Consider the following 71,910-nt stretch of genomic DNA (forward strand, 5'->3'; position numbering starts at 1 on the left):
ATTGGACAGAAAATATAATGCCACAAATCAGCTGTTTAAACTTGGTATAGAGCAGAGAATTAAATTTTATTTCTAAATTCAGAATTTTATACTGCATCTGGAAATCTGTTGCTATTGGATTATTATCAGTTGCATGGAACTAAATTTCAAGCTCTGGATGAATGCTAATAAAGTAGTTCTGAAAAGCTCTGTCCCATCGTCACAGTCATACCCTCAAACTGAACCTTGAGGAATGCAATCTAATTCTGTGTAATAGCCATACATTAGCAATTTGAATGCTGTATTATTAGCTGCTATTCAAAAATGTAAACGATTCTTCCATCTTGTATGCATATTTCTCAGTTGTTGCAGAGGGAGTGAACTGGCTTGGGGTTTTCCTGAAGGTTTGAAAGTTTTCCAAAATACTTTTAAAACATTGCTTGGTCAAAAAAAACCTTGGTTTGGCATTTAGTGGCTGAGGTTAAACTGACATCTGTGCTAATAGAAAGTTTTCTACTTTATTTTTCAACTGTTGCTATCTGCCTGGATCTTTTCAATAGGGCTACTATATACATTAAATTAAATAAATATTAACCAAAATTGAAGAAACGTCTTTTCATATTTCTGTAGTGTATGTTTGCCATTAGGGTCACAAGGTGAACAGTCCTTTTTTCTTTTCATATCCCTTAAATACTGAGGAAAAATACTGTAGTTCCATCATAGACCTTCCTCAAGCACATAAAATGCACCAAACTAAACCTTCCATTTAGTTCAGGAAGATTAACTCGATCATGACATGGAATGTGTGACAGTCAGGGGGCTGTTTGTTGATCCATCAGTAGCTGAGGTCACTGCAAAGTTTTTCAATTAGCCATTAAATGATCTATCTGCACAGTGTGTCACCCTGACAGCTGCTTTGACCTGGGTTGGGTGTTGTTGCAGAGTGGGTGAACTAGCTCAGGAGGGTAACTGAAGTTCTGTTCCCAGTGTTATAATCACATCTAATATGATGTTTCCCTGTCAACATTTAAAACATGCATATGGGGAAGCAAGCCCAGAAATAGTCAAAGATGCACATCTTAATAACAGACAGAGAGCCCTAGGAAATTTCCCTGCGTGCAGTTTTTCAGAATGAACTTCTATTTATGTTAATGAGTCATGGTCAATATGACTTTGGGATGGATTGCTACAGGGTACAGCAAAAAATTAAATACTATTTTATAAAACACCAACACTTTTTAAATGTTCCAGGAATTTCACATAGTAACTCTCTGTTGCAATAAGAATAGAGTCTTGCTGGTGGGGGAGGTTCCCACTTTTTTCACTGCCAATGCATGCCCTAAACACTTATGTCCATTTTTTTCAGCTCCTTGTTTTGGGACCTTCTATTTTTTTTATCAAAGAGGTTCAGGGTTATTGATCAATGGTTGACTTAAGTACGCACTCTGTGATCACTACATGGATATTACATGAATTACCAGTTTATTATTATTTTTTATTCATTAAACATGAAACCGAACATTTAAATATTACCACACGTATAAGTAACTGGTGCTAATGGTTGATACAAATTGCTGTCAGCATCCTAGGTATCAACCAAGTATTTTCTTAAGATGTATAATATTCCAAGTGCAGTTATGTTGGTGTTATTGCAGGAAGCTGCAATTTCCTGATGTATTTTATAAAATTCTTGGTCATGGTACCAAATTCCCCGATGACAATGGGTATCACTGTTACATGTTTCATCCATAATTGCATAGTTTTGATGGGCAGGTCACGATATTTTGTGGGTTTTTTCCAGTTCTTTTTTTTTTTGACTCTGCCGTTTCCTGGTACAGCAATATCAATAAATTATACACTTCGGTTTTCAACAACTGCGATATCTGGTGTGTTGTGTTCCAAATGACAATCTATCTGTATTCTAAAGTACTACAAGATCTTCACCTTTTCATTTTTGACAAGTTTTTCCACTTTAAGTTCCCTTGACTTTTTGGATAGAGGTAAATTGTATTTTTTACATAATGACCAGTGGATTACCTGAGCAACTCTGTCATATCTAGCTTTTTGATCAGTTTGCACAATTTTGCAGCATTCACATATTAAATATGAAACAGTTTCAACTTTGTTATTACAAAATCAGCAGTTTGGATTGTCAGTGTTTTTTGTATCTTCACTTTCATTTGTACTGCTTTGTTCTTGAGCAGCAAGGATTAAACTTTCTGTTTCTTTGATGGTTCCCATCTTATGCCATACCCATGTGAAATTATCACATTTTTCTTCAATGTTTTTAAGTGCTGTCCATGCAAAACTTTGGTTTTCTATACATTCAATTTATCATCTAGTTGTTTCTCCTTATATTCTGCGTTTTTCCTGTTGTTTTTATAATGTTCTTCATTTTCATAGCCTGCAGCAATTTTTCTGTACATAATCTGTACATACAATTCACATAGTCATTCAAACTTCATTTTTCTTCTACAATTTGATGGATTTGCAATAGCCCTCTGCCCCCTATTCTTGGCAGATACAACCAGTTGATCTCACTTTGTGGATGTAAAGCGTGGTACATATTCAAAAGTTTGGGCATTTTCCAGGCCAAGTTTTCCAATTCAGCCAAAGTTCAATTAATGATTACAGCTGGGTAGCGTATCACTGGAACTGCCAATGTACTAATGGCTTTAATTATTTTTCCAACATTCAGCTTTTATTTTTATATTTTATAGGCTGTCCTAATGTATTCCTTTTGCATTGACTCTTTGACTTTTCCATTCAAGATGTTATCTGCTTCCAATGTGCTTAGGTATTTGTAACCTTTGCTAATGTTTTCACAATTCTTCCATTTCCCAGTTCTATTCCTTCTATTTTTTTTCCATTTTTCTCACTGCATGAATAATATAGCACATTTTTCAAGTCCAAAGTTAATTTTGATGTCATTGCTGAACAGTTGAACTGTGCTGAATATTGATTTAAGTTCAATGGAGATGATTTATCATCCCATGCTGGCTTCAGATTTGATAGCTCAGTTTTGTATTTTGTAAAATTATTGTCAGTGGGATTAATGAGCTGTTGAACAGTAGTGGCGAAAGTCCCGTTGGAAAATTCCTCATCTGATGTTGGCTTCACCAATATTCTCCCCATTTGCTGTTAGAACTGTTTTCCATTTTTGCATATTTGCTTTTAAAAATGTACAAGTATTGTACATTTCTTGATGATTCTTTATGTAAAAAGTTTTACAGACAGGCATTAATCCAGTTGGGTAATGAGTGAAATGCCTTTTTGTAATCAATCCACACTGTATTTAAATTCATTTTTCTTCGTTTTGCATTTTTTAGTACCATTTTGTCAGTTGAACTTTTGTTTCTCTTTATTTTTTATAATTTCCTTTTTGTTCTACCGGATACAAACTGTTTTCCATCAGACGATTCAATACTGAATTTGCCAGTATTCTTGTAAAAAGTTTGAACTTTGTTGGCAGACAAGTAATTGGGCAGTAATTGCTTAGTTCTGTACCCTTTTCTGGATCTTTCATTCATGTTCAGCCAGCTGTTAACCATTCTTCGCTTGTTGCATTTTGAAGCATTTCATCAAATTGAGTGGCCATGCAATGATGGAGGCTGGTCAGGTGTTTTAGCCAGTATCCAGGCAGTTCGTCCAGGCCAGGTGCACTCCAGTTCTTGACTTGTTTTGCAACCATATCAGTTGTAATTACAATATTCCCCATTTTGTTTTGTGCTGCTTGTTTTTTAATATCTTTGATCCAGGAGGCAGTTTTATTGTTTTCCATTGGGTGTTCCCACAGTTCTCTCCAAAACTTCAAATTTTTTTCTTTACATAGGTGAACATTAGTTTGGAGTTGATTTTCATCAAGTGACTGATAGAAGAAGTGTTGGTTTCTTCTGAACTGGACATTTTCGTGATATTACTTTATTCATCCTTCATATATTTCTATTTTCTTTGCTGTTGCTATTACACGTTGTTTTAGTTCTTCCATGATTTCTGTTATTGTTTTTTCCTCCAGGTTTTATTTTTTGCATAAACTATTTTTCAGCTTTTCATTCTTTAGTTTTCTTTCTTTCAAGTATTTCAAATTGCTGGCATCTCCTCATAGTTCTTTCAAGTCAAATGTTCTACTTTGGTGTTTCAGTAATTTCTTTTTTGGCATTTTATAACCTAATTCTGCAGTTATAACAGCAGCTGTACTGTACATTAATTGGATTGTTTCACATAGTGTATCGGATGGGATGGGAGTTAAAATATTGTTTATGGCAGTTAGTAGATCATTCACTCATTTGCTATGCCCTTTGCAAATGGCAGACAGTCTTTTTCTTTCTATGTTTGCTTTGATGTGCTTTTCAATCTGTTCTTTCAGCATTTTCACTAGAACACTTAGCTCTACACTTTTGAGTTGCTTTTAATTAACTGTTGTTCAGTTACATCACTTTCCAAGTGTTCCAGATGTTTTTCCTTCCATCGTTGCATCATTATTTTTTGAAATCTCTTTGTTGTTGCTTCTGCCTGGTAGTAACATTTGATGATTTCTCATTAAATGATTTCATTATTGTTATTATTATTAATCACACAGTCAACCAGATGTTCAGATTGGGTTTGGCATTTTTGTCTATCTATCAAGTCCTTACCAAGGACCTGGGATAGGCAAATCTGGATGTTTCATGATGTTACAGATACGGGCCACAGGATGGAAGCTGTTCAAAGTAAAGCTGCCTTCTGCAATTGACTGATGGCAAATTTGTCAATGCCTATGGTGTTCAAGTGGTGCTCCAGTTGTTGTTGTTGTTTTTCTTATTTTATTTCATGGTATCAAAAACATTTTGGATATGAGAATCTAATACTCGTGACAGGCAAAAAGGAAACCAGTACATATAACACAAACTGAAGGCCAATAATTTCTTTTTAGTGCCTTCATTTGGTTAATAGGTTTCATTCAAAAAATAGGTATAATAGGCTCTATTACCAATTTGCATGGAGGTGGCTGGTAATGATGCAAAACTAATTGTAATGTTGCTTTCAAGCAGGGATGGGATTCAAATTTTTTAACAACCAGTTCTGTGGGCGTGGCTTAGTTGGTGGTCATGTAACGGGGTGGACATGGCTTGGTGGTCATGTTATTGGCTGGGCATGGCCAACTCAATATCATCGAGGCACGCATCTCCTCGCCTGGCCTCTCATGACTGTGGGGATGCTGCAACAGTCATAAGTGTGAAAAATGGTCATGTCACTTTTTTCAGTGCCATTGTAGCTTTGAATGGTCATGCCACACAAGCAAAGTACCAGCAAAGGAGGGGGAAAAAAAACTCCAGAGAAGTTCCTGAGACAGGAAATCTAATCCTGCCAAGAATGTAATAAGGGTTAATGGAGGGGCAGTTTCTGTAAGCAACACCAGAATGTTTCCCTCCTGCCTTTTTTACAGGATTAGGCCAATAATTTCTTCTAACAACCAGTTCTCCAAACTGCTTAGAATGTTAACAACCGGTTCTAGCAAATAGGTGCAAACTGGTAGAATCCCACCCCTGCTTTCAAGCTTATTATTATGGTTATTCTGCTTTACAACTGGAAAAGTGTATTTATTAAATTTATTTTATTCATTAATTTGTTTATGTCCTCCATTTCCTATGCAAAGTTCGGAATTATTCAGCTTGTTTGACCTAAGTAGAACTAGGCTAAAGTTTTGCTTTGGGAAAAGTTATGGATAGCAGTGATCATTAATATCTAGTGTTTTTAAGACTTTGTATGAAAAGGTCGGGACAACTGAATTTCCAAAAAGGTGAGACTGATCTATAAAATGTTTTTCCTCAGCCTATTTTCTCCTCAGATGAATTGGATCTGCAAATTTAAAATTATCAGAAAGAGTATGGAGTGTTGGGGAAAATCTGAAATAAAGCAGAGGAGGAGGAGGAGGAGGAGGAGGAGGAGGAGGAGGAGGAGGAGATTTGGTCAACAGAGAATTTCTCTGCATAAGAGGGTGAGCCCATTTATTGGTGTACCTGTACAGATTTCCCTTGTTGCAGGAGAGGAAATGACATTGCAATAATTTAGATATTGGGCAGTTGTTATATCTGGCAAGGATTCATTACTGTGGAATATAGCATGTTTTCTTTTTCTTGCTGGCCTTGCTCAAGGGGAACATTATAAAATGTTAGCATAACTCCAATAAAGTTCTAGACAGGGAAAATCTAGTTACTGCTTTAAATCTGTGCAGGGTCAGGCTGTATTATGCAAAGCAGTCTCTTTGTATGCCAAGTATCTAATGCAGGTTTCCTATCCCCAGATTTCTCACTGTGAATTCTATATGTAGATAACTCGTGACCACAGAGGTATTTCAGCGTGCTGTGAAATCTGAGTTGTGTTCTTACAGTATGGAATTTGCATACTAGTGGACATAAGGTGTGACCAAGTGCAGAATTACACACGTCCTATGTTTGCCCATGGCAATATAGGTGGCAGTATTATCAATGTAATGTAGATATTAATTTTTTAATCCTCCTTCCCCAATTTAAATTAACAACACAGCTCCTGCTGAAGATCTGGATGTGTTATAAATTGTTTTGTTAAAGGAATATGATCATGTCTGTAAACTGATGAACTGTACTCTACAAAATCAATAGCCATTTGTTACTTCAACTATTAGAAGTTTGTTGTCTTTAAATATCATTCTTAAGAAAGACGAGCGAGGGAGTGGTCCTGCTTAATGGATTTTAGATCTGATTGGTCCTTGGATCTAATCTAGCAAAGTTTCTGTTAATTTTAAAAAAATGCACATATCTCTTGTGCCATCTACATTCAATGTTTCTATTTGCCTGTGTTGACTGCTCCAGTAATATATCTTTGCCAATGGAAAATCAGTGGAGTTGCAATTGCATGAACATCCCATTTGCAGCACATCTAGTAGAGTGCAGCACATCATGTTAGTAGATTTATACAAAATCCTAAGTTATTTATGCACAATAAACAGTGGTGTGATTCAATTGGTGTAACAACCAGCTTGGTGGTCACGTGCTTTGCATGCAGGTGATCACCCTTTAAAAAAAAATCCCATTTTCAGCTATAATACTTACCTTCTACTACAGCCCCAGTGAGTAAAACAGAGCAAAACCACTCTGCCACGCGAATCAACTGTACTCCAAAACAAGGAAATAAAGCACAGGAAAGAGCAGAGGCTGATGGGTGGGATCAAATGATCACCAGAACTACTGGTTCACCCAACCAATCAGAACCAGTAGAATCCCACCCCTGACAAAAAGATACCTAAACCAAAATAGATATTTTTGTTTGCTCAGTTTTTCCTTCCTTCCTTTCTTCCTTCCTTCATTTCCTTCTTTCCCTTCCTCCTGTCTACATTTCAGTTAAATTTTTGTTCAAGATCTTAGAAAGAAGTAAATTCCTTGTCATTTATTTCAATAACTGACAGAATTGAACACAGCACCTTATAATTCACAAGTGAAAAGTAAATAATATTTTTTAAAAAACTGCTTTGCTGAAAATGTAACTCATAGCAGAAGGACAACTTTTTAGGAAACTATTTCCACAATTTTGGGATGATTCAATATTTCAAATTCAGATTAAGCAATAGATAAGTATCTCTGAACTATAATTTTAAAGATATTTAATTGTGGTTTCTTAAAGATATGTAATACTGATATGTGAGTTATCATGATAGTGTTGCATTAATAAATTATTTCCTTGGAATATTAGGTAGAATTATGACTGCTTTATTATCCATCTTTCTCTAAATAATTCAGTTTAATCTAAATTGTTGAATATATTCTAATGAAATGAAAATAAATTAATTAAGGAAGAGTTTTCTGTGACAGATAATTAATTTAGCAATCTATTCATAGAGAGATATTAATAGCCAGATATTAATGTCATGTTTTAAATGTAGTATTAGTATCATCGAATGGTATGAAGCCATAAAGGATAGCTTTTTAAAGTGGCCTCTTGTATTTTGGACCAGATTCTCAAGTTCACTCCAGAAAGGGTAAGCATAGCATCTTCCTTTTAAAGCATTCTGAAGCTGTCCCTTACCTCCTGCTGACAATAAATCACCAGCACACACAATAAAGTGCTCCCTTCCAACTACCCCCTTCCCATCTCATCCTCTTCTCTCCCAGCAGGTGGTAAGAGGATGAGAAGAACTGCAGGGATGACCTAATGACTCTCTTTGGGTTCCTTTCTGTAATTTCCAGCTGTTGCTATTTCCAACTGAAAGTGCCTCTTGCCCTCTGAGGTCATCTCTTTCGAGTCATTGTTGTGGAATTTCCTGGCTTTCCTCCCAAGCTCTTGGCTTCTGTAATCCTACCAACACTGGCGATTTGGGCTTCAGTACAGCAGGATACAGGATTCTCAGCTCCATATATATCCACCTCTTAGGCCTTCTAGTTGGGGTAGCCTTTAACACTATATGTTCTTTATGTAGATGGGCCTTCATTTGTCATTCTCATTTCTTTTTTTTTAAAAAAAATAGGTTTTTAGAAAGGAATGTGCAAATTTTCAGTTAGGTATAACTAGGGACAATAAAATAGGTGTCAGAAAAAGGGTGATATGTTGAAATAGCAACTGGAACAATTCCTTCACTTTCTACTTCAGGCTATGCTTTATATGGTTATTATCTAACAAAACTGGTTATTATCCAATAACAAAACTGAAGACTGGGTTGGACAAAGCTGTGGAAAGCTTTGCCATAGTGGACAGGCAAAGTATTATTACCAATTTTACCAGCCTAAGTAAATGTATCTGATATACTAAATTTAATTTGCTTCTACTTGATTTAATACAGTTAATATTACATCCCATCTATTTAACAATTTGGTCATTACTGCCCTACAAAGATTACATTTTGGAAGCAACTTTTGGTGCAGTGTTGGCATTTTATGAAATCACATTTGGCTTCTACAAGACATGTAATCCTGCATTATGTAATGGCAGTTCATTATGAGCAGATAAATCTATGAGGGAGAGGGAGGGAGGGAGTGGGAGGGAGGAAGAAAGATAATCCTGCTTTCTTTTTTTGGATTAACAATTCTGAACCATACTAAATAAGATCAATTGTGCTAGTTAATGAACAAACCAACACTGAAGTAACAGACATTAGTTTATCAACACAACTATTTTCAACAATAAATCAAAGCACAGCAAATATTTATTTTTATTACACTGAAGAATACAAATATTATCTACAATTAATATAAAACAAATACTTGCAAATTGTGTGTATACACACACACAAACATGCACATGTACATTTACATATTATTTTTTTAACAAAATGATAAAAATTAATACAAACTAATATAAACTAAGAAAGAAAAAAGAAAAAGAAAGTAATCAAAGAAAAAAGAGGAAAAATCAGAAAAGAAAGAAAAAAGATATAGAGAAGTAGTTTATATTCTTCATAACAGTTATAAGTAAAAAAATAAGTTCTCTATTACTCTTCTTTCTATACTCTGTCCTATTTTTAGGATATAGGATAGATTTATTTGTATCTAAAATTTGTACACAGAAAGCCACAATACAATATTGCCAATACACAAAGGCAAAAGGGGTTATCTCCACTAGGTAAGATAGAAACAATGTTGACACTTTTCAACTTTTGTGTTCAATAATACCATGGACAGCCATGAAAATAAACAAATAGATCATAGAAAATTATCGGCCTGAAGTTCTCATTCAAGCACCAATGATCAGACTCAAAAGATCAGACCGTACCTGAGTCTGGAGAAGTCTAATTCTGGGCAAAAATGGAAGGTAAGAGAAAGTATGTGGGGTTTTTCACATTTTTAGTAATTATTATTTATATGTAAGTTTTGTTTTATTAATTGTGGTAATCTGCCTTGGACCACTTTTTAAACTGAGACAGACTTAAAATAACTTTATTGTCACTTTGAATGTACACTAATCATCATACATTAAAATGAAATTTCGTTACATACAGCTCTCAAAGGGTCTCCACCTCCAATATGCACTACATAAACATGCCTAAATAAATAAATACTAAATTATACATATATCCACAATCTCTGTATATGACACAGAGAAACATCAGTCTAATTCATATGTACACATGAACATGGCTAGAGAAACAATTCTTATGAGTTTACCAGACACATAGCATATGGAACAAAACTGTTACAGAATCTGGTAGTCCTGCTAAAAATACTTCAAAACCTATATGTAAGACCAAAATGCCAACTGGCTGTCCCTGTTTATATATACTTTTAATTTAGGTACAGCAGTCTATATATTTGCCAATTTCATCAGAACAGGAAAAACTATGTTTTTTGTGGAACCTTTTCCATTTTATAAATTGAAATCAGTTGTACATCTTTGAAGTTACTATTCATTGCAGCTAATATTTTCAAGATAGAGAGGAGTTAGTGTGCCTAAAATAAGAATAAGATTGTATCATTTTGTAAGTCATGGGTTTATAATTGTTCCCCCGCCCCACCAATAAATCTGGATTAAGTTGGGCTGAGATAGGCCAGCTGGCCTAAAACTCCTTGTGAACATCCATGACAGGTAGAATAGAAATTTGACTTTGCTATCTGAGTTGTACATCTTAACTATTCTACCATGTTCACTCTTCACTTGAGTCTGTATCTCTGAATTGTGATGCAAGGACCAAAGTATAAGATACTTTTAAAATCATACGTGTGGCTATTGCTGAGTTTCAATTCTGGTACATGTTAATGACTTACTAAGTGTGCTAAATAATGGTTTTTCATGCTTGAAACTCTTGTTGGAAGTTAAAACCCACCCTCTCCTAGGAAAATGAAATATTTTAGGATATACAAAAAAGGCAGAATATTTTCCCTAAAAAGAAAAACTCAAAAAGGCAGAAACTCAGCCCTCCCACCTTTGCTAATGGACCATTACTCTGGCCTGAGCCAGTCTATTTTACATTACTGGCATTACAAGATCTACTCCAGGTAGAGCTATAATAGGAATTGCCCAAAGTCCTTTCAATACATCTTCATCCAGCAAGGCTCAACCAAGCCTGGGACTCAGGATAGTCTACAGAGTTGCCCCTGCATGGCCCCATGGGAATCAGATAACCAACCCAAATACAAACTCAAATTCAAATCCCAACAGAGGATATAAAATCTAGGCACCTTCAGCATCTTTCCCCTTTTTTCTTCTTTTCCTTCACCCAACATCTTGAAGTATGTGATCGTCCTTTTCACTTTGGAGCTTCAAGCCATGTGGTCCTGTCCACCATTAACCCATCTTTCCACACAGCTTCCATGTTTCCAGTGTCTTTTCCCCCACTTGGAACTGAACCAAGAAGGATAATTTTTCCAACTCTCTAAGCTTCAAGTAACATTTTTGTCTATTTCACTTTTTTTCCTTAATAAAATGTAATGGTAAGAAAATAGATGAAAAAACTGGATGGAAAATAAAAGAGGACAGTAAGCTGAAGTTAAAACTCTCCTAGAAAGCATAACATGCTTTTGAGTAAGCCAACACTAGATTTAAACTATTCCTATTCCCATACAATTGTATGAATGAAGCAGCAATCAGATGTTGAATTATGTTTGCTAACATACTTTAAAAAGTTGTCATGCCATTTTGTGCCAGATGAGGGCAGTAAGTATTTTCATACAGTACACTATCTTATTTACAGCACATATTCCAGCCTTCAAAAAAAGGAAAGAAAGGAAAGGAAAGGAAAGGGCAGTTAGGATGATGTTTACCAAAAAAAAGTATCTTAAAGCAACAAGCTAAATCAAAGTAATATGTCTAAATGCAAGATAAGAATTATGTCAAAAAGAGGCAAGTGATGGAATAGTGCCTGTAATTTAAGACATAGAGCAGGATCTCCACTGGAATTCCTTTTCCTGATATTGTGATCGCAATTTCTTCAGAGTACTATTACTTAAGATATAGAATAAGAACATTTCCATTGTTTCAGAATCATCTATGTACCTACTATCAGTTGGGTGAGATTGCCTGAGAAAGAAAGAAAGAAAGAAAGAAAGAAAGAAAGAAAGAAAGAAAGGAAGGAAGGAAGGAAGGAAGGAAGGAAGGAAGGAAGGAAGGAAGGAAGGAAGAAAGAAAGAAAGAAAGAAAGAAAGAAAGAAAGAAAGAAAGAAAGAAAGAAAGAAAGAAAGAAAGAAAGAAAGAAAGAAAGAAAGAAATAGATAACAGTTAATCAGAGTTGGAAGGGATCTTATAGGTCATCTAGTCCAACTCCCACCCAAGCGGGAGACCCTACACCATTTCTGACAAATGGTAATCCAATCTCTTCTTGAAAGTCTCAAGTAATGATGCTCCCACAACTTCCGAGGGCAAGCTGTTCCACTGGTTGATAGTTCTCACTGCCAGAAAGTTTCTCCTTGTTTCCAGGTTAAATCTCTCCTTGTTCAATTTCCATCCATTATTCCTTGTTTGGCCTACAGGTGCTTTGGAAAATAGCTTGACCCTCTCCTCTCTGTGGCAGCCCCTCAAATATTGGAAGACTGCTATCATGTCTCCCCTGGTCCTTCTCTTCACTGGACTAGCAATGCCCAGTAACCGTTCTTCATATGTTTTAGTCTCCAGTCCCCTAATCATCTTGATTGCTCTTCTCTGTACTTTTTCTAGAATCTCAACCATCTTTTTTATAGTGTGGTGAACAAAACTGGATGCAATATTCTAGGTGTAATCAAAAAAAGAGAAAGAAGGAAGGAAGGAAGGAAGGAAGGAAGGAAGGAAGGAAGGAAGGAAGGAAGGAAGGAAGGAAGGAAGGAAAAGAAAATCTACAAACTTGTATGACCCTACTTCACCCTGATGAATATCAGTGATTTTTTAAAAAATAATGCATTAATTAAATCATCCTGATTTCTGGGTTCATATAGACAAACCTTAACAGCTCCCTCACTTGGCTTCTTCTTTTTTACACAGGAGCAAAAATGGAATGCAACACAATAATAACATGTATCTGCATCTAAAATGGAAACTTTTGGGTGGAAAATTGCCAGTATGTGAAGCTCCCTCAATGAATCCAGCATAATGTCTGTTATGTTAAAATGGAGAGGTGTGAATCAAAAACTGATTTTGACTTCTGGCAACTGCCTTTGCAAAAGATTTCAAAAATGGTTTTCCCTTGCCTCCTTTCTAGGGTTGAGAGTGAATGACTGGCTTGAGGTCATCCAGTTGCCTTTGTGATTTATTAGAAGAAGTAAAGAAGACCTGTAAGTCAAAGAGAAGCTATATCTTCTCAAAATATCAAATTCCTTTTGTGGCCAAATTTCTTCTGTGTATCTTACAATCTAGCATATCTGCACTGAACCAAAATAGAACAAAAAAGTCATAACTTATATTGTCATCTTCCATTTGACTTCCTTTGCTTTCATTTTTTCTTCTTTCCAGGCAAAATATACATTAAAAAGAGATGTGAAGATTGTGAGTGCTAAAATTGACTAACTGAAAGGCAATTTGGATAAAGATTGGTTTGCTAAATAAAGTATTGAAAAGAAAAATGGCCAAGCATGCAATTTGAGTATCATGATTAAGAGAGGAAAAGTATTCTTAACTGGTTTTGACTTCTTTTCTCGGTCACTTTTTAAAAACTAAAATTATCCAAATTACCAAATTATATAAATATTTAGTGATCTCTGTGGATCTAGAATTCACATTGCACAGATAAACTTTATCAAGAGTTTTACAAAATAAGTAAGTGTAATAAATAAATAGAAAGCCAAACAAATATGTGTTTCCCAGATGCATATTATGCATCCTTTGGATCCCAGACAATTGTAATTAATTTCTTTATTAATTGCAACTAATTCAACTTATCATATGCTTTTACTTTGCAGGATTGCACTTGTAAGACTTACTAAATGATTTGCAGGTTTGCTACTGTTATGGAGAAGCTAAGGTTAGGCTATAAGGGTCCTCTTCTGAGGGTCTTAAGGAGCTGTTGGTATGCTAAAACTTTGTAAGGAGTGAGTTATCTAAATATGCCTGTATTTATGCTTTGCTGCTGATGACAGTCCCAGGATGAGATTGTAGCTCATCATTCAACATTCATTAGCTCATATTATATTTCAAAAAAATTCCAGAAAGTTTAGAGCTTCTGTTCTCTTTAGATCAGCAGGCTAGGGGATTCCAGGCATTGAACTTCACACAGCTTAAAGTAGGTGGATTTGAGAAACCCTGCTTTAGATCAAGGATAGACAATTGATGTTGCCTTAAGAATCAAACTTCATTTCATTCAGCAAGCCTATAACTACACTTCAAAAGCAGGTGCAAGTTTGTGTTTGTAAATATTGTGTGTGTGTGTGTGTGTGTGTGTATGTGTGCGTGTGTGTTGTTTTTTGTAGTTGTTATGCAAAATTGTTCCCAAGGCTGAAGCTTTTTCCTTTATTATTAGAGAGGATACCAAAAATCTTTTCCCAGTGTTTTTGCTCCCTCTATTGTGATATCCCTTTACTTGGTTCATCCTGAACCAAGAATTGGTATTATGGCAACTGGTGCCTAATATGGAACAGACACTTCCTCCCTTCCTGAAAATCTTGATTGCAAAACTGAGAGTTTATGGTAGACAAAGTTATTGTAGATAATATTATGGAAAGTCTTTATAACATCCATAAGACCTTCTTTGTGATCAGCTGTCATGTCCTGGCCAGTTTTTATCCTCTTTTAAGAGGAATCTGATCACGTACTGTCTTTTGGCTGAACAAGAGGACACAATGCTCCTGATGTTAATAAAACATGATACAAGCTCTCAACCTGTTATCATCCAGCCAAGCTGGTAAAGAGAAAGACTTATCTAAAGTCTAAAGATCCAGGGCCCCAAATTTTCATTTGAAAGAATTTGACGGACAGTATCAGGGAACATGGTGTTAAGAATCAAGAGATTTAAGTATTTTATGTTCTGAGACCATGATATGAGTTTATAATGTATGGATTCTTTTATCACTAAGCACAAGAAGATGAAGTTTCAGGGGATGCATATTTGAGACCTGAGTTTGTCAAACATATTATTTTCAGATGAGTGAGATTGTGGAAAAGGTACTGAGTATCAATTACTGAAAAAAACTTTCAGTACATATGTGAGATTATTAACAATTAATGTCCTTAGATCTGATTTGTGGGAAAGGTTGAGGCTCCTCTACTATGGATTTCCCATTAATCCTATGCTTAGAAGACAATGGAGATTTTCTAGAAGAGGGAAATTATGAAAAAAAAAACCTTTAAATTTTTTACAGAAAAATGCAGTACTGACAAAATGTAGCAAATAAAATTCTTTAACTTAGGAAAAAAGAGTAGTCTACATAAATCTACAAGTAGGCTAAACTAGTATGATTTGAAATAGCTGATGCTCCAAATGAGTGGTGATATTTGTCTCCTAATTTAGACTCTTCAGTTGACTTGTGCTAGAAAAGCTGGTACTGGATTCTCTCAGTTGGTGAGCTAGTGTATCTCCAAGCATGGAATACAAAAGAAGGTATTTTTCTAGAGTGAGTTTAATCTATTATTAAATTATTTTTAAAAATAGTACTGCTAAAAAAACCAATTAAAAGTCTAATAGAGAAAATACACCTAACAAACAAAATGGAAGTTACACCCTTTTCTTCACTGTCATATGGGCACAACCAGGGTGAAATCCAGTTATTTCTTTTCATAATCTCATCCGTTAAGTCTGGGAGATTGGTCCTGGGTAGATCGGGTCGCATAGAGAGGCGAGACTCAAAGTGCACATTCAGCTCTTTATTGAATATACAGTTCGGTCTAAGACCTGCGAGCCGCTTGGCTTTATTCAGCCGGCCGGTGGCTCGGCGGCCAATGGCAGCGCTTTGAATTTCCTGTGATTGGCTCGGCCAATCGCGGTGGATTCTTAGCGCACCAATCACAGTAGTTTAGTTAGCCAATCAGATTGTGATCCGCATGGACCAATCAGAACTCAGGATTTTGAGAATGTTAATATAGAACACCCCTCCCCTCTTGGTTTCGCCCGACGAAGCGTGGTGATGTAGTCACGCAGGTAGGCGGGGCTCCGTACTTGCCTAGTTGACTTGCGCGGCTCAGTCTGTGTGTGATCGTCAGCCAGTTCGGACAGACTCCTCGTCGCTCTCAACCCCTTTGATGGAACTGCCTGGGAGGGTGAGCTGGGCCTATCGCTGCAGCTCCCGCCTGGTCTACTTGGGTCGGTCGAGCTGTGGTCTCTGCTGTTCCCGCCTGGTCTTTCTGGGCTGGTTGAACTGGCTTGGCTGTTCCTTCCAGGTGAAGCTCCTGTCTGCAACGGTTCGAGGTCTACTGGTGAGTATGGCTGGTTTATTATTTGGGGTTGGCTTGTCCTAGATGGGGGGTGTTCTGCTTGCATTTGGGGGTGTTCTGTTTGTGTTTTAGGCCCTTTATCTTCCTCCTGCTTGGTTGTTGTAGTTCCCCCCCCCCTCTGGTTTCTGTAGTCATTGTTGTTGGGGTGTCGGGGCTGTTGGCAGTTAATCTTGACCGTAGCTGGTCGATGTGCCGCTTCCAGCTCCTTCCATCGGTGGTTTGTAGTCTGTATGACCAGGTGCCCATTACTTGGGTTATGTGCCGGTACCCAAAGTGGGTCTCCCATGAAGTTCTTTTCATAGACCGTGTCCCCGATGTTAAATACTCGGTGCTTGCTGGATGAGTCTGGGGATTTTTCTGGGTTGTATGTGGGGTGTAGTCGGTCCAACGGGGATCTTAATTTTCTGCCCATCGGTAGTTCTGCTGGGCTTTTATTTGTGGTCGTGTTTGGTGTAATGTGCTGTATGAATAGCATTTTGTTTATTTTCTCCTGTATTTCACCGGTTTCAATTTTTTGGATGGTTTTCTTTGTGTATTGAACCATCCATTCCGCCCGTCCGTTCGCTGCCGGGTGAGCTGGCGAGGTTAACACGTGCCTGATTCCCCGTTCGGCCAGGTATTTTTCAAACGCTAGTGTCGTGAACTGTGGGCCGTTGTCCGAGACTAGAACATCTGGCAAACCGGGTGTCGCGAAAAGTCTGTTAAGTTTATCTGTGACGGCTTCTGTTGTTGTTGTTCTCATGGTGCTTACCTCCAGCCAGTTGCAGTAGGCATCCACAGTGATGAGAAATGTATGTCCCTTGGTTGGCCCGGCAAAGTCTATATGTATTCGCGACCATGGGACTCTGGGAGTTTCCCATTCCAGGACTGGAGCGGCGGGGGGTGGACCTCGTCTCTTGGCATCTGTTGTACCTGGCTACCCATGTCTCGATTTGTTTGTCCATCCCTGGCCACCAAGCGTAACTTCTGGCCAGGGCTTTCATCTTGACTATGCCCGGGTGCCCTTCATGTAGCATTGCTAGCACTCTTCTTTGTAGTGTCTCTGGTATAACCACCCGGTCTCCCCAAAGTATGCACCCTTTCTGTGTGAACAGTTCAGTTTGCCGGTTCCTGAAGGCTTTGAACTGTTCGCTGCCATCGCTTTCCGGCCACCCCCTCTCTACCCAGCTCAATACCCGCGCCAGCCATTTGTCTTTATTTGTTTCTCGGGCAATGTCTGGCGCGTTTAGGAGCGGGCTGGGTAGAGTCTCTATTTGTAGCATTGTTGTCATGGGCACCGGGTCATCGTCCAGATCTGGTAGGGGGGGATCAGCTTAGCGCGTCTGCGTACAAAATGTCCTTGCCGGGCCAGTGTGTCAGTTTGTAGGTGTAGGCGGCAAGGAACTCGGACCACCTTGTCATCCGGGGTGACAGGATGTTTGGGGTGGCCTTGTTCCCTGCCAGTATCCCAAGTAGAGGTTTGTGGTCCGTGATGATTGAAAAGGTCCTACCATAAAGGTATTCGTGGAACCTTTTCACTCCAGCGATGATTGCGAGGGCTTCTTTGTCCAGCTGGCTGTAATTCCTCTCCGGCTTGGACAGCGTTCTTGAGAAGAAGGCGATGTGTGCTTCCTTCCTGTCCGGTAGGGTGTGACTGAGGACTGCCCCGATGCCAAAGGGTGACGCATCGCATGTTACCGTCAGCGGCAGGGTCTCGCTATACTGGATCAGGACTGTGTCTGATGTTAGCAGGTTTTTGGTCTTTTGGAATGCGTTTTCCTCCCACTTCCCCCAAGTCCAGGTGGCTGTTTTATCCAGCAGCCTATGCAGGGGTTCCGCCGCGGTCGCCTTTTGGGGTAGGAAAACATTGTAAAAGTTAATCAGTCCCAAAAATGCCTGCAGTTTTGCCTTATTCGTTAGTGTGGTGGCTTCCTTAATGGCTCTAAGTTTCTTTCCAGTGGGGTGGATTCCGTGTCGGTCTAGGAGATACCCCAGGAATTCGACCCTTTCAGTGCAGAGCTGGCATTTCCTTTTTTTGACTTTAAGGCCGGCGTCTTTGAATTTTTGCAGCACTGCCCTTAAGCGGGTTTCCAATTGTTTTTTTGTTGGCAGCTGCGACCAGCACGTCATCAAAGTAGGGCACCACTCCTTTTATTCCCTGGAGAAGTCTTTCCGTGAGGCTTTGGAAGACTCCTGGTGCGACGCTGACTCCAAACTGGAGTCGGTTGCATCGGAATGCCCCCCGGTGTGTAACAATCGTTTGCGCCTCGGCTGTTTCGGCATCGACTGGCAGTTGCTGGTAGGCTTGCACCAGGTTGAGCTTCGTGAAGACCTGGCCTCCCCCCAGTGAGTGCAGAAGGTGCTGTACTACTGGGACAGGGTAGGTGCTTTGCTGCAGTGCATGGTTGAGGGTGGCCTTATAGTCACTGCAGATTCTTATGGAGCCATCCGGTTTGATGGGGGTGACTGTGGGTGCTTCCCAGAGGGCATGGTCAATTGGCTCTAAGACCCCTTGCACGATGAGCTTGTCTAGCTGCTCATCGATTTAGGGTTTGAGCGCAAATGGCACTCACCGAGGTTTGAGGTGGATTGAGGTGACGTTTGGGTTAAGGTTGAAAGAAATAGGGGCCCCTTGGTACTTGCCTAGGGTGTCATTGAAGACCTCCTGGAAGTCCCTCACAAGCGTCGCTTCCCAGTCTGTCTCGTCTGTGTGGTGGATGCCCGTCACTTCTATTCCCAGCAGGGAAAACCATTGCAGTCCGAGTAGGCTGGGGTGGTCCTTGTCTACAATCATGAGTGGTAGTACCTCGGTGTGGCCTTTGAAGGTGATCTTAAAATGTCCGATGCCAGCTACCAGGATGCGGTTTCCCTGGTAGTCCTTCAGGTTCAGCTTTTGGTCGTCCAATTCGCGGCGGCGGATGGTTGGCACTAGGCGCTTGATTGTGCACCAAGAGACCATGGAGAGGTAGGACCCGGAGTCCACTTCCATCTCGCAGGGTTGGTCTTCAATGCCTACCTCCATGTGTACCTTCCGGGCATCGATGGTTGAGGAATGGCTGATGACGACCGTCTGGTGGGTTTCTTCTCGTCGCTGTGCCTCGCTGAGTCATCTGTTCTGGCCGTTGTGGCTCCACTGGCTCTCGGCTTGGCGGTCTTGGTTTCTGGGAGGGTGCCATCTTGTCGTCGGGGGCTGCTGCATCGTCGCTGAGGGCTGTATACCTTGCTTGTTCCAGCACACCTTGGCGATGTGCCCCTGCTTCTCGCAATGCCAGCAGATGGTGTCGAGAAAAAGGCATTCGGAGCGGGGGTGATTGCCGCCACAGCCGGCGCAATGAAACCCCGACTAATGTCCCCTCCGGTCCCGTCGATTGCGTTCTGCCTGGAGCCGGTGGATCTCCTCTTCCTTGTCGTTGGTGTTAGAGTGGGAGTCGACGTCACCATGATGGGTGGTTGTTTCTTGTTGGCTGGTTTCTGCGGGCCGCACCAGTGCTGGGTTTGCCTCGTTGGCTGTCGGTCATTCCATTACAGCCGATTTGCAGGTGGCTTCAGCTGCAGTCGCCTCAGCGAGGGTATCGGCGAGGGAGATGTCGCCCTTGGCCATCAGCTGGCTTTGCAGCACGGGGTCTCTGAGCCCGAGGATGACTCAGTTGTGTAGGGCCTCGTCCAAGTTGGTAAACCCGCACAGGCCCCCGAGGTCCCTCAGTTGGGCCACGAAGTTGCTGATGGCTTCGCCCTCATGCTGGTCTCACTGATAGAAGTCATGCCTTCGGTTGAGGGTAGGCAGGGAAGGGGCATAATGGTGGCGTAGGATGGGCTTGAGGTCAGCCCAGTCCATCTCCTTCACGTCGGCGGGCTTTGCCACCGCTTTGTCCATCTTGAACACTGCAGGCCCGCAGTGTGTCAAGAACATGGCTCGTTTCCTCTGCCCATTGGCATCCTTGAGATTGCTGCATTCCAGGAACATCTGGAAGCGGTTGGTGTAGGATTCCCAGTCCTCGGTGGCTGGGTTGAAAGGAGCGGGTGGCAGGGTGCTGCTGGCCATCTTGTTGGTCGTTTCGCACCATTTGCCACGTGCTTGGTGGTTCCTCATCTCACGATCCCACCCTCATCACCAGTGTTAAGTCCGGGAGATCGGTCCCGGGTAGATCGGGTAGCATAGAGAGGCGAGACTCAAAGTGCACATTCAGCTCTTTATTGAATATACAGTTCGGTCCAAGACCTGCGAGCCACTTGGCTTTATTCAGCCGGCCGGCAGCTCGGCGGCCAATGGCAGCGCTTTGAATTTCCCGCGATTGGCTCGGCCAATCGCGGTGGATTCTTAGCATACCAATCACAGTAGTTTAGTTAGCCAATCAGATTGTGATCCGTATGGACCAATCAGAGCTCAGGATTTCGAGAATGTTAATATAGAACATCATCAACACAGATTTACTTTATCTTTCCTGCCCCCAGACAAAGCTGTCTGAAATCCCATCAAACCAAGGTGCAGAAGCCTGCTCACCAGCTCAGAGTATAACCAAGGGCAGGCTCCTTGTAAGAAAATTGCTACATAGAGAACCTCCAACCCCCTCCTCCACCAACTGATGACTTCAACATTCCATCTACCTCACAATGAACTTTCTCAGCTCATCTGCCCTCCTTAAAGGTCAATTTGCTAAAAAATAAATAACTAAAAAGAAGTAACCTCAGATACACTGGCAAAGTCCTGCCTAACTTCCCTTAACTAGCCAGCAAATCAATCTCAAGATTCCTGCCTTGCAGCATTTACTTCCCAGCTTCTTCTTCTTCCTTTTCTCCTCCTTCCCTTATGCATTTCCTCTTTTTAATAGTACTGGCACCTTCCCCACACTTGTCCTCTAAGCCCATTCTTTTGACTGTAGACATTAGTAGATAATAATATCTATCACTAAAGGCCTTCTATATTCATATAAGTGAATCATAACATAAATGGTAGGGGTGGCATTTTAAATTAAAGATTCCGAGAGATTTAATCTTCACAGCACTGCTGTTCCTCTGTATAGCCAAGTAGCCAGAAAATATTGCCTTTGTGAGTATTAAGGCCAAAAATGATGCATTTGGTTCTGGATTTGCATGTTCTGCATATCCTAGCAACTGTAGCTTGCAAATCATAATGTGTGGTTCAGAATAGGTGCAAAAATTATGGTACTAGGGTCAATCTTTAACAATCTGACTGCATGTGAGAGATTTAATTATAGATTCCTCATTTTAAAAAAATATTTTAAACCTGGAAATCAGTTGAACTGTCAGGTAAAATGAGTTATTGCAAGAGTGTGTATATTAAATCTGGTCAGGAAAAAAATTATCATGGCGTTCTGATGACTGCACTCATGCACATATCCATCATATCCATTCAATTGTCTTGGCAACAATATTGAAGTGATTTAATACTATTTTTTCCCTAGAGTTAATAAATCTCTCATCTAATCTCTGTTTAGTTTTTTCAGGATAACCCAAGGTCAGCTATGTGTTGTCACCTGCTGTGACAATTTATCAAAGAACAGCACTTATGTTAGTAGTCAGTTAAAATTTTGCGTTGTTTCTTTTTGATATCCCCTTTACTGTCTGATTTTTGATGTGTCAATCTATCATGAAATCCCTTATCTTAAAGTAAAGGGAAAGTGTGAAAGCTCCTACAGTGCATTCTTTCCATGGCGTCCTTTGTTGGACGACAGTATTGTGTGTGTTACATGATGAAAAAAAAGGAGGGTGACACAGACAGACTAGCTGCCCAAACTGCATTCTGGATAAACTTCTGAAATAATTCTAAACAGCACTTATCATTGCTTGGAATATTGCTAGGAAATAAGAAGGAATTGCAAGTGTGTAGTATTTTTAAAAAACAAATTTGGCTGCTATTCCAGCAGAAAAAGAGCAAAAGGTCTCCAATATATATACTATATATATTATAATGTGTGTGTGTGTGCATGACAATTAACTGTTTTATTAACTTATTTATTGGTCTTTACCTGAAACCAGAACAAGGTTCTCCACCACCATTTTGAATCACTGTTTTTTAAATCATCTATTTCTTACAGTTGAAAATACTTATGCTATCATGTCTCCTGTTCTAAAATTCATGCCAACAGTTACTTCAATCTCCCTGAGCACAGAGCCTCAGCATCCCATTCCTGGTTCTTGTTCATAGTTATTGCTGAGAAGGCATTCCTATTACTCCATTCCAGCTACCATGGAATCATGCACCTATGGTTATAATTATTGGGAACAGCAGTTTTTTGCAAAATTAGCAACATAACAATCATTTCACTTTCACAGCTTGCAATAAACTTTTAAATGAAGCAAAGGAACACCAGTTTGGCAGGTGGATGTCATTTCATACCAACTGCTCGGATTTATTTATTTTTTTGCACGCAAGAAAAATGTACACAACACACACTAAAAAAACATGGAAGGTTAGAACCACACGTTTATTTTATGTTGGTATTTTTTATTACAATTTGTTGCTCAAAGAGCAGGATAGATTATGTGATTGATTTACCATAGACTTGTTGGTCAGCAGGACGGTGGGTACTGCTTCACTGTGTTTCTTACTATCTCTGCTTTGAGTTTAGCAGAAATAAAACTTATTGTGATTTTACTTCATATTGCTTTGTGAAGGATGGAACAGAAACCATGATGATATGTAATCCAATAAGTCAATTGAAAATAAAAATAGCAGAAGAAATGTAACGGAGTAGCCTGGGGCATGGAACAGTTCTCTGGGTGAAAATAAGCGGATGTATTCCACTTAGAAGATTAGAAGACTTGGCAACATTTTGATCCAAGTTTTCGTTCAGGACTGCCTGAACCTGATTTCAACTCACTCATTGCAATGTTCCTGTTAATAAGTTCCCATTTTGGAGAGGTAAAGGTTATGAAAACTCACGGATGTTATTTTTCTTTTGCAGTACCATTACTTTAGAATTTTTTCAGCCATGAGATTTGAGCAGCTCCATATATTTTTCACACACATATATTTTGAGAATATTTTTTTTAATGTTACATTTAATTTTTGATTGTTTGAGTACACCTTAGAAATTTTGTTGCAAATTTCTGACCGTTTTTAGCCTGTGCGGCAGGTTAAATCATTCAAAGAAATTTTTTGTTAGGAATAAATATGAAAAATAAATGAGAATGGGATAGGAAAGTCTATAGAAAAAAAAAATCTACATCCGGCTAAAGAAATTCAAAGAGATGCAAATAGAATTCTAATGTAAGAGGGGAGGCTAAATAGTCTGAAATTACTCTTTTTGCTAACTGAGATCTCATTTGTTTAAAAGAGAGTTCTAACCAGCTATAACTATGTGAAGCCTTCCATATGAAAGGAGGAATCATTAAGACATTATGTTATATTTCTGTGTGACATAGAAAAATTTACTGGTGCTACATTTCTTGCCCTAAGCAAAACTTAACTGTAATATATAAATCTTTTGGATCTATGGTATAGGATAGGGGAAAAGACATTTCTCAATGTCTTTTGGTTGCAGGTCCAATCTTTATTTTAAAAAAAATACATCAAAAGGAAAGAGCTCTGAGTAAGGTAATTGAAAACCTGTTTCCACAACTGTCACCGTCTCATTCAAAAACTATAGGATATGTTCCCTCTGCAAGAATTTCTCAATTAATTTGGAACCTCATGACATTCAGCTCTCCCAAGCAGCAAGGTTTTGTGATAAATAATTTATTATAGAAATTCAATGACACAATCAAATAAACTACATACTATTATCTTATGTAACTCACTACTTCAGGATATCATACTTCCCAACAATTATCTACCCTTTTTGGTTCAACGATTAGGCTTTTGCTACAGATATAAAACGTAATATTTTGGATCCTTCCGTATTAGAACCTTTTGGCACTGCAAAAATATTACTTCCTTGTGAATTGTTTCATGCAGAAATAATGTAAAAATTCCATGCAAATAAAGTGTCACTATATTATCTAAAATACCCTTTTCCTGTGCAAAAGATCCATGTACATTTACTTATAAGTCTAATTGAGCAAAAGTTATTTAAAACTCAATTAAAGTTTATTTACAGGTTACAGATTAATTCCTATTAGTTTCACTTGCCTTTTGTGATGAAAGACTATTATTATATTATTATCTTCCCTGAACTGCTGCATTTATAGTGTCTGTTCCTGTGACAGAAACTTGAATTGTGGATATGTTCCTTTCAACTATTAGAAAAAAAATGTTTAAAGAGCCTAGTTCTTCTTAAAAAGAAAAGAAAAAAGTAAATAGAATTCAAGGAAAACATTAATGAAAAGTTTCCAATTTCAGAAAATTCAGGAAGCTATTGATTTTTTTTAACAATCTATTGATCATTAATCCCATCCAGGAATTAATGCATTAATGCAAGCAATTTTTATATAATTTTATATGCAATAATTAAACAAGGCATAATTAATGCAAGAAAAATGCATAAGACCTACAAAGTGGAAGATATTAAAAGAATAGCATCCTGAGAAGTCAGAACTAGATGGCCTTCTTTCAAATCCGATATTTAAAAAAAATCCATGAAAGGATAAAGCTAGAAATACTGAATTGCAATTATTTGTTTTTGTTGCATTATCTGGATGTATCATTAAAAAACAAGAAAAAAAAGGATGGCTATTCAAAAAATAATAATTCTCCAGAACTGTTTCTAGGTATCATGATGCTACATTGATACTACACAACTGAGCACTCCTATTCTGAAAATCTCCCTATGGAGTGACTAGTTCTAGTCTTCCTTTATAGGAAGAGGAGTCCTTCTTGTTTTTCCCTGATGAAAGTAACCATTATTTTCAGAGCTGATACTTTCTTCAGGGCTCAAGCCCAGGTCCCTTTAGCCTTGAACCTTCATGTGGACTGGGACTGCTTCCAGGATTGGGACCCATCTGTATGGTATGAGTTTTCTCCGGGGGAATGACGTCGAGTTGCATTTGCTGAAGGCAATTCTCCTTGGGGTTTCTGCCCAGTTCAGTATTGTCCTCACTAGGTCCCTTAAGACAGGCCTCAGAATTAATTGTCTTCAATAAATCATCCTGGGTTTCTTCAGAAGTACCCACTCGCCAAGGCAAATGCAAGTATTTGTTCACTTCAATAGCAGGGCTACGACGGTTAGGGTCAAGAGCCATGATGCGGCAGAACATACGCAAGGCAGGAGCTGTGAAAACTTTCCACAGGCCTGGAGCCTCACCTGGTATTGTGCGATTTTGCCAGATGCTAAATTCTTCAAACTTAGGATCAGGGCTCATTGCCATATCCCAAGGGATGCAACCAGTACAGATACAGAACAACAGCACTCCAAAAGCCCAAATATCAAGGCTTGAGTCCAGAGCTAGAGACTCTGTCTTCTCTAGCAGGCACAGTTCTGGTGGGGAATATGGCAGGACAGTAGACATAGCAGATATGAGGGTGCCTTCCAGTCGTGTCAGGCCAAAGTCACCTAATTTCACCAGCTGGCATTCTTGGTCAAAAAGCAGCACATTGTCTAGTTTTATATCCCGGTGTACAAGGGCTTTGCCATGCATGAAATCCAGGGCATCAGCCAATTGGGCTGCACACTGTTTCACTTGCACCTCAGGAAGTCCCTCCTGTTGAAGAAAAAAGAAATAGAATTACAGAAAAGCTCCACAAAATTCCCAGGATTTCAGTGGAGCCAATTTGAAAACAATCTTCCTGCAATTAATCAAGGAGTCCTTGCAGGGGTGGGATTCAATTTTTTTAACAACCAGTTCTGTGGGTGTGGCTTAGTTGGTGGGTGTGGCTTGGTGATCATGTGACTGGCTGGGTGTGGCCAACTCAACATCACTCACATCAAGGCACGCATCTCCTTGCCTGGCCTCTCATGACTGTGGGATGCTGCAACAATCGTAAATGTGAAAAATGTCATAAGTCACTTTTTTCAGTGCCATTGTAACTTTGAATGGTCATTCGATACAAGCAAAGTACCAGCAAAGGAGGGAAAAAAACCTCCAGAGAAGTTCCAGAGACAGGAAGTCTAGTCCTGCCAAGAATGTAATAAGGATTAACGGAGAGGCAGTTTCTGTAAGCAACACCAGAATGTTTCCTTTCCGCCTTCCTTACAGGATTAGGCCAGTAATTTCTTCTAACAACCGGTTCTCCGAACTGCTTAGAATGTTAATAACTGGTTCTAGAGAATAGGTGTGAAACTGTAGAATCCCACCCCTGAGTCCTTGTCTTGAAAAGTTATAAAGAAATGTTTTTTTGTTTCTACAGAAACCATGCATAAATGATATAGGTTGCCAACACTGTAATAGGCTAGTACTCTCTAAAAAATTGTATATTTACAGTATATACCATAATTGTATTAACCAAACTATCATCTGGTCAACTTGGAAACAGTTTAAAGAAAAATTGTATATTTACAGTATATACCATAATTGTATAAACCAAACCATCATCTGGTCAACTTGGAAACAGTTTAAAGTATCAAAAGAAGAAAGCAAATATATGTACAGAAAAGTATAATCTGTGATTTTAAAGAATAAAAGGGCACCTAGCTCAGTTGGGTACAAAAAAAGCCTCCAAATAAATGAAACAGTATTTAATGCGCTATCACTCTGTTCTTTTACCATTCAAATTACAAGCAGGATTGAAAAACTTGTTGCAAACTCTCCTTTTATCTAATAATTACCCTACCCTTAATTCTCCTCTTGTACCCACTCAAAAACTATCACCCTATCATATCCCATGCTTGATGAGATCTTGCCATTTGTGGCAGAGGTGGTGTTCAGAAGGTTCTGACCAGTTCTGGAGAACTGGTAGCAGAAATTTTGAGTAGTTCAGAAAACTAGCAAATACCACCTCTGACTGGAGATTTTACACTATCGTTCCCTTGCCACGCCCACCAAGCCATGCCCACAGAACCGGTAGTAAAAACATTTGAATCCCACCACTGATTTGTGGTGTCCTTAAAGTCTTTAGACTTTTATACCCCCGAGTTCAGAATGCTGCAGAGGTCTCCAGCCGGTGCCAGCTCCTGTGCAAATCCATAATGTGTAGATGATTCAAAAGCACTGCCAATGGTTCGAAGAAGTGTAGGGTGTGAAGAAAGGCAGAGAGAAATACAATATTCCCACAGGAACTCCCGTCTCCCTGTGTGTTCCTTGGACATCAGTTTCAAAGCCATTGAGATTCCTGCAAGCAAGGATATATGGCAACAAATATTTGGCGATAAATACACACAGACGCACACACAAACACACACACATATATGCCTAAGGCAGAACAGGAATACAGATTCCTGTTTTGTTTTGTTCTTTTGATTGTACCTTAACCGTACACCAAACTGGTTGACTGCTACTGTGTTTAATATAATAATTACCAGGTGCATGTGTCAGGATTATATTGTGTTTTTCATAGTATATTAAATGCTTCAGGAGAAAATTTTCTGAAATCTTGATCTGCTTATAATATTATTTTTAGAGATTCATCCCATAAGACCAGGCAAATACATTAGTGATCTTTGCGATGCATTTTGACTTGCAAATGAACTTTAAAAGCCTTGTCTTTGCATCTGGTTATGTTAATTTTCTTAATCATATAATAGTTCCTTCCCTGCCCCCACCAAAAAAAGATATGAGACTGAAAGTAAACCCACAACAACTTGGACAAAGCCTTACAGAGGAAGAAAGAGACTAGACGTGGCTGGGATTGTCTTTCCTGCAGATGTCCTAATAGATGCAAACAAGCTGATGAAATGCATCTTTTAGAGCTGCTAGAAATATTTACCCTGAAAACTGACTAATTCAATGTTGTTTTGATTCTTCAGAATAAGCTTCCAAGTAATAGAAAACGGCATTCTTCCCCCTCCCGCATCCAGAGTCCATTTTAAAGGAGAGAGAAAAATGTGAAAACAAATGCTTTTGGTTTATCTGCAGTTTGTTTGTTAATTAACTGTTTCTGACATTCTTAAAGGCTAGTCAACTTGATATTCAAAGGAAGGGGTTTTAGAATCAAAATATATGGAATATGGGGGTTAGTGGTGACACCTTTTGCTAGTTTAGGGGTATCAAAGTCTTAGCAATATCTGATTGATACTGCCTTTGATCTGAATCTAAGTAGTCAGGACATCAGTGGACGACTTTCATAGAGTCTCAGGGCTGGAAGCCAAACAGAGAAGAAAGGAAAAATATTGGGAGATCAAACTTTCAAACTTGGAGGTGTTACTGAATCCCACTAGGTGGCACTGTGAAGCTAGTTAATTAAGCAATAAAGGAAATCTATGTAATAGGGAAAAAAGCAAACCTCCATACTCTGTGCTCAGAATTTTACTTGCATGAATCTGCCATTCATTTTCATTTTTCTTAAGGAGTGTTTTCTTCTGTATGCCTTACAGTTGGGAAGCTAGCCAATTTGCTGTTCTATTTGCTAGGTTTTGCTTTGCCAAAGCAGCACCTGCTTGTTGGCAGTTGTCCACATGCCTAGAATGACACAGTTAATTAATTGCAGGCAGTGTTAGTTGGGTGACAGCCACAAACAGCGCAGACTAAACTCAACCCAAGTTGACTTGATGAAATAAAACTTTAATCCCAACTTGAGGAACCCTTAAATTCCTCATAATTAAGTGAATTCTTAAATGGAGAACTTGTGAATAAGACTTTCCAATATGATCTTCATAAACCTGTACCTATTGAACAACAGAATAAACTCAGATAAACAATAGCATGATATATTATGGTCTGGCTTCATACATAATGCTAAGCTGGAAAAAGGTTTGTTCGCTTTTGGCTTAGTGGGATGTGTAAATCCAGCCACTGGAATCTATAAATCAAGATTTATGGATTAACATTATCACTGTCTTACTCAATACTTAACGGTTAAAATGAACCATAGGAAAGTCTAGAAATGTATATTATTTGCATTTGTTGTGGGGAAAACTGCTTCAGAACCTATATTGGCATCTTTGCTGGATACACAATTATTTGGTGAATAGGCAAATGGCCTTGTGGCCATTTTGTATTACATGATAGGCATAAAAATATTCCAAATGAATTTTTGGCTCCCAAAGTTTTATTCACAAAGGGGCTAAATAAAGATGGCTAATTTTTGGATTCAAAGAGGGGCAAAGATGTGTCATCCTCACAGCATCTGCAGACAGTTTCTTAGAGAAGCCTCACTCCGAGTAGTATGGCTTCCATGTCATCTGTTGATAGGACGTGACCACACTCAAAATAAGCATCTGCCCTGCCAGAAGATAAACTAATAAGGACATTCCCCTACTTCCTATCAGTTCCCCAAGATTCTGTTTAGCACATCAGGCTGGCCCTTTGTTCTGTAGAACATAGAACATTGTGGAAGTTGTTCTAGTCCAACATTCTGCTCAAGCAAGACACCCTGTATCATTTCAGATATTTGGCTGCCCAGTCTCTTTTTAAAAGTTTCCAATAATGGATCAATCACAGCTTTCAAGGCAAGCTGTTCCATTGGTTAATTGTTCTCATTGTCACGAAATTTCTCCTAAATTCTGTATGATTGTATGTCTCTTTTATAGGTTTCCATCTGTTGTTTCTTGTCTTGCCTTGGGTGCTTTGGAAAATAGGTTGACCCTTTCTTCTTGGTGGCAGCCCTTCAAATTTTGCCCAAAAATAGAATGCCAGTTTTCCATAAATTTCCATACCAAAAATAGAATACCAGTTTTCCATAGATTTATTTTTTATTGAAAGAATCTGCAAAATAATGGAAATGGGGACTCTGAAATGTTCCAACAGGTATATTGGTAAACACAGGTTGGGTCTTCCTGGCTATTATTTAAACCCAATCAAATGGTCACATTTATGTACTCTTACCTCTCTCACGATGCTGAACCTGTAGAACATGTCCATAGGAGCCACTCCCTAGCTCTCTGGTTATGTTGTATCTCTCCTCTACCTCCAGTTTCGGTAAACTCTTGGAGGTAATGGATATGAGCTTCTCTAGGAATTCCTCATTGTCTTCAGTGTCATCCACATTCTCAGCAGAATTGATATCTTGCTCACCAGCAGCATCTGAGGAGAGAGATGAATATTAAAATAAGCTATTGCAAATCAGATATCAAGTTCCAGTTTATCTTAGCATTGATTGGAAAACTGAATGTGATTTATAAAAGTTGTATTGTCTGATTTCAGCTGAGAAGAGTGGGCATTCAATGATCTATTTTTTTTTCCACTGTAATTTTACATCAAAGTTAGTATTATGCAACTGCTATGCAGATATCAATGGGCAAAGGTTTAAAGGAAAAGGTTAAAGCCAGGAAAGTTTTGAAATAATTTTACTCTCTTTAAAATGGAGATTAAAAACAATGTTTCTATATTTGCAATCAATCAGCATTGGCATTTCAAATGTGTATGTATGAATGCATTCATTGCCTTAATTTACATTGGAGTAAAGAACACAACCATAATATTATGGGAGCAGTGTAAGTCCACTAGCCTTACTTAGCTATAAGTTTAAAAAGACTTACGAAGTCTTACAAAGACTTTCTGAGTACTAATTCAGTCATTAAACCAAGGGTGTGGCTGTTTTTTTTTTCAGTTGTATCTGTAAATGAATTCTTTCATTAAAGTACTACAGTATATTAACATTATTACTATGTGTTTAAAAATAAAAGCAGTATATTTACATTTGCACTAAACCATGTGATTTGTTTGGTTTTGACTTATTGTGTGAATTTATTTGATCATCAAACAATATATAAAACTAGTCACTATTAACATTATACATTTTTGCTGTTACAATTTTAGCACTGTTGAGGAGAGCTAGTATTTGTGGCATTTGCCTTCAGATGCCTGGTTAACTTTATAGTGTAGGTTATTGTGAAGAGCACAACTTCATGCTCTGTGGCAAGAAAGCAAGTTAATTCACCCTGATTTAAGAAACGTATTGTTCCTATTAATGTGTTTAGAAGCCTTTGTAGTTTCCTCAACCTAATATTCCACTGTAATGACATAATAAATCCAATTTTATGGGTTTATATAGCAAGCAGATTTCACAATCTGGACGCTCATAAAGTAGTTTATTAGAATATGTATCACAACCCTTAAAAATGTTTCTCAAGCCTGGCAACTCGTAAGATGTGTAAACTTTAATTCCCAGAAATTCCCAGCCAGCATGACTAGCTGGGGAATCCTGGGAGTTGAAGTCTATATATGTTAAAGTAGCTAAGAGTAGAAACACTACCTTAGATAAGTTGCACCTTCCCAGAAGATGAGCTGGGACATGCTGAATCCTTTTCTTTGCCACTGGGAGGAAATGTAGACAATGCAGATTCCAAATCTACTACCTTTCATGTACCCCATGTTACAAATTCTGTAGGAAGTCAATAGCCTCTCTGATTTGGGATGTTTTGGAAGTGATGATAGAAGAAATCTTCTGGTGCACAGTAAAAGCGCATAAAGGAAACCTTCACTGGATTGATGACAGCTCCCTTGTACAGCATGGCTGCTGCCTCTTCCTTCGGGATTAATAATTCCTTCATTTCTTCTTTTTAACTAATTGAAGTTTATGGTATATTGCTGGCTATTGCCTAAGATTAAAAGCAGTCCACACCTGTTTTCAAAGACCTCCTTGGGAAGAAAGAAAAAGATAACAGAGCAGCTTTTTTTGCTACGTACTTCCCTTTATTTGAGAATTTCAGACTTGGTGTTTACAAGCTTCCCAAATGGCTCAATGCCCATGTCTTCCAAAGATCACCGGTATCTTTCTCCACAAGTTCCTTTCTTGGGAGTGGAGGTGGGGAGTGTCTGACCTTGAATCCAAGCCTGGCAGCACAAGAGGACTAAAGCCGCCAGCAGGTTAGGAAACAGCTAATTGCTGGGAGATGAACCTGAGCTAGCTGAGTGGCACCCTTCCACCGTCCCGCACTCGGCGGGGAGGACATTCCTTTTGTGCCGCTTGAGTGTGTCTGAGCGACTGACTCTGCAGTTTCAAGTCCTAGGAAGACCTTCAGAGAACTCAGTTCAAATAGCGCCGGAAAAGCACTCTGGTGTGAAGCGAAAAAATGGAAACTAGTAGCACAGAGAAATCCTAGTAGCAGTTCCTTGAGGTTGGATATTTTTTCAGGCCAAAGGAAGAACATATGCCTCTGTTTGAAGTTCAACCTGCTAACTGATATTTCATGAAATCATAGAATGACAGAATTGGAAAGCATCCAAGAGGTCATCAAGTCCAATCTCCTACACAATGCAAGATTCACAACACCATCCCCAGTATGACTATCAATGACTATCCAGCTTCTATTTGAAAACCTCAGTGAAGGGCCATGCATGTGAGTAACTTGTTCCATTGATTGATAGCTCTTACTCTCCATAAATTTTTAATAACACTGACCCTGTATCTACATCTTTGAAATTTCATCCAATTAGTCTTAAGCTCTAGAAAAAGTAAAAATAAATTCAAACAGTGTTTTGGGTATTTGAAGACAGCTCTCAGGTCCTCTCTCAACCTTGTCTCCTGTAAACCATTAAAAAGAAATTTTCCTGTCTCATGCACAGAGGTGGATTTGTAGCTGTGCAGATGCAGATAGATAGATTCCACAAAACATCCATAACAAAGTACATTTATTGGTACATCAGGTATCTTCATAACTCACATTTGTGATGAAGTTCTTCTTTTATGACCAGTCCTTTGTATATCAGCCTTGCAGGTGAAAGATGGTTATCTCCTAACCCATCTCATAGTGGTAGAAAAGCTGCTATCAGTTCATGAGTCCAGGCAAGAATGGAGGGAGACTCCTCCAACCCCTCAAGGGCCAACTTAGTGACCAATCAGGATTACAGATGTGGCCATGTGACATGAACTACATTTCCCAGGATACCTTTAACTACATTTACTATGATGCATTTCCTTAAGGGGACAGCTCATAATTCCTAAGTAACTATCCAATTCCCATAGACTGGCTGGGACAGCACAGAAATCATTTAGCAGAATATAATTTCCTCCCTCTCTCATTGGAGGAATGGAGCTCATTGGAACTATGACAATAATAATAATAATAATAATAATAATAATAATAATAATAATAATAATAATAATAATAATAATAATATTTCAACTAAGATCTTTGGGGGAAAACCTCCAGTGTTTTAAGATTCAGTGGAAAGTTGAGAAGACCTTTAGTATTTGATTTTAGAAATGAATATGAGTTTTTTTTCATATATGCAGTGCAGCGCTTTGAAAAGTTACCATACTCATATGCTGGGGAAAAAATCCTCTGTGGTTTTTCAAGGTTTAGTCATTTGGAAGCTAGAATGAGTCAATTTTTAAATATGGCATTGTAAAACTCAATGGCAAAAAGAGGCATCACTGAGAGATTTTGATGCTAACTCCACAACAGCCAAAAATCTAAACATGAAACAACATACGGAATTTCACTGGTCTACCTTATCTTTTGTAACCAGACTCTCTTGTTCATCTTCCAATATACAATTACTTGTTCTAAGCTGAGAAGAAAACATCCCAGAAATGATTTGGTATAAATGTTGAGAAAATGTTGCCTGAATTTTTGAAAAGTCTGTAAGAACCTTTTGGAGAGGTATATATATAAACCATTTAATTTTAGAGACAGCTAAGTTAGTTTCAGAGAGATGAAGTATTATGATTCATTTTGTAGTGATTCATAGGAGAAGCCATCAGGCATGATTCATAGCAGAATTAAAATGCACCATATGTTTGCTTCTTTTTTTTTTTTACATTTCAGTCTGCAAACATCACTTTGTAACAGCAAATACCCACAGCAACAATGGTCCTCTTTCACTGCATCTTTATTGTGATATAGTAACTGAAGAAATGTGAGTTTAAATGTGAAACTGATTTGAAGGACTATGTGGGCTTGGAAAAATTAAACTTTGTCCCAGTTGGATCTATACTATAGGGATATTTGTTTGTTTAAAATATTGTATTGCCTTTAGTCCAATAGAAACAAATAGTTATAAAAGTATAAAGCACAAATGTAATATATTTTGGAACGTTAAGGTCATCAATCGATTTTCTGGAAGAAGGATGGGGTTCAGAGGTAATCATTAATGTTAAAGGAAAAAGTTTCCATCTGCCCTCATGGTAGCCTAATCAGAATATAATGAAGAATCTTCTGCTTTTGCTATTCACCTGCGGTTACAAAAAAAATTAACAGGAAAGGGGGGCAAGGAAGACCCCTTATTTCATAATACTTTATATGAGTACTTACTACAGGTGAAGAATTTCAGCAGTTTGGGCTTTCCTGTGCATGTCTTTAGATTTTTCTTACTTTTTTATTTCAAATTAAACAAAAAAAAATCAAAGTAGCTGAAATCCTAGGAGAGGAATATATCAAAATTAAACTAAAGAGGAAATTCAACATAAAGTTTAATATATTTTTAATTCTTGGCAGAAAATCACCCTATTATTTATTCAAAGGCCCTAAACTGAATGTCAAGAATTAAGGTATTTTTCAGAGATATTTCATTGAAAATAATCATATACAAGACACGTCTGCATATAAACTGATGGATCACCATGTATTAATAAGTGTACCTGCCATTCATTTTTCAGATTTCCTTCTTTCCTCCCTCCCTCCCCGCTCCTTCCTTCCTTCCTTACCATATTTTAACTGCTTTTCTTTTAGCTCACTATCTTTTTTAACTACAGGAAGATATCTGAAAGAGATGTAGATGTAATTATGCAGTACAAATATACTTTTTCTTCAGATTGGAACTACTTTATTCTGAGTTAGTTTAAAAGAGAAAAGTCAGTGTCCAGAATCACAATGAATATATCATCATAATTAGGCTCACCTTAAGATAATATTACCTCTCAATATGTCAGCAAAATTCTGCAAAAACAGAATTTTGTCACAGAAATGGAAAGTAGCATCAAACATTACACTGTAAATAGTTGCATTGAACCTATGGGGTTCAATGTAGCTCATATAGTTATGAATTGCAGACATTCAGTGTTTATTCCTCTCACATAATTCTAATCTGATCAATATTTTTCTCTTAAACCCAGCTCTCAAAGTTGTTGTGATTATATAAAATCTTAGATATTAACTTAAACTCTGTGAAATCAGAGTTTAAATTATGTATCAGATTAAAATTGAAGAGAAGAATCCGAGAAAGGGAAGTTTGAATATTTGCTGATTGGTTCTTTTTTCTCCCTCTAAGTAACCTTAACTGGTCCATTTACATCTGTGAAAGTAAGTTGACTTTTCAGAGCACAGAGTTTAGTTTCCAGGCCAGCTTACTTATTATATAGCACCTCTACATTTAGAATGTAACTTGGCTTGGCATTTTCTCTGTAAAAAAACCTGTCTAGGTAAGAATCTGTGGACCATTGGTTTCAGTGTTAAGTAGACACCAAGGAAGGTGGGAACGGGCAGCAATATTAGAGTTCCTGCTGAGACAAAATCTCACACTTAAGGGTCTCAGCTCTCAAAAACATAGGAAAGTGTTTACGCCACTTGGAAGAAATGTCAACCACTTGCCTAATTAATTTGTAAGCAATTATATAGGATAGCAATGTTCCTCACCACAGTGTCCACCTGCATTAAGAAATCTATGTTATGTTCCCATCATTTAGAACTATTATTATTTTATTAAATTTATTTACCACCCGTCTTGCAACAATTGATCGTGATTTAATCTTTATCAAAATTCATTTGGGCTTAATCTGGAGTTTGCAAGTTCTCTCCAGCATGAGGAATAAACTAAATTCAGTAGATTGGAAACTTGGTTTCCCTAGATCTGGACTGAAAACATCTAGCTGGCTTCTTGATGACAGCAAAGAGATACCTGAAGTTTTCTGATGTCATCCGGACTTTTGCAGCTCAGATCTGGTTACTTAATATAGTTGCAATTTCTTCAACTGCTGTATTTATTACTGTGACTCAATAGTATGTCCTGCTTAAGCTGCGATATCACATTAATATTTCTTAAACATATTCAGATCACAAGAAGCATTATAATTCTAACCTTAATCTTTGTGAAACAAATCTTAGTAATCAGTAAAAGTTAAGCTGAATAAAGTGCTATAAAATAACCACACAGACAGAGGCATACATGACGGCCTCAAATTGGACAGATACTCTAATACAAGAACACGATTAGTTCTTTCTTACAATATGTAGAGAAAATGTAAACACAAGCTTGTATGCTAATCTCCCTTCTTCAAATAATAGCTTTAAAATTAGCTAGAGTTGGTGTGGTGGTTAAGAAGCAGGCCTAGAAATCAGTTCAAGGAGGTTTTTTAATTCTAGTCCAGTTTTAGGCATAAAATTCAGCTGGGCAACTTGGTGTCAATCCTTTCTCTCAACCCAACCTATTTCACAGAGTTGTTGTGAGTGAAATGGGAGGAAGAAGGAATATTGGGTATGTTCATTTCCTTATTTATAAAAAATAATAAAGGCAGAATATAAATATTTTTTTCAGTGCAAAAAAAGAGAATAAAATCAAGAGGTGCTGCAAATATTTAATAACGACCATTTTACTGTAATTAAGACAATGAATAAGTCTTATTTTTCACTTCACTAAAGACAGCTGTCCTAAATATATAGATAAATGAAAAGGCAATGCAGGGGGGGAAATTGCAAAAGCAATATAATTTTTTAAGAGGGAGAATTGTAATTGCCTTTCTGATTTGCATAGTCTTTTTCTCCTGAAATTTTATTCAACACAGGTAAATCCTTAAGATTGGGCAAACATAAAATTAAATCTCTACAGGCTAGAAGTTAATTAATGGGTAGATTTAGTCTAGAATAATAAACTTCTTTCCCCCTCTTTAGTTAAAATATGATGCAAAAGCAGAACCTGCTATAGCTTGCTTTTGGCTTAGATAGCAGAAAAAAGGCTTATTTGAATCTGCTTTCAAAACTTCTCTTAACATAAATCCTGTATTAAGAGACATGCCAGCCAAACAACTATCAGCTTTTACATGTGTTCTTTTCCACTCACTTAAGCTGGAACAAGATATCTTTGTGACATGAAAGATGGCTTAAGCATTTTTGCTCATGCACCAATTCCAAGATAAACATATCACCTTTTCCTCTATAGTTTCTTATTCTACTATTGTTCCCTCTCAGTTCTCAGCTGTTGCAGGCTAAAGTACCATTTTAATCTCTGATTGCACTATCGCTAAGAGGTGTTGATAGATAGATCTTCTGTGAATATATTTAATCCATTTTTGATCCCAATTATTCTTTTAGCATTGTCAGCATCCCATAACAACAAGAATTTCTTTTTTCCTTTTTACTCTTTTTTGTCCTTAGTGATGGGCAATGATATTTAAGTTTGATTCTTACTTCTTTTGATTTCCCAAATGAGGCTTTTATTAAAAACAAAACAAAAGTATATTTTCCTACCCCCGCTTTTGTGTCCTATAGCTGAACTCCTGTGGAGAGAGAAACATTACAATACTAACACAGGGCAGAGATACAGCTTTGCTCATGCCTCAAAATAAATATGACTATGATCAGAAAGTCATAGCTAATTATCAGTTAGGATTAGATGTGTTCATAATGAGAGACCTAAGTATTAATCTATGTGCAACTGTGAAGATCACTGAATTACCTATGTATCATCACTCTTTTTCAGTCTAACCTATCTTATAATACAGTTATGAAATTAAAGAAAGGAACTATACAGCCTTGAATTCTTAAAAAAGAAGCTCATGCTAAAAATATATAAATAAGAATATTTAGAAATTATATAAAGTACATGATTATTAAATGCAGCAAGGAACTTTCTTGCAGAAATTCACTAACTGATAAAAATATAAAATTTATTTTTTTAATACAAAGTGATCTTCAATTCATGTTAATTTCCTTTGCTCTCAGCAACTCTTTGTGTTCCACCAGCATATTCTGGAAGACTAAGATATTAATATGACAGACAAACTTGTTTTGGGGCACAACGTTTGTACCTATTCTCTATTCTCAATTTGTTATGCCTTAAATAATATTTATTTTTTTAAGATCCACATTAATCCATAAATGGTTGGCTTTTTGTGATATATTACAGTTTTGCCAAGGAGAACATAAAATAAAATCAAGCGAAAAACTGGTGGCTAAAGAATATAGTTGTCAATGGTCCTCTTATTTACAATAGACCAAAGAATTTGTAATTTTGACATTGTAAGATTGAGTTTGAAGTAGAATTTTGTCAAATGTTGACTATGTAACTGCTAAAATATAAACATTTTTATTGAAATTTGAAACGGAACTAATAAAAGAATGATATAAACTGGGCTAAAATGGTTTTAATATACAAATGAAACAATGGGAAACCGTGATTGAAAGAATTGTAATTTATGTTATTTTTAAACAGACATTTTTTAATAAAATGATCTGCAATTATATAGCACATATTGTCTAGAATTATAAAGGCACTTCAAATTTAACTTGGAAAGCAAACAACAAGAAGGGACTTTTTAATCATGTTTGATGTACATGTAAAATAAGTAGAAAGGTCTAGATTAAAATGCATACATTAATTCAGAAGATTGAAACCCATGATTTTCCTTTTTGGACAAACACTTGAAAAATGTAATGGAACATTTTCGTACATGATAACTGCAGCAAGAGTATTGTATGCACAAAAATGGAAAGGTTCAGCACTACCCACAATGGACTAATAGTTGGTAAACTGCTGATTGGACCTCTTTTATAGACTTTTTGCAAGACAGAAAAACAGAAAATGATTTTGATGATTACACATGATCAATTTTAGAAAAAAGAGAGTTGTAATCATAGAGTAAGAGATAAATTTATAGTTGTTCATGTAATTGCTATAAAGAAGAGTGGAAGCTACTTTGTACTGATTGCTTTCACTTTTTTGCATTCTAGCTTTCTCTTTTTTCTTTTCTTTTTTTCCTCACTTATACTAATTTGTGTTGAGTTTTATCTTCCTTTTAAATTTTTTAAATAAAAATGATGTAAAATATATACTAGAAAAAGTAAAAATAAGCACTGACATATTGGACTACTATTACTGATGATATGCAGTAAAGACGCTTTTCAAAGAAACAATGAATTCCAAAAAACTTGTAATTTTCATTTTGTACTAAGGTATTTATGAAATAAAATACAATTTAAGAACACCTAGCATATTTTCTGTTATTTTCATCAAATGTTACAGGAACTTTAGACGATATTGCTCTTTATATGTAACTCTCTTAAATTTTCCAAGTATTTCTTTCTTTGTTTCAGGGAACATCCATTGAGGAAAAAAGAGCAGAATAAAAGTACAATGTCTTTAACTGATTATATCACGAAGCAACCATAGATTAGAGGAAAGCAATGTGTTTGGTTCTTGGCTCAAGTATGAGTAAAAATAATTTTATACTGAAATTCTCTAATTAATGAATTCTGAAATATTCTGGTATTCCTGTGTGCATTTCAGAGACTGGGAAGATGTAAATTATCAATGATTACAATCATTATGCAATGTATTTTTCATAACATTTTATAATGCTTTGCTGATAGAACTTGAATGTTTAAATTTTCTATAGACTAAAATATTCACACACGTGGTTATTATGTATTTTTTGAAAAAATACTGTTCATAACATTCTGAACTTCAGTAGAATTGATATTTGTAATGCTTAATGAAGAAAGATGTGCAATTGGTGCATCTAAGATTTAAATCTTGTAGACTTTGAATTGAAAGTAAATTCCATCAAATGCAGGACAAGCAAATAATTTTGATTTGACACTTATCTATATACATGTTGGAGAAATCAGTGATTCAATGAAATTGATTATACAAATGGGTTAAATCTTGCTTTAGGGATGCCCCAAAGTATTATCTCCCAAATGTAGTTGCTATCCCTGTTCTGAACAAAACACATATAGATAAGATTTGTATAGTAATTCTTGAATGAGTTGTAAAATCCATCTATGCTATGTGTATAAAAATTTTAACAGTTTGCATATAATTTATTACTCTGGTAAAAATGCATTATAGAATAAAACAGAACAGTCACAAAAAATATAGGTTTTTTTTTTGCAAAATAGGTCCTTTTTGCAGAAATAATGGGAAGGAATTGAATTTACCTCCAATATTTTAACATAAATGGCAAACATTCTTGAAATCTTTTGCTTAAATACCCAAACCTTTCATTTGAAATAAATAATTCAGATAGGTATTAATTTAAGAATATGCAGTTGGCTCAGGTGCACAAAGTAAATTTGTGCTGAATGCAAAATACTATATATTTAAAGCATTTGCATGTTTGCATAGGTTTTAGCTAAAATTTAAAAAAGCATCCTACTTGTCCTGCAGAAAGACAGAAAAAACAATGGGAGACTGACTTCTCCATACCTGATCTCCCAGATCTTACCTTGATCTGGGAGGCACTTCTGGGTTGGTGCTGGAGTAGAAGGCTCATGTGGAAACATAGTGGCAAACCATTCTCCTGTTGCTGTTTGTTTCTCATGTACTATGGCATTCATCTGTCCAGGTGTCATTGTTACTAGTTCAGACGTGGAGCTTTTGCTGACACTCAAGCTGTGTTTTCTGGATGTGCAAAAAATTGTAAAATAGATTTTCTCTCTTGGATCTTTCTCTGTGCTCAGTCTGCTGTTTGCTCCTATAAAAGCTGAGGCTGTCCTAGCTGGTTATAATCTCTCCACTGTGAGGAGAAGGGAACATGTGTCACAGGCTCAGACACAAGCCGGGCAAGCATCCAAAGATAGGCTGGGAAGGCTAGAGCAGGGTGGTAAGATAACAGCAACAATGCACAGCGCCAGAGCTGAGTCCAAGCCTTACACCTCTGCACAATTGGAGGTCAACATGACATACCTTTAAAGCCTTCAGCCCATAAAGGATGGGAACTCAGATTGAGGGATGAAATCTGAATGCCTCAATATGGAGAAACAGATCCATGCAATAATAAAAAGAAATACAAATTTTCAGTGATAGCAATATTAATTCTATTTCAGAGACTGGAATAGCACGTATTACCTTCTGAGTGGAAATTCCACTACAGTTCAGAATGCACAAATAATTTGGAAGTTCATATGATTTCTTCTCCTAAGCAGTTATTTTCAGGTAAAAAAAAATCGTATCTAAAGCAATGACTAACACCCTAGTAAAGTAAATCTGCAGATAAACCCACTGAATTATCACTAGGTATTTCTAAAAGAATTTGATATTGCTATTAAAAATACAGACTCTCTTTAGTAAAGCTAGACCTCTGACTGATTACATGTATTCATCCATCTAGTTTTCTTGGCCATGGCACAAAAGCGATCAGACTGCCTTTTTCCAGGTATTTTTTTTTCAATTTGGCAGGATAATCTACAGTTTAGGATTTCCTGCTCTCTCATCTATTAATCATGTTCAATTCTCCTTAACATTTTGAAGATAAATCGAAGATGGCTATGAGATGCTACTGCTATACATGATATTTCTGTTACTAAGTCATAATCTTGTTCCTGTATATTCCTGTATAATAATTACTGTTCAGAACTGATTCTCAGGATTCTTTCTTTTCTTTTAAAATTAGACTGGCTCATCATCTCTTCTTTAACAAGATTATGATCTGTGACAAGCAAATACAGCTAGTCTTGTTTAGTGACTGCCTTGCACAATGTGCAAGTTTTACAGTTGTGATAGTGATGAGAAAGTAGTTTTGTAACCAATCCTTGCATTTATAACTTTGCATGTTGGTAAAGCAAAGGAAAACTGAAGTAAGATTGTAAGCACAACTGATATTTCACTAAGTAACTATTTTGCTTAATGATGAAATCCCCAGTCCTGGTTGCTGTTGTTAGATAAGGGCTACCTGTAATATTTTATCATAATACCTGCCTCAGTTCCTGAGGTAGTACAGCAATTTGCTATTTAAAAATTATGGATCATAAGGAGAATTATTTGTGTAGAAACTTCTATTTATTTTGCCATTGCTATTCTTTCATCTTATGATGCTTTCGCTACTTTTTTTTATTTGTGTTGGACATTATTTAATGCTTTCATTTATTTACTTCCTTTTAAATTGAAACCTAAGGAAAATGTTTGCTTGAAATGGTTTAAATTTATCATTCTTGTTTGGGGAAGAATGTTGGATTAGGGTATTTGGGCCATGGCCAAACATCAATGATTGCTCCTTTTATTATCAAGAGAAATTTCTAAATGAAACCAAAATACTAGCTAAAAATCTTACAAATAAACATAAATATGTCTATTACTATTGGTTCTATTTTTGTTTTCTTTTTCCATGGTCTATGTACTTCTATTTACAGGTCTTTTTATTTTTTGATTTTCTTCTCTTGTCTCCTGAAACCGCCACATGTTACAGATATTTGTAGTAATCATCTTCATCCAGATTTTTTTACGTTATTTTCATAGGGCATTTTGAATATGTTTCATCACATAGCCACATGTTTGGACTGAATTAGGCATTTTTTTTACCTATCAAGTCCTTTCCAAAGATCTGGGATATATAGAGTTGCTATTTGATGCTGTTTTTATTATTATCTAATAAAAGTATAAATTAAGTTATTGAACTAGCATTGTTTAATTATATTAAAAATAATTTTAGATGATATTTCATGACAGAGTTATTAAGATGCCATGTACATATGAAACCATAAATCTATAGCTGGCTTGGCCCTTTCTTACGTAACATTCTTTAAATCAAAAACAGTTCATCTAATTTTAATTGTATAGTTCAAAAAGCAAAACATTATTAGGCTTTCAAAAAACTCTTAAAGTTCTATAAATCACATATCTATATACCTTAACAGAGGAGAAATACAAATACCACATTATTAAGAATTAATACTATTCCAAAATTGACAAGTGTGTTAAATAGATATATATATAAACATTGCAGAAACTATTTGTCTAGTTTCATGCACAGTTACTAAGGAACTCAGATAACAAAGAAAATACTAATGAGAGACAATGTGCAAGAAGTGAGCAATATATAAACTATAAGTTCAAGCAAACCTAAGCGGACCCTGCCATAGTTTGGGATGGGAATAACACTAGGAAGATGAAGCTCAAGCAACCCTAGTAAGCATGTTTGGTAGTGAGGTATGCAGGAAGCTGTACTTCAACAGCTGCTACAGTATAGGTCTGATGAGAAAGAATGTGATCAAGAAGTTATATGGTTCAAACAGTGACATAACTGTTGCCCTGTTAATTTATAATGATAATTGTGGGTGCTAGAACTACTCTAAAAGCATACTATCATGCCAGTGATGATATTCAGCCAGTTCACACTAATTCAGGCGAACCGGTAGCAAGGATTTTGACATGGGTCGCTGAGCCAAACTGGCCACACCCCGGACCCAGTCACCCAGTTGCTGCTCACTTGCTCGCCCCACCTGCCTGATGCTCGCCCCACCTGCCTGACTCTCGGCCCGCCCACCTGACACTCAGCCCACCCAGGCATTCCTCAGTTCCTATGCGGCACACTGGGTCCTCCAGACTTGCCTTTAATTTGCCTTCCCATTGGTGCCTGTGCCCCAACTGAGCAGCCCTGATCTGACTGCTTACAGGTAAGCCTGCGAGTCACACTAGCCCCCTTCCCTTGCCATTCCCAGACTTTGCCTGGCCTCCCTCACTATTCCCAGACCTTACCAGGCCTCCCTCCCTTCCTGGATCATCGTGGGCCTCCATCATTGTTCCTGGACCTTACTGGGCCTCCCTCACCATTCCCAGACCTTGCCTGGCCTCCCTCACCATTCCCAGACTTTGCTGGGCATCTCCCACCATCCCCAGGCTCAGATGGCTGACTAAGCCACCATATGGTGCTCTCCCAATCACATGGCGGCCACAGTGCAAGAAGCCTGCTTGAGCAGGAAGAAGAAAGCCCTGGCCTGCCCGTTCTGGCTGGCAACTCTTCTCCCCTTGCTCTTCCAGGTTCCAGCATACCGGACAGCTTGGACATGGGGCAGTTGACTACCCTGCCAGCAAACACTGCCCTGCCCGCTACTCCTGCCACCGCTAGAGGTGGAGGGTGGCAGTGGTTCACACGTACAACCTTGCCTCCTCAAAAGAGCAGCAGCGGCAGGCACAAGGTAAGAAACAGGAAAACTGCTGGTACCCTTTTGCCCTCAGTGATGGCAGGAGCAGCTGGTGGTGCAGCATTTGCTGGCGGGGCAGTCAACTGTCACATGTCTGAGCTGTCCGGTGTGTGGAACCTAGAAGATCAAGGGGAGCAGAGCTGCCAGCCAGAATGGGCAGGCCAGAGCTTTCCCTCCTCCCTGCCTGAGCACGCTTCTTGCACCTCTGTCACCACTCACAGTTCATGCTCCTGTCTCTTGGCCTGTTGTGGCTGCTGCTGCTGCTGCTCTTCTGGGGAGATAGGGCTGTGCAGGAGGTGACTCCATACTGGAGAAACTTCTGTCCAGTGCCAGGCTAAGAGGTGGTCCAAAAGGGAGGGTGGGTGGAATGTCCCGGGGCTACTTGCTTTCTTCATTCTCCCACTGCCCGCTACTCTGGAGCTCTCCGGATCAGTTTGTTCCAGACCTGGTGTGTGTGTGTCATGAGAGAGAGTGTAGTGTGTGTGTGTGAGAGAGAGAGAGACAGAGACAAAAAAGAAAGGAAGGAAGGAAGGAAGGAAGGAAGGAAGGAAGGAAGGAAGGAAGGAAGTGTGTGGTGTGTGTGTGTGAGAGAGAGAGAAGAAAAGAAAGAGCAAGAAAGAAAGGAAGGGAGAGAAAGAAAGAGAAAAAGAAAGATAAAGAAACAAAGAAAAAGAAATAGGAAGAAAGAAACAAAGAAAGAGCAAGAAAAAAAGAAAGAAAGGAAGGAAGGAAGGAAGGAAGGAAGGAAGGAAGGAAGGAAGAAGGGAGGGAGGGAGGGAGGGAGGAAGGAAGGAAGGAAGGAAGGAAGGAAGGAAGGAAGGAAGGAAGGAAGGAAAAAGAAATGGAAAGGAAGGAAGGGAGAGAGAGAGAGAAAACTCTGTGCTATTATTTTTAATTGTTCTATTATTTATTATATATTAATATTTTACACTGTCCCTGCACCTAGAATGATTTTACTGCCTTTCTTTTGCCCAGGTATTTTTTAGGGTTTACAATACATGAATTCAATGTCTATAGTCCAGAGCATAAATACATGTGTGTTTAACAAAATACATGTGTGTTTAACAGAGTTGAAAGGAACTTTGGAGGTCTTCTAATGAAACCCCGTGTTCAGCAGGAAAACTGAGGATGCCAAGCTCTGAGTAGAGGTCCTGGGAAAGATGTCAGAATAACAGAATAACACTTAGAAGGGACCTTAGGGGTAATCCTATACCATTTCAGAGAAACGGCTGTCCAGTCTTTTCTTTAAAACTTCCAGTGATTGAGAACCCAGAACTTCTGGAGACAAACAAGTCCACTGGTTAATTGTTCTCACTGTCAGGTTGCTTCTCTGTTTGTTCAGTTTCCATCCATTACTTCTTGTTTGCCTTCTTTGCTTTGGAAAATACATTTATTTATTTTTTATTTTATTTTATTTGTCAATTGTTTACAAGATAATAAGTATAAGTGTATACATAGTTATGAATACATGAAATGGGTACATATAAGAAAAATAAAAGAAAAATAAAAAGAAACAACAGGACAGGGATGGTAGGCACGTTGGTGCGCTTATGCACGCCCTACAGATCTCTTAGGAAAGGGTGAGGTCAATAGTAGACAGTCTAAGGTTAAAGTTTTTGGGGTTTGGGAAGAAACAACAGAGTCAGGTAGAGTATTCCAGACATTGACCACTCTGTTGCTGAAGTCGTATTTCCTGCAATCAAGCTTGGTGCGGTTAACCTTGAGTTTGTATCTGTTGTGTGCTCTTGTGTTGTTATGGTTGAAGCTGAAGTATTCATTGACAGGTAGGACATTGCAATGTATGATTTTATATACCATGCTTAAATCAGACCGAAGACGGCGTAATTCAAGGTTTTCTAGTTCTAGAATTTCAAGTCTGGTGGCATAAGGTATTCTACAACGAGTAGAGGAGTGGAGAACTCTTCTTGTGAAATATTTCTGGACTTTTCAACTGTGCTAATATCAGATACGTAATGTGGATTCCAGACTGATGAGCTGTATTCGAGTATTGGTCTAGCAAATGTTTTGTATGCTCTAGTTAGTAGTGTGATATTACCAGAGAAAAAGCTACATAAGATTAGGTTAACAACTCTTAATGCCTTTTTGGCTATGTAGTTGCAGTGGGCTCTAGCACTTAGATCATTAGAGGTGAGTATTCCAAGGTCCTTTACAGAGCTTGGATCATCAACAAGATCTTGACTATTCAGCTTGTATTTTATTTTCGGATTTTTTTTTGCCAATATGTAAGACAGAGCATTTATTTGTTGAGATTTGAAGTTGCCATTTGTTTGACCATTCTGATACACAGTCAAGATCTTTTTGAAGGGTAGCAGTATTGTCTGTGGTATTGAACAGCTTTACATCATCAGCGTAAAAGAACGCAGTTGCTCTTAATATGATCACAGAAGTCATTTATGTAGAGTATGAAGAGAGTTGGTCCTAGAACACTGCCTTGGGGGACACCACTATTGACAGGTACAGAATTTGATAGGACGCTCCCAATTTTGACCATTTGTTGTCTGTTTGACAGGAATGCTTCTATCCAGTTATGCAGTTGTCCAGAGATACCATAGGATTTTATTTTTAGGAGTAGTTTGTCATGTACCACTGAATCAAAGGCTTTACAGAAGTCTATGTAGATTGCATCTATTGTTTTGCCCTGATCAAGTTGTGTAGTCCATATGTTTTTGCAGTGTAAGAGTTGCAGATTACAGGATAGTTTTTTCTGAAACCAAATTGTTTATTGGAGAGTAGGTTGTTTGTCTCTAAGTGGAGGATGATGGATTGGTTAATAATTGATTCCATGACTTTACAGGTGACGCAGCATAAGGAGATTGGTCTGTAATTTTCAACTAGGCAAGGGTCTCCCTTTTGAAGATGGGGATGACTATGGCTTGTGACCATAGGTTAGGCAAGGAACTGGTCCTGAAAGATTTTTCAAAGATTATGCTTAGAGGTTTGGCTATGGCAGTGGATAGCTTTTTTAAGAAATAGGCACATATTCCATCCGGTCCAATAGATAGAGATGGTTTTAGATTGCGTAGTGCTTTTTCAACATTGTCTTCTGTAAAATCGATATGTATTAGATCATTGTAGTTATCTGTGATTCGGCTAGGAAATACTGGGCATGATCCATTGCTGTTTACAAATACTGAGCCAAAAAATGTGTTAAAGATGTTGGCTTTAATGGTGTTGTCGTTGCAGTCTTTACCATTAGGTCCTATCAGGGGTGGGATGGACCTTGAATCTTTTAGTTTGTTTTTACAAAATTGTAAAAAGCACTGGTGGAATTGGTGCTTAGAAGGTTTTCCTCTTGTTTAATGTGATAATTGGTGCATTCGGTCTTTATTTGGTGGCATAAATTTTTGTATCGGCTTTTGAAATTGGCAATGTGACCAGATTTGTTTTTCTGCCAGAGTGATCTCTTTTGGATTGAAGTTTCCTTATTGTTATGGGCAATCTGTTTTTTTGTTTTGTTTTGGGAGTTGTTGTTGGTACATATAGTTTGATGACTCTTTTGACTTCAAGTAAAAATATGTTGTAATGGTCTTCAACAGTATTGCATCCAGTGAATAGAGATTGCCAATCAAGGGATGAGAGATCGTTGTTTATAAGATCATAGTTGCCTTTTTGAAATTATAATTGGGGATCACATCATTGTGGTGGTTTTTGTGTGGACGTATGTTGAGACAAAAGTCAATCATATTGTGGTCACTGCTGGAAAAAGGTTCTTTAGTTTGTATTCCGTAAATTAAATTCAAACTATTGCAGAAGATGAGATCGAGGCAGTTGTTTAGTCTAGTGTTGCTGGTTACTAGTTGTTCCAGTCCCAGATTTGTAACAGCATTGTAAAAGGTTGCATGTATGGTTTCAGTTGTACATTCATTTAGGGTCCAGTCAATATGAGGCAGATTGAAATCACCAAGAAAGATAAAAGGGTATGGGCAGGATGCTGCCCATGTTAGTAGTGTATTTAGCTTGTTTACATGTTCGATGTCATAATCAGGTGCTCTGTAACATAGTAAGAATCGAATTGTGATATTTAAGGATAGTTCACAGATAATGGTCTCAGGAAGAGCAAGCTCCTGGGTAACTTGGATATTTTTTAGATGTAAGGACTTTTTGTAGAAGATAGCAACACCACCTCCTCTACGAATTTCACAATTACATTGCCTCCCACTTCTTTCTGGCAGCCTCTTAAAAGCCTGTTGCCTATCACACTCTTGGGCAAAGCATGTGACCCATTTCCTCCTTTCAGTGGTCCATGAAAGTACATCTATAGTATGTAGATAATAAAGTGAAAAAAAGCTGAACAACATTTTTACAAAACTATAGATAAGTTGAGGCTAGGTGTGACAAGGAATGGCTGGGAAGGGAGGAGCCATGCGAGGCAACCCTTGATGTGAATGACATTGAGTTGACCACACCCACCTTGCCACATGACCATCAAGCATGCTAACCCAGTCACGTGATCATTAAGCCACGCCCACCAAATAAGCCATGCCCACAGTACTGGTAGTAAAAAAAATTGAATCCTACCACTGTATCATGCTTTCATTTAAACAGGTAATCATTTATTTTCTTCAAAGTTGAACTGATGAAAAAAAATTATATGGAATAGTAATAGAATTTAACTAGTGTAGTGGAAATAAGTGAGTTATTTGTGTCTGTTAATTCACAAGCATTTTTTCCTGACACCATTTTTGCAGTTTGATTTCAATTAAATGTGAATTTTACAAAATGAAAAACCCAATTTTGAAATGAAATAATGTAAAAATGGCACAGAAAATGAGGTGCTATATAAAAAGTCTACTAAAGAAACTTGATTTGCTAGTATATTCCACTGTCAAGATTCCAAAGATTTCTTAAGAATACTGAACAAATATTTAAAAATGAAGAAAATATTCACAGTCAGAAATCACAAATGAGTACTTTGGGAAACAAGTTGCCATGATTATCAGATAAAGAAAAAAGAATTTTATTTATTAACTTATTATATCATAATAATGCTTCAGAACTGATTTTTACTTCAATTAAAATAGTGATAATATCTGAGGTTATAGGGCAAGTAAATCCAAATGATTTCTTTGTAGGCCAGCATGGCTTTATCTGAGAAAAACTGGAAAATTCAAAATATAGTATATGAATTTACTATGCATAAAAATATGGGGCCAACAGCCAACCTTTTATGCAAGCTAATCCTTCTAGCGATGGATTACCCAATTGATGGACCTATTGGTTTGCAGTTTTAAGGCAAGTCTCACTGCAAAATATAACCATTTATAAGTAAGGGTAAGAGTATTTGTTCTGGGAACTCAAAGCCTAATATCCTTAATATTCAACTTTATAAAAGATCTCAGCAACCTGACATTCATAGAAAAATATGCCATTTTTGTATTGTAGGATACAGCTGAATCAAGCTACTAATTTTCTTTTCTTAGTTTTGTATTAATGTGCATGGTTAAAAATTAGGGGCAAGCATATTTAGCTAAACATTTCTGCTAATTACATTTTTATCATAGGACTAAAAGTCTGCAATTTTTTTAAAAATCTACCATGATTCAGATCTTTGTGGAAAGCACAGACATCTATTATACATGGATGAAATAGATGTGTTCTTTGAGTAAGGGAAAGAACTATCCTGTGAGCTGGTCACTATAATTATTGAATTGTGAACAAACTTAAGAAGTTAGGAGTTGGTTTATCAGATAATTCAATACATGATTCTGAAGGAAAAAACACATGCTCAGTTGATGGGTTATATTTATAGATATGTAGGAATGTGAGTTAGTTTTTTTTAAAACAAATTTTATTAATTTTACAAAACAATATACAGACAAACAAAGCATAGGGTATAATAACATAAGAGATCTTTTTCTGAAAAAAACAATAAGACATCTTATTTAAAGACAGAATAATTCCAAATTATCACATTTCCATATGAACACAATTTAATATATATATTTACCTTATCTGTTCAACTTCATATCTTATCCCAACTTCTCTTTATTACTCCCTTTCCTTCTATTTATTCAAATTATATTTCTTTTACTTTAGACTGTATACATTTTTTATATCCATCTGTCTTATTTACAATTTCATTATTCTCTTCCAACATTCTTCTTACATTCTTCTAAAATTTTATTAATTCAAACGTAGACATACAAAACACAAAACATATACCTAAAACTTCTTTTGGAAAGCGGCTTACCCCGGGTTACCTCTTTTTATGCAGACATAAATCAAATTCATACTCACTTAATATACTGTTTCATATCTTAATTAACATTCTGTATTTTCCATATATTTTCTCTCCTCTATTCACTCTCATAATTCTATTATATTTATTTCATCTCATTTTAAATAATTATACTTGTATATTTGTCTGTTCTCTTCAATTATCTATTTATCTTTACTTTCTAATAAAATATTTCTCCTGTAATCACTGGTTGAAGTATGACAACTTTTTATCTTTCCCCTAAATTTGACACTTGAAATAATACATACTTTCCATACTGGTTCTGCTTAGCACAAAGTATTACATTTTGAAATAGTGAAACAACAATAAAAAAGGGATTGAATTTATAGTATAATCAAAACAATATTCCATAGAGAAATGGAATTTTGTATATTCCCTTTAATATATTATTAACTTATAATTCAATTTTCTAACTCAATTTCAAGTACTAATATCTACAATACAATCTTATATACTTTTGCAGAATCATATATTAAATTATAATTTACCCTTTGTCTCTGGAAAAAACCTTTTTTTTAATATCTTGTTTTAAACCTTTATGGCTTCTCTTCCCTTTTCCCCTTCCTTTCTTATCACTTCTAGTCTTTTTACACCCTCCCCATCTCTCAAATGCCACTTTTTTGATTTTCCCTCTGTGGTGTTTCTCTTTTCTGTTGCTTTCTGGCATTGTATTGATTTTTCATCTTATTTTCCCCTTTCTTGGTTGCTTTTTTAGGTTCTGAATTCTGCATTTTCTTTCCCCCCTTATTCTTTTCAGCTATGATTTTTTGTCCATTAAGTACTCCTCTTAAATGTATTGTCCATTAAAGATGGCTTCTCCTTCTTCATCCCAATTCTCTTGTTCTTGTATTTCTTGGTAAGTAGAAATCGCCATTTCCAAAAAACGAAAGATAGATCCAAGAGGGTCCTTGCCTTCTTGTTTATCTTGTTGTAGCTTTTGAAATTCCATTTGTAATTCTTGCACAGATAATGCCTATTATTATTATTATTATTATTATTATTATTATTATTATTATTATTATTATTATTATTATTTAAAAGAGCAACCCAAATGTTTCTAGTCTTTCAAGAAATAGTTCCCCAAAAGTCACAAAGTCACAAAGCAATCCAAAACAAAGCAGATTGTTCCATTAACACTTTCTTCTTCATCTTTTTTTCCCCCTTCCTCCTGGGGTGAAATTCAATTAGACCATTTCAAAATAATTTTTTAGAAGCCTTATTGTCATTAATTTCTAATCTTATAAACTTCAAGCAGTCTTCTTCAATAAAGTCTTAGGATAATTTTTTTTACCTCTTCCTTCCCACTTATAGCAATAAATTTTTAATTCCAATGTTCCAAAATCTTTTATCCCCTTGGCTTTAATTTTTAGGTTTATTTACCTTCTTAGCCCAAGCAGGTTTTCCAGATTTCCATCAGCTACTTCTGTAGGGAAGGAGAGTGAAAAGAAATAACTTTCCCTTTCACTTTCTACTGCCGCTTGCACAGTCTTTCTGGGAACAATATAGCAATAGAAAGGGAAATTCCAGGTTTTAAGGGCTCCTCTTTGTCCCGGCTCAGCCAAAGAAAAAACTTTCACTTTCTTCCTCCTGCACTTTCTTATCCAGCTGCAGACTTCTTTGTGGCGGCCATTGCTGACCGCTGCTCCACCGCCTTGGGAAAAGGGGGTTTTGCCGGCTGGGGAGGGGGTCTGCAACACTCCCAAAACCCTATCCGGATCCCCCCTGTCTTCAGCTGCCTCTACGGGGCAGCTATATCCCCCAAATCCACCCAGATTGGGGGCACCTCAGCAGCGAGTGCAGCAGGGATCGCACAGAATTGCAAATCCCTGCTGCTGCCGAAGCCTTGCAAACCGGAAGTCCAAATGTGTGTTGGTTATTATTTATTTGGGTTTAGGGATTCTATTTCTTTCATATGTTGAGTTATTGAGATGTGTTCAGACAGATGTCTGAATCATGAAGAGTTAATATGATGGAAAAATATTGTAAGAGAGACAAGATTGATCTAGTTCTTGATAGCCCAATTCCTGTGTCAAGCAATATCTTGTATATTCTGATTATAGTGTCCCAGAAAAAAAATAGTATTATATTTCAATTGCTCTTTGCTGTATTTTAATTGGAAACATCCTTCAAAATTTGACCTGGTATCTAAGATACAACAGGAACTTGATGTATCATGTATGTATATTAATTGGTTAGTGTACTATATTAACATACTCCAAACCCTAACAGCTGATTGGTCCACGCGGACCGCGACCGGATTGGCTGACTGAACAGCCGTGATTGGTGCACTTTGAATCTACCACAATTGGTCGAGCCGATTGCGGGAGATTCAAAGCGCTGTCATTGGCCGCCGAGCCGTGAGCAATCCCTATATGAGGGGTTGCCGAGGCTCCAAGTTTTCGTACTGAACTTTAACTAAATAAAGAGCTGAACATTACTGTTGGTCTCGCATCTCTTTGGGAACCGATCTACCCGATCTAACAGTTATAATGCTATTTTTCATGTTATTAAAATATATTGCTTCCTACATACTGATAATTGTTAAAAACAAAAAGGTAGATTATCAATAGCAACCAATCATATTGACTACTAATTGCATGATAAGCTAGATGCCTTGAATATCTGTTATTTGCTATCATTATTATGATACTAACTACCCATAGATATTTATTTGTTATTGTATGAAAGAAAATGGCAACTGGAAATGTTTGATCAGATAAAACATAATGTTTACATGCCTATGCATATCCCCACTAAATCAGACAATTGCAGAATTGGTTAGGTCAGAATGTTAAATTAAACCACAGCTATTGAACAACCACTGATATATTCCATAAACGCTGAGGTGTAAATCACTATTCATAAACCAGAATTGTGAAATTCATACATCATGCTAAGCCAAAATCAAATAAATCACATTATGACATAGAACAAAATGTAAATACAAAAAAATAAAAGAAACTTTTCAGCAAGAGCCTGCCAAGTTGTATTCTCTAACAAAATGTGTGTGTGTGTTTGTGTGTGTGTGTGTGTAGCTTTAAATAATGCCTTAAATACTATATATGTTATTTATATATATTATATAATTTATATAATATAATATCAGTATATATATTATATACATATACATACATACATACAGGCTTAAGGCAACAGTTTATTTAGTGTTCTTTTTTAAAAAAAATAATAATTTTATTAGTTTTTAAAGACAAACAAAACAAACAAAACATAAAAACATCCAGCTTTCTTTCATAAATATACAAACAGTGTGTCGGTTGGTTTACCAATTTTTGTGCATCCATTTCGTAGTCTCAATTACAGTTACATTACATAATAACTCATATTATCAATCAGAAATTATATACCCTAGTATCACTATTAAACAATCATTTGACTATGATTTTATTCATTCATACTTTGTGAGATAACTATAATTTACTTAGTTTATTTTATAACAAATCATATAATCATACCAAATCTATCCTGAAAACATTTTATAAATATGGTATCAAATAAAAAAGAAAAAAAAATCTCTTTATATATTCATTATTATCTAAAATTCTAAATATTCTATTGTTGTATTTTATCATCCAACCATTGATAGAAAAGGTCCCAAATTTTATAGAATTGTTTATCCTCTTGTTCTCTAATTTCAAATGTCAATCTACTCATCTCAGCACATTCCAATATTTTCTTAATAATTTCTTCCTGCAATGGTATCTTCTCATTTTTCCAGTTTTTAGCAAATACAATCCTAACCACTGTTAATACATTTACAATCAGGTATTTCAATTCTTTACTATATGTATCAGGTAAGATTCCCAATAAAAAGATTTCTGGTTTCAAATCTATGTGTTTCTTTATCATTTTTTCCAACCACATGCAAATTTTAATCCAGCATTTTCTAGCATCCTCACAAATCCACCACATATGGTAATATGAGCCAGGTATCTGATGACATTTCCAGCATTTTTCAGATTTATTCTTGAACATTCTTGCTATCCTTGTCGGGGGAGTGCCACCTGTAAAACATCTTATACAAATTTTCTTTATAAGCTGTTGACATTGTCATTTTATAATTTTGAGACCACAATTTTTGCAATTTCTCTAAATCAATCCCATTTCCAAAATTCTTCCCCAAGCAATCACAGTTTCTTTAACTTGTTCTTGCTCTAGTTTAATTTCCAGTAAATAACCGCATAATTTTTTAATCACCTTTTCATCAGTACCTGTCAAGATCTTGTCTGAATCAGTCAATTTATCATAAAATCCCTCTGTTTTAAAATCTTCATCATACCTTGAATGTATTTGCGCATATGAAAACCAATTCATCTTTATACCTTGTTCCTCTAAGTTTTGCATCGATTTAAATTCACCCTTTTCATCCAGTATTTCGCCATATCTAACTGTTTGTTCCTTCTTATAAATTATAGGATAGGAAAATGCTTCAATGGTCGATAACCAAACTGGAATTTTCAAATAACATTGTCTTTTGATCTTCTCCCAATTTAACCACAAAGTCTCCCGTATATGATGTCTTCTAAAATAGCCCTGCATTTTAGTTCCCTTGTACCATAGAAAAGCATGCCAGCCCAACAACAAATCATGACCTTCTAATGTCAACAATCTAATCTTTCTTAGTGTTATCCATTCCTTGGCCCACATCAAATTTGCAGCTTGATAGTACAACTCCCAATTAGGCAAACCAAAACCTCCTCTAATTCTAGCATCTTGTAAAAGTTTAACTTTATTCTCGCTTTCTTACCTTGCCATATATACTTCAACACAATTTTATTTAAATCTTCAAAATAGTCTTTTCCAAGCCTGATTGGTATTGCTTGAAACAAGTATAAGATTCTGGGTAGAATATTCATCTTGATTGTTGAGATTCTCCCTATTAATGACAATTGTAAATTTTCCCATTTCATCAAATCTAACGCTATGTGTTGTTTGAATTTAATATAATTGTTTTCTTTTAATATACTACATCTTGGTATCAAATATATCCCCAAATACTTGACCTTGTTCGTGACTTGAATTTTCAATAGGTCTGCCAGTTCTTCTCTTTGTCTTAGTAACATATTCTTTGTCAAAATCTTTGTTTTATCTTTATTTATTTTCAAACCAGCCACCTCACCATATGTCTCTATCTTTTCCAATAATTTTGGAGCTGTTTCTAAAGGGTCTTCCAAAATAAATGCCAGATTATCCGCAAAGGCTTGCAATTTAAATTCTTCCTTTTTAATTTTCATTCCTTTTATGCTTTTATCATCTCTGATATTTCTATTCAACACTTCCAAAGTCAATACAAATAGCAAAGGTGATAGAGGGCATCCTGTGAATTCTCCCTCTATCATTACCTTTGCCATTTGTTTATGGTATATGGCTTCTATTGCTTGGATAAATTTTCTGGTAAAACCCATCCTTTCCAATAATAGTAACATAAATCTCCAATTCACATTATCAAATGCCTTTGGGGCATCTAAGAATATCAAAGCCATTTGTTTTTCGGGATGTACCTCATAATATTCCAAAGTGTCCAGGATTACTCTCATATTGTCTTTGATTTGTCTCTTTGGCAGAAATCCATTTTGACCTGGATGAATAAAGTTATTTAAGTATTTTTTAAGTATATCCGCCAAAATTGAAGCAATTATGCAAGGAATCCAAGATCTCAAGACAAAATCAGATACCATTGAAAAGAGAACAGCGAATATTGAACAAAGAATAGAGAACATTGAACAAAGAACAGGGAAGACCGATGAAAAAATTGAAAATATCCAACAAATGATGGTGAAGTATAATGAGAGAAACTTTATTTGGTGTTCTTAACACTTGTTTACTACTTAGTGGATTTTTCTCTTCTTTGTCCAATGTTCTCTGTTTTTAAATAAAGTATTTATTATTGTTTTGTTATATTTTTATACAATTCTGATTTTAAATCTTCCTCTACATTATTTAAATTCCAAAAGTCTTTCGTTAATTGCTGACCATAAAAAGTAGAAAGGAATTAAGCTCAGTAAGGAATACTTGCAAAACTTAAAAATTGGAATTTTTTTAGTTGAAGAATACTTTAAAAAATAAGAAAGCCCTTAAGTTGAGCTTATCTCCTGATCCCAGATTCCAATGGTTTGTCATTTTTAATTATGGGAATTTTTTAGAGTTTCCAATTAAATCCTGGAATTCTCTGATGGTCTTTCATTTATGTCAAGAAGAGTAACTTTGGAACACAAACAAGGAGGACCAGGAGTAGAAGGGAGTATCCATATTTGTCTGTTGTTTTAATTTTAAAACAATTAAAATACAAAATTTAATTTAATGTTGTATTTTAAACACCCTAAACTAATTTTGTTTTGCTTATGGCAGTACCTAGAAAGGTAGCTTAGCTTTGTTGCCTACTTTTACCTTACAAAATATATTTTCTACATTGATTACATTGATAAAATAAAGGTTCAAAATCAGTCTGTTTGAGAAAAGTCAACTTTGCATCATATTTTTAACTACTGTCAGTACCAATTGCTTTAAATGAGATTAATTAGAAGGATTTTTTTCTCCATTTCCTACTTACTATATTATTTGTTCTGTTAAATTTTCTTTCCACACTACTGCCCTACCAGGGACCTGTAGTATAATTTATTTTTCTTTTCCATTTATACATAGTTTTCCATACCTTTGATACTTTTTAAAAAATATTATGCCTTTTTTCTTTATTCTTATATATGAAAATTCTACACTGTTGTTAATACTTCAGTCAAATAACTATACTCTGTATGAAACATAGCAATTATTCCTACATGCATAAATGTATTATTTCATACATATCTGTACCAATAACTAAAGTAGGTGTGTGTGTTTTTTCCTTATTCTGGAGTTTACAAGGAAGAAATAGGTGTGTGAAGGAATTTCCTAGCTGCTTACCCTATTATTCCTAATATTATACTAATATAATTCTAATTTAAACTCTTGATAATTTAACTCTTCAAAATACTATTTTCCTTTTCTATAAATAGGAAATTTATTCCTTCATTTAAATTATTTGCTTAATGATTCACCTTTTTCTTTCAGATTTTATATATAATAGGCTAATATAACTGGTTTTTATAAAATTGTTGGTTTATTGTTTTGAATTTCATTAATTGCTCTTGAATTTCTCTTTCTCTTGATAAAATAGCACAATGGTTTCTAACAATTTCTTTGAGGTTTCAAAATCAGATGTCAAACATAATTCTTACTATTCTTTCTACTTTTTTTCATAACCATAAAAACAGAATTTCTAAACTTTTGATTCCTTTAAAGGGCAGTCAGTCAGCTACCAGAACCAATTTTTGTCCTGTTCAGTTCTTTTTAAATTCACTGCTTTTTGAAAACAATTTGATAATACTACCTTACCCTCTCCTCATTGTTCTACCAAAAAAAGATTACCCAGTTTATCATCAGAATTATATCATCCAATGATTAAGTCATTGCTGAAAACTTAAAAAAAGCAGATACACATCTCACTACTTTGTTTCTTTGTAGCAATTAGTAATTTTACAATTTGCATTTTAGAATTTTTCAGGTTGATTCAGGTCTCTTATTACATCTTTAAAATCTGTTTTATAAATAATTGGGATGTAGCTGATCTGAGCTAAGATATATATATATATATATATTAAACAAATTCTATTAGTTTTCAAAAACAATACACAAACAAAACATAAAACATAAGAACATAAAACATCTTTTCTAAAAACTGCTTATTGAGTTTTAACAAAACAAATAAAACATCTTATTTGAGTACAGCATAGCTCCAGTTTATCACAATTCCATGCAAACACAATTTGATATGCATATTCAACTTTATATCATATTGCTCTTTTTCCAACTTCTCACTATTTCTCCCTTTACTTCTATTCAATTATATTTCTTTTATCTAAATTTCTATATCTTTTTATTCATTGTGCTTATACTTTCATCTGTCTTATTTACAAATTCATATGTTCTCTTCCAACATTCTTCCAAAATTTTATTCTCAATAAACAAACATAGACAAACAAAACATGAAACACGAATACATAAAACTTCTTTTGGGAAAGCGGCTTAACCACGGGTTACATCTTTTTGTACAGACATAAATCAAATTCATGCTCACCTTATATACTATTTCATATCTTATTTAACATTCTATATTTTCTATGTCTTCTCCCCTCTTTTCACTCTCTTAATTCTATTTATTTATTTCATCTCAATTTAAATCATTATACTTGTATCTTTTGTCCGTTCTTTTTCAATTATCTATTTATCTTTTCTCTTTAATACAAAATTTCTCCTGTAATCACTGGTTGAAGTATGATGCATTTCTATCTTTCCCCTATATTTAACACTTAAAATAATATATCATTTCCATTCTGATTCTGCTTAGTACATTCTACATACTACATTTTAAAAAAACAACAATAAGTTTATAATATAGTAAAAAAAATGTTCCATAGCAAATTAAACTCTATTATTAAATCTTAAGACATTTTACACATTCCCGTTAATATTTTATTAACTCATATAATATTCCAATTTTCTAACTCTATTTCAAATACAAATACTACAATAACAATCTTATGTACTTTTGCAGAATCTCTTTTTAAATTATATTTTACCCTTTGTCTCTAAAAAAACCCTGCTTTTTAACATCTTGTTTTAAGCCTTTATAACTTCTCTTCCCTTTTTTCCTTCCTTTCTTGTCAAATCTAGCCTTTTCACCCCCCCCCATCTCTCAATCTCCGCCCTCTTAGTCTCCCCTCTCTGTTGTATTCCTCTTTTCTGTTGCTTTCTGACATTATATCGATTTTTCACCTTATTTTTCCCTTTCTTCGTTGTTTTTTTAAAATCTTGAATTCTCCATTTTCTTTCCCCTTTTTCCCTTTTGTTCCTCAACTAAAATTATTTGTCCATTAAAGATGGCTTCTTCTTCTTCATCCCAACTTTCTTGTTGCTGTAATTCCTGATAGGTAGAAATCGCCATTTCTAAGAAGTGAAAAACAGATCCAGAAGAGCCCTTGCCTTCTTGTTCCTCTTCTTTTAGCTTTTTGAATTCCATTTTCAATTCTTCAACAGATAATGCCATTGTGAGATTTTTTTTTAAACAACCCAAATGTTTTTAGTCTTTCAAAAAATAGTTTCCAAAAGTCCCAAAGTCATCAAGCAATCCAAATCAACACGAACTGTTTCATCTAGCACTTTCTTCTTTTAATACTTTCTCTTCTGGGGTAGAATTCAATTACACAGTTCCAAAATGACTTTTTAGAAGTCTTTTTGCAGTTTATCTCTGATCTTATAAGCTCCAAGCAGTCTCCTCCAGCAAATCTTAATATAAATTCTTTACGTCTCCCTTCCCACTTATAGCAAAAAGATTTTAATTTTTTAATTCCAATGTTCAGAAATCTTTAATGTCCCTTGGCTTTAATTTTCAGATTTAGTTACCTTCTATTGCCAAAGTGGGTTTTTCCAATTTCCATCTGCTATCTCCATAGGGAAGGAGAGTGTGAAAAAACTTTCCCCTTTCACTTTCATCCACTGCTTCTTACAATCCTCTTAGGAAACAATGTATCGTTTAAAAAGTTGAATTTCCAGGGTATTTAGATGTAACTTATTGTCCCGGTTCAGCCAAAAACTTTCATTTTCTCAACTTCCTCCTGCACATTCTTGTCTGGCTGAAAGGTTCTTTGTGGCAGCCATAGCTGACTGCCACTCCACTGCCTTTGGAAAAGGGAGTTAAGCCGGCTGAGGAGGGGGGTTGCGATACCCCCGGACCCCTGCCCGGATCTCCCCTGACTTCAGTTACCTCTACGGGATAACTATAGCCTCCAAATCCAACTGGATCGAGGGCACTCCAGCGGTGAGCGCAGCAGGAACCGTACACGATTGCGGATTCCTGCCACCGCCGAAGCCTTACAAACCGGAATTCGATCTGAGCTAAGATATTTTGTGAACTTAGATTTACATCAAATTATTTGAAGAATGTTTGCATATAGTCCCAGCATCTACTTTTAAAGTGATCTTTATGTGAGATCATATTGCCAAAACTTTTAGCCACCCACCAAACATTACAATCTTTATTGGTGATAAATACTTTAGGAAACAAACTTCATCTTATACCTGTTCAATCAAGGCTGTATGCTATCTCGTCTTCTCCCTATATACCAATGACTGCATCTCAAACGTACCATCTGATAAAATACTGAAGTTTGCTGATGACACAACAGTGATTGGTCTCATTCGAGACAATGATGAATCTGCATACAGACAGGAGGTTATACAACTTGCCTCGTGGTGTAACCGGAACAATCTGGAACTGAACACACTCAAAACCATAAAAATGGTGGTAGACTTTAGAAGAAACCCTCCCATACTACCACCTCTTGCAATACTAAACAACACAGTATCAACAGTAGAGACCTTCAAATTTCTAGGTTCTACTATATCACATGACCTAAAATGGACACTTAACATCAAAAACGTTATCGAAAAAGCACAACAAAGAATGTTCTTTCTGCACCAACTCAGAAAGCTCAAACTGCCCAAGGAGTTGCTAATACAGTTCTACAGAGGAATTATTGAGTCTATCATCTGCATCTCTATAACTGTTGGTTTGGTTCTGCAACCCAACAGGACAGACAAAGACTTTAGAGGATAATTAGGGCTGCAGAAAAAACAATTACTACCCACCTGCCTTCAATCAAGGATCTGTATACTGCATGAGTCAAAAGAGGGCTGTGAAAATATTTACAGACTCCCTCACATCCCGGACATAAACTGTTTCAACTCCTTCCCTCAAAACGATGCTATAGAGTACTGCACACCAGAACAACTAGTCACAAGAACAGTTTTTTCCCGAAAGCCATCACTCTGCTAAACAAATAATTCCCTCAACACTGTTTTTTACAAAGTGTACACTACTATTACTGTTAATCTTCTCATCACTCCTTATCATCCATCCCCTCCCACTTGTGATTATAGGACTGTAACTTTGTCACTTGTATCCTTATGATTTATATTGACTGTTTCCTAGTATGATTTGATTGTTGATTTTACCCTATGACTATCATTAAGTGTTGTATGTTATGATTCTTGATTCTTAACTAATGTATCTTTTCTTTATACTGAGAGTATTTACACCAAGACAAATTCCTTGTGTGTCCAATCACACTTGGCCAATAAAGTGTTCTATTCTATTCTTTTTTTTAAAAAAAAGCCACCTGACGATATTTGCCTGATGTCATCATCCAGTCCACTGCGCCCTTTTCCTCTGTTTTACATGACAGGGGATCATTTTTGACAAAAAAGGGAAAAAAGAATACTAGGGTTCATTTCTTTCTTTAGATTCCATTTTATCACCATTTGATTCCCAAACCAAAGCAAGAGCAAGATATGAAACATCTGACATTAATTGCTAGTGAAGATACATATATGAGATAATGATAAATTAGTTACCTCACTGATTTCATTTCAGGCTTGTAAAATTCATTGAATGGTTCTGTTTATGCTTTTTAAAATTCCACAGCTGCTAGAAGATTTTCTTGTTACGCAATGGTTTGGCTTTTGAGTCTGGAACAGCATTTAGGTACTCTTGCTATGGTTACTTAAGCATAGTAACAACTGGCATAAACCCTTGTTTGAATTTTAAAGCATGAAGCAAGCTTTTAGATAGAGTAACCAAAAGGGAAAAAAACAACCATTAGCACAATTTGATACATTATTTTAGAATATATATATATATTCCAAAAAGCACAAAGCCGAAGACACAAGCATGAAGATGATGAATGAGATTTTGTCAAGATGTTGCCAGGACACTTCCAATTTTGCGCGGGAGAAAACCCGAATAACCAAAGATCCATATATATATATACTTACATATACATATACATATACATATACATATACATATATATATATATATATATATATATATATATATATATATATATATATATATATATTCCATTATATGTGTGTTTTTGTGTGTGTGTGTGTGTGTTTTCTTAAGTTTTCACAGGTATTTATATATGGTATTCAGCTTTGTTGGGTATTTTTCCACGACATTATAGTTGTGCTTTTTAAAGTTGTAGCAACGTTTTGCAGAATCTCATCTGCCATCATCAGGCTTCTGTTGATCAGCTTCTGTTGACCAGATGAACACTATACAGAAGCCTGATGATGGCAGATGAGATTATGCCGAAACGTTGCTACAACTTTTAAAGCACAACTATAATGACGTGGGAAAATGACGTGGGAAAATACCCGAACAAAGCTGAATACCATATGTGTGTGTGTGTGTGTGTGTGTGTGTATGTGTATGTGTATGTCTGTATATGTATATGTGTATGTGTATGTATGTATGTATATATATATATATAACTTTTCTATGTCATATTGACAATGATTATAATAGAATGTAACATTTAAATATTTTAAAATTAAATGTGTTTAGATCATTACATTCAGATTAAATATGATTTTCACATGTTGCATATTGGTATTTAAGTTATCATGTCAATAAAAAAATCAGGAAAAATAAAACATGCATGTTCCACAGGTAGTTATAAATCCCCTTCATTATATCTCCCTTAAGTTGTTTTGGCCGGGAAAAATGGAAATTATAGCCCAACAAGATTGGCACACATAGATTTGGGAGGTTCCATTAGTAAAATAATAAAGATGACCAGTTTAAGCAGCTTCTACTATAGGGCCACTTTTTTATTTGTATGTATGATAAGGACATACATCTGGAATTCAGAGAATATGCCTGGTGATTTGATGGAATCACTGTAAATTTCAACTTATTTGGGGGAAATTTGGTATAAATTTTACTCTGATTGAAGACACATATAGTTAGTCACTTTCTTTTTAACCACTTTAGAAATAACTTGTCAGAGGAAGAAATAGTATTTATAAACTTCATATTGTATATTTTTCTGCATATTTTATTGGTTTTAACAGTTAATGTATGACAATACCCTTAGGAATGTGAAAATATATTTTTTATTAAAATTATATATTATAGTTTCCAATATTTGTATTAATAATGCAGAACCATAATTTTCCAAATATATTTCACTTTTAGCTATTGCAATTTGTCCAAAATCACATTTATATATAAATGGAGAACGAAAATCATTTTAGAGCCAGAATAAAAAAAATTCATATAAATTGCTCATTTAGCTAACATATACACATATATGTATATGCATATCCATATGCGTGTGTGTGGGGGGGCATTCAGCTTTGTTTGGGTATTTTCCACATCATTGTAGTTGTGCTTTTAAAGTTGTAGCAAGCGTTTCAGCAGAATCTCATCTGCCATCATCAGGCTTCTGATTGACCATTGGTCAATCAGAAGCCTGATGATGGCAGATGAATTCTGCTGAAACGCTGCAACTTTAAAAGCACAACTACAATGACGATGGGAAAATAACCAACAAAGCTGAATGCCATACATGTAAGTACCAGCGAAAACTTAAGAAATATATATCCACAAATGGACGATGGGGGTCAGGAGGCCTCAAGATTGGTTCCGCAACAAAGGCTTTCTTGATGGCCTCAAAGGTCTGTTGCTGTGGGGGTCCCCACTGGAATGGAACCTTCTTGCGAAGGAGCTGGGTGATGGGATCCATCAGTTTGGCAAAACCCAGGATGAAGGATCTGTAATAATTAGCGAACCCCAAGAGACGTTGCACATCTTTTACTCGACGAGGGGGTTCCCAACTATACAGAGCCTCCACCTTATGCGGGTCCATGGCAATGCCTTCAGGAGAAATGATATGTCCCAAGAACTCTATGGAAGTCTGGAAAAAGAAGTACTTCTCCAGTTTCACATAAAGTCTATGCTCCCGAAGATGTTGTAATACCTGATGGACTTGGTGAAGGTGGCTTTCCCTGGAATTGGAATAGATCAAAATGTCGACCAGGTACACCACCATGAACCGATCAAGCATGTCCCTGAAAATATCATTCATGAAATGTTGAAAAACCGCGGGGGCGTTGGTCAATCCAAAAGGCATTACAGTATATTTGAAGTGGCTGTATCTAGTACCAAACGCCGTCTTCCACTCGTCTCCTTTGTGCATCCACACCAGGTTGTAAGCCCCTCAAAGATTGAGCTTGGTGAAAATAGTGGCCTCTCATAGTCGTTCCATCAGCTCGGGAATGAGCGGCAAAGGATAACTATTTTTCACCGTAATGGCATTTAACCTGCAGTAGTCACAACATAAGCGCAAATCCCCTGTCTTCTTTTTCACAAAAAGGACAGGAGCAGAAAGGGGAGACGACGATGGTCTGATAAACCCCTGGGCCAAGTTCTTATCCAGAAAATCTCACAGAGCGACCAATTCGGGCTCAAACATTGAATACAAATGACCCTTGGGTAGCAGAGCTTTGGGCAGGAGGTCCACAGGACAGTCATAAGGTTGATACGGGGGTAACCAATCTGCCTCTTTCTCACTAAAAATGTCTGAGAATTCAGATAGTTCAGGAAGTACAGAGACGGTGGGGGCCACAATGTCTTGACCAGCACAGGTGTGTCGTAGATGGTCCACACACTGGAGACTCGGGAATGAAATGGCGTTCTGTGTCCATGCTACCCAAGGATCATGCAACTGTAGCCAAGTCATCCCGAGAACCAAGGGGAGATGGAGGTCCGAGGTGATATAAAAACTAATCACCTCCTCATGGTCCCCAATGACCAGGTGTAATGGCTGAGTAGCAAAACGAATAGGCCCAGACCGCAGTTCCCACCCATCAATGGTTTCCCCCTTAATGGGATGTTCCACCTCAACCAAGGGAATTTTATAATCTGTGGCAAAAACTCGATCCATGAAACTGGTAGTAGCCCCCGAGTCCACCAACGCAACCATAGGAATCCCCTCCAACCGGGACTGCAAGAAAACCTGCGTGTCCAAAGCAAATGTTGGGGAGGACCAGAGTTCACCTCCGCCACCTCGGGCGGTTGTGTAGTATGTGCCCAACCAGGGTTTCCCCAAGGCTGGGCCTGCCCCGTTTCCCAACAGTACAGGATGAGATTTGGGCACTGCCTTTGTGTCCCCCATCATTTACCAGGACAGGAACTGGCAAAATGTCCCGACCCTCCACAATACAGGCATAGGCCTCCCTGAAATCTCCGTGTACGTTCTTGTGCCATCAACTGAGCGCAGAGCACACCCAACTCCATCGGTTCCTCGGCCTTGGTCATGGCATTATGGGATACTTGGGGCGCTGGTTGTACGGGAGGTTGCGGCCGTGAGTGGGAGGGGGACTCTGGAACTGGGTATCTGGTCTTGCGCCGTTGAAGCCAGGCGTCAATGCGCAAACATTGCACCACTAGCACATCCAGGGTTAGAGCCAGCTCCATATGCACCAACTCATCTTGAATTTCTTCTGCCAAACCCTCCTGAAAAGCATCCATGTGGGCTGCCTCCTTCCAAGCAGAGTCCATGCAGAGCAGACGAAACTCTGCAATAAACTCTTGCAAAGGGCGTTTCCCCTGATGAATGTCCTTTAATCATCTGGCTAAAGTTTGAGTTTTTATGGGGTCCTCATACATAGCACGTAAATGGTGCCAAAAGCCCTGATAGTCATTCAATAAAGGACTATTTTGCAACAATAGAGGAGTGGCCCATCTTGCAGCCGAACCCTACAAAAGACTGATAACAAACCCCACCCGAGCCCGGTCATCAGGGATATCTTCTGGCCGTAAAGACATAAACAGTTGACACTGCCCCATAAAAGCCAGGAATGTTTCAGGCTGTCCAGAGAATTTATCCAGCACAGCCATCGGACATTTCCTACGGGGAGGGGCAGGAGGATTAACTGGAGCTTGCATCAGCATGATGTGATTATCCAGCTGGGTGTCTTGCTTCTGCAATACCTGGTTATCCTGCAGAAGTTGGTTAATCTGCTGCTGCTGCTGCTCTAGCTGTGTTTGGTCCATCTTGGTTATAAGGTGGGATGAAGATCTGGATCAAAAAATGTTCTGTCTCACCTGTAGCCACAAAGTGAGAGTCCAAATGTCCCAAAAAAATAAACACGAACAAATAATATCAGAAACCACAGAGTTAACTTTTCTAGAACATTTTGCGAGAATGTTCTAGAAGGCTTGTGCCTTTATTGTGGGGGTTCGGGACATTTTGCTAATTCCTGCAAACGGAGAGGGACCCGTAAACCTGTGCCTGAAATGTCGGGAAACGGGGTAGGCCTGACCTCGGGGAAACCCTAGGTCAGGCATGTTCCACACCCCCACCCCAAATTGCTGAAGTGAATACAGGGCCTCCTCGGCATTTACTTTTGGACAGTCGAATCTTTTTGCAGTCCCAGAAGGAGGGAATTCCCGCTGTTGCATTGGTGGACTCAGGGGCTACAACCAGCTTTATGGACCGAGGTTTTGCTACGCACTATGAGATCCCATTGATTGCTGTGAAACCACCCATTAAGGTGGAAACCGTGGATGGGCATGAGCTCAAGTCTGGGCCCCTTCGTTTCGCCACCCAGCCAGTGCGTATGTCATTGGGGATCACGAGGAGGCGATAAGTTTTTATATCACCTCGAATCTTCATCTCCCCTTGGTACTCGGCATGTCTTGGCTGCGTTTGCATGATCCGTTGGTGGCCTGGGTGCAGAATGCCATTTCCATTCCAAGTCTCCAATGTGTGGACCATCTGAGACATATCTGCACTGGCCAGGATGTCACCGCCGCTTCTGCTGTTTCCATACCTCCAGAGTTATCAGACTTCTCCGACGTTTTCAGCGAGAAGGAGGCGGATCAGTTACCACTGCATCATGCCTATGATTGTCCTGTAGACCTGATACCAGATACTCCACTGCCCAAGGGTCAGTTATACTCCATGTCGGAGCCTGAGTTGGCTGCACTTCGAGAGTTTCTAGATAAAAACTTGGCTCGGGGGTTTATTCGACCATCGTCTCCTCTTTCAGCTCCCGTTCTTTTTGTTAAAAAGAAATCAGGAGAATTACGCTTATGTTGTGATTATTGCCATCTGAACTCTATCACAGTGAGGAATAGTTATCCTTTGCCGCTCATTCCGGAATTAATGGAGCAGTTGCAGAAGGCTACTATCTTCACTAAACTCGATCTGCGTGGGGCCTACAACCTGGTTCGGATGCGCAAGGGGGATGAGTGGAAGACGGCATTTGGCACTCGTTATGGTCATTTCGAGTACACCGTCATGCCATTTGGTCTGACCAACGCTCCCATGGTTTTCCAGCATTTGATGAACGACATTTTTCGGGATATGCTGGATAGGTTTGTCGTGGTATATCTGGTGACATTTTGATCTACTCCCAGTCCAGGGATCACCACCTTCATCAGGTCCGTCAAGTGCTGCAGTGTCTTCGGGAGCATAAGCTCTATGCGAAACTGGAGAAGTGTTTCTTTTTTCAGTCTTCAATTGAGTTTTTAGGGCATATCATCTTTCCCGAGGGTATCGCTATGGATCCTAAAAAAGTTGAAGCCTTGTGTAGTTGGGAAGCCCCTCGTCATGTGAAGGATGTGCAACGTCTTTTGGGGTTCGCCAATTACTATAGGACCTTCATTTCAGGTTTTGCTAAGTTAATGGATCCTATTACTCAGCTCCTTCGTAAAAAGGTCCCGTTCCGGTGGGGGCCTCCACAACAACAGGCTTTTGAAACTTTAAAGAAAGCGTTTGTGGCCGAGACGATATTGAGGCATCCTGATCCGAATCGTCCATTTGTGGTCGAAACAGATGCCTCTAATGTGGCTATCGGGGCGGTATTGTTGCAAGCTCCAAAGGATGGCGCACTTCTTTTCCCTTGCGCATACTATTCTAGGAAACTCACAGCTTCTGAGTGTAATTATACTATTTGGGAAAAGGAGTTGTTGGCTATTAAGGCTGCATTTGAGACCTGGCGACATCATCTAGAGGGGGCTTGGCATAAGGTGGAGGTTCGGACGGATCACAGAAACTTGGAACATTTATCTACCACCAGGAAGTTGAACCAACGCCAGATCCGGTGGTCGTTGTTTTTTGCAAGGTTCAATTTTTCTGTCACGTATGTTCCAAGCGGGCAGAATCGGAGAGCAGACGCGTTGTCTAGGAAACCTGAATATCTCAGTCCCGAGGATTCTCTCCCTCCACGAACGGTGTTGCCACCAGAATCATTGGCTGTGCTTCAAGATCCAGTAGACTTATGGGCTCAAATACGGGAGGTGCAATGATTAGACGCTTGGACGCAGGAGAGGAGGGGGGAAGTTGGACCTGATTCCCCATGGTCTTTTGAAGAGGGCTTGCTTCGACATCAGGGTTTATTGTATGTACCCACCAGGTCGCTTAGAGCTCTCATCATGACACAATGTCATGACAACCCTGCTGCTGGGCATTTTGGTTTCTACAAAACCCTGCACTTAGTCACTCAGACTTTTTGGTGGCCTCGAGTTTGTCATGATGTGTTTTCTTACGTCGCTTCTTGCATACAATGTCAGCAAGCGAAAGCAGCATTGGGTGCGCCTCCAGGACTCCTGCAACCATTGCCGACTCCGGACAGACCATGGGGAACGATCTCCATGGACTTTCTCACGCATTTGCCATCCTCGTCGGGTTTCACGATGGTGCTCGTGGTGGTTGATATGCTGACTAAAATGGCGCATTTCATTCCCTGTCGGAAGCTACCATCGGCCGCTTTTCTGACTCAGTTATTCTTACAGCATGTTTTTGTTTACATGGTTTGCCGGATAGGGTGGTTTCAGATCATGGGGTCCAGTTCACTGCGCAGTTCTGGAAATGGTTAATGTCAGCGTTACAAGTTCAGGTGTGTCTGGCATCTGCGCACCATCCGGAAACTGATGGCGGGACTGAGAAGGTTATTGGCATTCTCACTCAATATTTGAGATGTTTTGTCAATCATCGGCAAAACGATTGGGCGAAATACCTCCCTTTGGCAGAATTTGCCTTTAATAACTCTCAACATACCTCCACTCGTGTAACACCATTTTATGCGAATGTGGGCTATCATCCCCGATTTTTTCCATTAACCATGATGGACTCCCCGGTTCCTGAAACACAAGACTTTCTTGAGGAATTACAAGCGGTTCACTGTTTAGTGGTGCAACAACTGGAACGGGCGAAGGAAGATTACAAACGGTTTGCGAACCATTCTTGTAGAGCAACGTCTCCGTTAGCTGTGGGTGACAAGGTGTGGTTATCCACAAGGCACCTTCGGGTCGATCATCCAATTAGGAAGCTGGACCATCGTTTCATCGGTCCATTCCCGATTGAGGCGGTTATCAACCCTGTGGCATATCGACTCACCTTGCTGCACTCTATGCGCATTCATCCCATCTTCCATCGTTCCCTCCTGGTTCCTGACTCCCCGGAATGTCTTCTCCGTGCTCCCGCTGGTGCGGTTTCTCCATCACCATCCAGTGAGGAGGCTGATATTGACGACTCAGTAGTCAGCGTTACTGGTTCTCGTTGGCTAAAGGGTCGCTTTTAGTATTTAGTCGGAAGGAGAGTGAATGGTTCGGAAGCTTTTTCATGGACGGATGCTTCCATGGTTCATGCCCCAGACATTGTTCGGAGGTTCCATGACCGTTTCCCTTCGAAACCGCATCCGGATCGTCAGATTCAGGGGAAGGGCCCTGCGGTGAGGGATAGTGTTGTGACTCTGGAGTTGGAATCTGTTCCATTGGCAGATGGGAGCTCAAGCAAAGAGGAAATGGCAGTAAATTATGAGCCAGCTCTGTTGAGAGATTTGGATTGCAGTCAGGATGAGGAAATGGATGTAACTAGGAGAGACAAACCTGATTTAATAGAGCTGTCAGGACCTTCGACCTCCTCTGATTCCTTTCCTCTGGCTGAGCAACAGCCGGGAATAGCTAACCAGGAACACTTGCGAGACCTTTCTAGTGGGGAGGATTTGGAAAGAACCTGGCTAGATGTGAGAAACAGACGTAGGATGAGGCGTCAATCACAATTAGGAAGGAGGCATTGAGCCAGTGACTAATTAAGGAGATTAACATGCCCTCATAGAGGATAAAAGGAAGGCTTGGCTGGTGAGCTTTGCCAGAAGCAAAGTGATTTATGGGAGTGAACACACAGAGAGAACTCTTTGAGGCTTTCAGATTTATAGCCACGTCAGGTTTGCCGGACAGAATTTGGATTTATTGCTAAGGACTGAAAACCCTTCCACAGTCCTTTTGGGAGAGTTTGCTTTTTGGTTTGTGAACTGCTTGTTTCATTTTGCCCTCCTGCAATTAAAGGGGAGACATTATGTTTCACTCTGAGAAGCAAGAGCTGAAGACAGAAGCCTGAAGATGATGAATGAGACTTCATCGAAACGTTGCCTAGATACTTCGAATCTTACGCGGGAGAAAACCCGAACAACCAAAGATCCACATACAAATACCCGCGAGAACCTCAGAAAACATGTGTGTGTGTGTGTGTGTGTGTGTGTGTGTGTGTGTGTCTTTGGTTGTTCAGGTTTTCTCCTGAGTAAGATTCGAAGTATCTAGGCAACGTTTCGATGAAGTCTCATTCATCTTACGCGGGAGAAAACCCGAACAACCAAAGATCCACATACAAATACCCGCGAGAACCTCATATATATATGCAGGTTTTGGCGTGTTCAGGTCTTTTCCCATGTAAGATTGAGAGTATCTTGGCAACATTTCAGTGAATGGGACCCCGTCAAAACATCGCCAAGATACTCTCAATCTTACATCGGAAAAGACCCAAACACGCCAAAACCTGCATACTTGGACCTGTGAAAATCTATGAAAATATATAAAAAGATGAACAAGAGTGGGATTGGCTGTACATATAGCATGAAAATTGGCTTGGCTGCTTGTGATTTTCTGCCTTGCACATGATTTTTACTAGTGATAATATTATGATTCAGATTGTATGGCTATGTCTAGCTTGTGCTTCTGCTCCTCTAGCTCCAATTTTATTAAGAATGTGTGATTTTCATGCTAGGAGTTTTCAATGCTTGCATTGTGCTGTCCTCTCAATATAGGGAACAGTAATGAATTGGATTAAGACCAAAGTTTTTTATTTAAACTCATGTATAAGACATAGGCAACACACATTGATCTCCCAAGGATGTAAGTCCCAGTCTGCAATACGACAGACTGAAGAAGGAAATGAACTTTTGTTCATTTGTATGTAACTAGATCACTTCATGAGATTGGAGACTGTTTTATGAAATACAAGTAGAATTCTGTTTCATGATGAAGCTCAGGCTATGTCCAGGAATTATGGGGTTTTTGTGCCTTAGGAAGAGCACCTCCTGGAGGGGACGGAGTGCTGTGCCTGGAACAGTTAATCTACTCTGAGAACAGGGCTATGTTGAGATGCTGACAGTTATGTTTATGTAACTGTTTCCTCCAGCACTAGGGTAAATTGGCAAAGGAAC

The 71,910-nt window shown here is 37.6% G+C and overlaps 1 protein-coding gene across 1 annotated transcript; it reads right to left on the reverse strand.

The window, feature by feature from the left end:
• Positions 1 to 23,729: 23,729 nt before the first annotated feature.
• LOC113448508 (putative serine/threonine-protein kinase SBK3) lies at positions 23,730 to 40,989 on the reverse strand. The gene is made up of 4 exons (XM_026719225.2): positions 40,547 to 40,989; positions 30,049 to 30,246; positions 27,195 to 27,397; positions 23,730 to 25,830 (listed from the first exon to the last, which is right to left on the reverse strand). Exons 1-4 carry the CDS (start codon positions 40,671 to 40,673, stop codon positions 25,057 to 25,059), a joined length of 1,302 nt encoding a protein of 433 aa, XP_026575010.1. The 5' UTR covers positions 40,674 to 40,989; the 3' UTR covers positions 23,730 to 25,056.
• Positions 40,990 to 71,910: the final 30,921 nt, after the last annotated feature.

The sequence above is a fragment of the Pseudonaja textilis genome, chromosome Z (genome assembly GCF_049901715.1).
Source record: "Pseudonaja textilis isolate UNSWEBS1 chromosome Z, rPseTex1.2, whole genome shotgun sequence".
Taxonomy (NCBI): domain Eukaryota; kingdom Metazoa; phylum Chordata; class Lepidosauria; order Squamata; family Elapidae; genus Pseudonaja; species Pseudonaja textilis.

Coding starts and splice junctions, on each gene's coding strand:
- LOC113448508 (XM_026719225.2), bottom strand. CDS start 40,673: ATGACACCTGGACAGATGAATGCCATAGTACATGAGAAACAAACAGCA. Junction 30,247..40,546: donor GAAGTGCCTCCCAGATCAAG/GTAAGATCTGGG, acceptor CTCTCTCCTCAG/ATGCTGCTGGTGAGCAAGAT. Junction 25,831..27,194: donor GCAGCATTCTGAACTCGGGG/GTATAAAAGTCT, acceptor TTTCTTCAACAG/GAGGGACTTCCTGAGGTGCA.